Source organism: Panthera pardus, unplaced genomic scaffold (assembly GCF_024362965.1).
Source record: "Panthera pardus isolate Hobbes unplaced genomic scaffold, ASM2436296v1 HiC_scaffold_1, whole genome shotgun sequence".
Lineage (NCBI taxonomy): Eukaryota > Metazoa > Chordata > Mammalia > Carnivora > Felidae > Panthera > Panthera pardus.
The window spans coordinates 14,612,059-14,673,006 of record NW_026526654.1 but is presented as its reverse complement, the minus strand read 5'-3'; the positions used below and the strand labels follow the sequence as shown (position 1 = coordinate 14,673,006).

General features: G+C 41.4%; 1 protein-coding gene across 1 annotated transcript; it reads right to left on the bottom strand.

The window, feature by feature from the left end:
* Positions 1-2,540: 2,540 nt before the first annotated feature.
* Positions 2,541-28,778, bottom strand: ARGLU1 (arginine and glutamate rich 1). Its single transcript, XM_053889584.1, has 5 exons — positions 28,200-28,778; positions 19,698-19,923; positions 17,791-17,792; positions 17,312-17,393; positions 2,541-3,359 (listed from the first exon to the last, which is right to left on the bottom strand). The coding sequence occupies exons 1-5, from the start codon at positions 28,544-28,546 to the stop codon at positions 3,195-3,197; spliced, it is 822 nt and encodes a 273-aa protein (XP_053745559.1). The 5' UTR covers positions 28,547-28,778; the 3' UTR covers positions 2,541-3,194.
* Between the last annotated feature and the right edge of the window lie 32,170 nt (positions 28,779-60,948).

Below are 60,948 nucleotides of genomic sequence, written 5' to 3'. Positions count from 1 at the left end.
TACAACTGTTCGACATCCTCTGGTCCAACCACTGGAGGCTCTGGAAAAGAACACTCTTCGGCCTATCAGTTATATACAATATATAGGTCAAGACCGTGGGATCTAGTCCTCTGAAAACCAGTGACCAATCTGCTTCAAAATTTATTGTGCAGGCCAGGAGCAAGGAAGTGCAGATCTTCTGGATTACTGCACCAGAAGCAGCTCTATGATCATGCAAAACTGAATGCTAAAATAACACGGAGTAAACACAAAACAGAAATAACAAGTATGATAAAGACAAGTAGGCAGGAAAATGGCAATTCAACAAATGAAAATGTAGGCCCTATTCTTTGGGCTTCAACACCCATTCGAGATTCCTAGATTGAGGTCCTTCTCCCTTTAGTAGTCCTTTCACTAATTAATAACATTCTGGTATTTGAGTGTTCATAAGACTCCTTCCTGGAGCAAGTGGCAAGTCTCAAAAATTAAGATATCCTGTCTTCAGAAATTCTCATGGCCAGTAATCCAAAACAGATGGACGGTTCCGGGTGTAAAGGAACAGAAAATTAAGGTAACTGAAATGAGAAACTCTAGTTAATAATAACAGCTTTGGAGAAATTTTAGTTAAGGGGCAAGTGGAGGTGCGTAATATAAAATGAGGGATCAGAAATGATACGTAAGAGTTCAGCAAGCCAGGAGCCTATGCTTATTTTACTTTGGAAAACAAGAGGTGCAACATTACTGAAAAAGTTTAAAATCCTGGTGGCCATACAAAATAGCTGTGGGCATCTATGAGGCACGACTACATGGCTGGGTCGTTACCTTGAGCCGACTTCGCTACGACTTTGTAAGGGAAGCTGGAACCGTCAATCTTTAACTAAAAACCCCTTTCCCCTCTTTGCAAGCATTAAAGAGTCCTCACACCAAGCTAATTTAAAGGTTTCATTTATACAATTGATAATTCTGCAAACTCCACAATAAAAATTGCAATAACTACATATTTTAAATACTGTAATGAAAATAAACAGTCATTAGTTACTGCTATAATGCATTAATAACCTAAAAAACAAATTATGAATAAAGGCGTGTTTAATAAATTAGGGAACATCTGAACTGCTAATTGGGAGAAAATTTGAACTTTTATAATACGTACACAAAGGCAGTGGAAACAAATGAAGAAAACAAATTAGTACACATTGTTGCAGCACAGAAAAGATTGGGTGTATTTTATTAACAATCACATCCTCTTTCCTGTAGCCTGGCACAGGAACAATTTCAATATCTGATGCGAATCTCCCGCAGCCGGCAGATACGCGGGGTGTCACTAAGCAACTTACTGTGATTTCACACCATATGTGGCAGTAAGAGATTTTCAAAAAATTAAAAGGCACGCATAAGCTAATTTAAAAATGTAAGTCCAGGCTACTCTCTTAGATACAATGTTTATAACACTTGTAGAGCAAAACAATTTTTAAATAAACATTTCCCAAAACTTGAATATACAACCTAAGAACAATGGATCTGCACCAAAAAAAAAAGAAAAAAAAAAGTTACATTTAAAAAAAAAATCATGAAATAGAGCTAACCTATATTTAAAGGTTAAAAAAGGATTCATAAAGCAACCTATATTCTTTAGGTAAATAAAGTGAATGTTTTAGAGTAATAGGTATCATAAGTCAGTTCTCACTACAGTTCATGCCTACTTAAAATTCTATCTTTAAAGATATTTAAACTGATAATATTGTTCCTTACCACAACAGACTCACTGAAGAGCTCAAACTAAAGCAATAGCATTTTTCTTAGCATGCACACACAAAATAATCTACCATTTAGGCATCTCATTAACTTCTGTTTTCACTTTGAAAGACTGATCAAATGGTCTCAAAAATATTGGAGAACATGTTTTCTACTTTGAAGACATGTTTATGCAGCTCAGGTAGCATTTTTAGATCCATATCCTTGTCTTGAATAAATGTTTTAATACCAGTAGACTTAAACATACGTAGATAACTGAGGCAGATTCTAGTGTATTAAGAGTCATCCGTAAGGTATCACATGCAAAAACAAAAACTTGTAAGAAGTTTAAGTGTGTTTGTCCCAAAAATAAACGTGCAGGCACCCTACATCAAAGAGGATTTGACTACCTTAGCCTTTAGTCAAGGTACAAAGCTAAGTTCTTTCTGATGGCCCACTTTGAAAATAATCTAAGGTTCTATACATTTTTAGAAGCATTTTTCTTGCCTTCATTAAGTATAATTTGTGATCGTAGTATTTTATATCCTAAAACAGAGGCACAGGATTGAGAATTTAAATCTTTTTCTGGGTGCTTACTCTTTCTTAAAGGTAATACTGACGTCTTAATTGCCGTAGCAGCATAAGTTAGGTATTTGTAAAAATAGCCATTAAATACTAATACGTGAGGATATTTAATGTACATATAAATCCTATTTTAAAAGTATGAGGAAATATAGCATGGTTCGATTCCTAAATTGTTGACCATCAAAAAGTAAACCACCCTCTTTAAGACTTAACAGAACTTTAAAAAAAATTGCTTCAACATATGAATTTAAGACTTTACTTTATTCAGCAAAATCATTTATTTACACAATGGGGAATGCTGGTTTGATTTTGTCAATGAAATAAAAACAAACTGAACAGAGACAATACTGAACTGTATATATAGTTTGTGCCAGAGCTGACCAACTGTTTCCTTACCTGTATCAGGAGCATCAAGGACACTGGTTTAACAATACACCACACAGGTCCAGTAACACCCTGGGAGCTTCCAATGCAATTACCAACTTTTTCTTTTTTTATAAATATATAAAAAAACAAAAAGTCAGCAAAACCAGCATTATGACGTAATAGACAGAGTAGAACTCTGAAGTCAATGGGTCAGTAAAAACCTTATCAGACCATCCAGTTTACCAAGTGATCTGCTCTCCTTCAGACCATACTACAGAATCCAAACAGATGAAAAATAGATCCCTCTTTAGAAGACAGCAATGATCTGATAAGGATTTGACTTAATGGAAGTTAAGGGGGGAAAAGGAATGCAGAGCAGAGCCCCTATTAGAACAAGCTAACTTTTCCAGATTTTCCAAATTAAAAAAAAAACAAAAAACAAAAACAAAACAAAACAAAAACCACTTCAACATGAAGCTACCATACAAAGTTTTTCCATTTTTCTTTGTAAAAAGTTCAGAGTTTGCAATTTAATCCTGTGTTTTTAGTGAGAAGGACAGTTTGGGCCTGGACTTCCCTTTGCCCAGGATAATTTTTTGTTCTTCTTTTTGTTGACGTTGTCGCTCTTGTTCTAGTTTCATCCTTTCCTCATGAATCTTTCTTTGTTCTTCAACAATTCTCAACTGTTCCTCAGCCTGAAAGTTAAAAGTAAACATTAAAACTTCCAAGAATTTCAGGTCTTCCATTAGTAATACTGGGAAATCAGGTGACACAGGAACATACATACTACAGTATGCTTAATAAAACTCACACAAAAATTGATAAAGGAAAAATTATACCGGAATTAGAAAAGAACTCCTTATTAATTCTGCCTATTCTTTCTTTTTATGAAAAATATATTTAAAAATTGTAGAAAAGCACTTGCACATTTTGAAAATGGAAATTTCTAAAAATCGTATCTTGAAACCAGTATAGATTTTGTCCTAGTACCTATTTTTATCCACATCTTCAGTGAATCAGATTAACAGATTGTCAATTATGAACAAAGGCACCGATTTCTTCAAACGGTTAAGTTCTCTACCAATTACTAGAACTAGATTTGTAATTAGAAAGACATATAAAAAAGTTACACGAGGGACACCTGGGTGGCTTAGTCAGTTAGGCATCTGTCTCTTGATTTCAGCTCAGGTCATAATCTCATGGTAGTTGAGTTCTTGGCTGAAAGCTCAGAGCCTGCTTGGGATTCCCCCACTCCCGCCTGTCCCCTGTTTGCATGCTTGCTCTCTCTCAAAAAAAATAAATAAATAAACTTAAAAAACAAGTTATAGGAGGGGTGCCTGGGTGACTCAGTTGGTTAAGCGTCCCACTCTTGGTTTCAGCTCAGGTCATCATCTTGCAGTTTGAGTTTAGGCGTCGAGTTAGGCTCTGTGCTGACAGTGCGGAGCCTGCTTGGAATTCTCTCTCTCAAAAGAAATAAATAAGCTCAAAAAAAAAAAAAAAAAAAAAAAAAAAGTTACAGGGAAAAAAAAAAAACCTCTGCTGGGGCTACATTATATTGTCAATATGCAATCAAGAAATACTAAAGACCCCTTTCTCTGGAGTGAAAAAAATTAAATACCCTTTTCACCCGCTGATTATAACATGCTTTTCGTTTTCAAATGGACACTGGAATAATTAACTTTTGTGGTGACTTCAACTCCTTCAGTCTTAAGTAACCAACTCGCTTCCTGTGTTGTCTATATGTTTCCCCTCTTTACCAAAAAATTCCAGCCATTCCAATTCTCCCTCCTCATGGTCTCTCTCCTTCAGGTCTGCTTCCTTACTCCCCCAGCCCCCCAGGTGCAAGTCTACCCCTCCAGCACAAGGGACATTAGGCCATGTGTGCTGGTGACTCTGGTGGTCACGAACGGGAGAGTGGCTCCTGGCATTTAGTGGGCAGAGGACAGGCATGCTGGTAAACATCCTACCACGCACAGGTCAGCCCCCCACAACAATTATCCACTCCCAAATGTTAATGTGGCCAAGGTTGAGAAAACCTGCTCTAACCCTTTGAGTTTTTGAATCTCAGTGATCACTGTGGTCCCTTCTTTCCTATTTGATCTTCATCCTAAAACACTCACTGCATCCTGTGAATGCTTTCCTATTTCCAAAGTCAAGTCTTAAAGTCACTACTTCCATCTCCATTATTTTTCTACTACAATTATTTTCTAGATGGTCAGAAACTCCAATTCTCAATGACTTCCTTATTCATTCTTCTGTTCACTTGAAGTCTTTAAAATTTTTTTTCTCTTCCCACATATTCTTTCATACAAAATACAGTGGTTCAAAACATACATTAAGGCTCCGGGTGTCTGTGGCTCAGTTAAGTGTTTGACTCTTGATTTTGGCTCAGGTCAAGATCTCCTGGTTCCTGAGATAGGGCTCCGCACTGACAATATGGGGCCTGCTTGGGATTCTCTCCCTCTCTGCCCCACGCACGTGCACGCTCTGTCCCTCTCTCTCCAACTGAACATTTTTTTTTAAAAAACAAAATATTTAAGGCTCTCCACCCTGATCAGTTCTGTTTGTCTCCACTGATAGGTTTTTTTTTTATTCTGAAATAGTAACATTCAATGTGACTGAATTACAGGCTTTTCAGCAGAACACCGGAAAGATGATGGACTCTGGTATGCAGCATAGAATGTTTAAAAAAAAAAAAAAACCCTGACATTTAAATACATAAGTAACACAAAGAGGTTTGTTTTACTTTAAGATGGTATGGGTGTAGACTAAAAGGCAGAAGACAGATGGTGGGACAAATCCACTGAAATCAAGTGAAGGGCAAATGGGAGGAAGATCAGAATTAAAAGGTGGGAATTTGGGGGCACCTGGGTGGCTCAGTCAGTTAAGCGTCTGACTTCAGCTCAAGTCACGATCTCACAGTTTGTGGGTTCAAGCCCCGCGTTGGGCTCTGTGCTGACAGCTCGGAGCCTGAAGCCTGCTTCAGATTCTGTGCCTCCCTCCCTCTCTGCCCCTCCCCCGTTTGCACTCTCTCTCTAAAATAAACATTAAAAAAATAAAAAATAAATTAAAAAGTGGGAATTGGGTCAGTAGGCAAGATGGAAACTCCAATGGAGAGGTGAAATAGATCTCTCTCTCAGACCTTTTCCCTAAGCTCCGTTTCTTAAGCTACAGCACACTACAGGACAGAGAGAGAGCTCTTCAACATGTCCAAGATTTAGAATCCTCAAAACTAACCCTAAAATAAATCAGCCCTCTCTACTACCTTCTCTATTGCAACCCATATTCTGTAGCTTTATCCTGTCTTCCCCCACACAAGCAAATAGCCAACCAGTTTGTTAATCCTCCCCTTATATTCTTTTCCATTACGTTCTCTCATCTAGAGCCCGTCCTCCATTTCCACTGCCACCACACCAGCACAGGGCCCCACATCTTCTTAGAGACCTGAAATGGTTTCCTCATTCCCAGTCTTTGCCCTTCATCCACCATCCACCCTACAGAACACTACCAGTTTTGGGAACATCTTTCTGTTCTCTCATGCTCCCAAGTGATCTCCACCAGGTGTGGAATATGGCCTAACTTCCCCAATTAGCACACTATTTAAGACATTCTATAATCTGGCTCCAACTGTGTGTCTGCTAGTATCTCGAATTATGCTTGCTTTCTATCTTGCCTCCGCTTCTCCTACACTCCTGCCATTCTCTCCTCCTACTGAAGTCCCACCTGTACATCCATCTCAAATCTCCACTTTCGTGCTTAGACTTTCACTGATGATTACAAGAGAAAAGAATTACCTACTTCTGTTCATCCTCAGTAATAAAGTCATATGCCAATTACTTTGCCCAATTTTAACAAATCATCACACATTTGGGGTAAGAGCCTGGCAAGTACAATTCAATCAAAGAATAGTAAAGAATCTTACTTTGTGTCCATGTGCTTGGGAAACCCTTACCAATATAAACACCCAGATTCACTGCTGCCTATGGTTCTAACTCAGCCCTCAACGAAGCAGATTATTAGATCCTTAAAGAGTGAAGAGTTTGAACATCACAGCTTCACCCTTAAGAGAAATCTAATTAAAATTACACACTATTTTTCACTGTATCATATTGACAAATTCAAAAGTGAAATACGAAATACTAGCTTATGAAGAGTACTATGGCACTACTTACCAAAATTTTATCTTCATAATAATTTTACCCAGAAAATTAATTTTCTGGAATATCCTATAAATAACACTTGCAAACATGCAAAATTGAACAAGGTTTTTTAATGCAACATAGCTTGCTCAAGACTGGAGAAATCCAAAATTCCCAAATATGGGACTATTAAATTATGCAAAATCTATGTAACAGACACTGTGCAGGGGCACCTGGGTGGCTCAGTCAGCTAAGTGTCAAATTCCTGATTTTGTCTCAGGTCATGATCTCAGTCATGAGATCAAGCCCAGGCTCCGAGCTGGGGTGGGAGCCTGCTTAAGATTCTCTCTCCCTCTGTCCCTCCCCCACTCACGAGAGCACATGCGCACTCTCAAAAAAAAAATACTGTGTGGTTAACAAAAAAACCCACAAAAATAGGAATCCCTACATACTGAAATGGAAAACCCCCCAAGTTATACTGTTAAGTAAGAACAGCAAAGTCCCAAATAGTTATGTATAGTATGCTATTTCTCTGCAAAAAGGGGAGAATAAAAATACATGTGTTTGTATATGCCAAAATATGCATTTTAAACTCTGGAAAAATAGACAAAAACCATAATTGAGTATATATTTTGGAGATGGGAATGAAAAGTAGGTGGATGGGGAAAAAAAGAGACAGAACCATTTATTTTTCTAAAAAATAAATCTGAATGATGTGATCACATACCTAAATTAAAATAAACAAGATTTTTAAACTAGTTTCCTTCATTAACAGGAAATACTGATTCTGCACTGAAATTGACTTTATTTTTTAATGTTAATTTATTCTTGAGAGAAAGAGAGACAGAGCATAAGTCGGGGAGGGGCAGAGAGAGAGGGAGACACAGAATCCGAAGCAGGCTCCAGGCTCCGAGCCGTGAGCACAGAGCCCTACCCGGGGCTCAAACTCATGAGCCACGAGATCATGACCTGAACCAAAATCCAAGACTGTGCCACCACCCAGGCACCAATGAAATTAGACTGGGTAAAGAAAGTTTCAATGTCATCCAGGTTTACAAATACAGGAGACGGAAGTGCATGTGTGCAGAAGAGGGGCTGCAGTCTCTTTGGTTCTCCCTTAGTGCTGAGCATATAGTGCCTACTGGAAGTACCTGATAATGAAATGACTTTTAAAAATGAAGTGAGCAGGTGAATATCCTGTCTTTACATTCAAATGTTTATACTTTGTTCCACTACAGCTTTAAACTAAGCATAAATGTTATTCAATTACACCAGAGCAAAACAAAACAAAAACCAAAAAAACCAAAAAAAACAAAACCAAAATAACTAGTCGAGCAAAACCCAAAACCATCAATTTTAATATAGTGGTTCTCAAATGATGAAAAACTGGTTTCCTACCCCATCCATCTGTGAGGTTTGACCCTACACCTTATTTGCTAGGTATTCTAAACCCTAGCCCCCTCTGCAATCTGATACGCCATTTCCTTCCCAATGCCCCTGGAATATCCACTACTCCTCCACCCTTCTGTTGTTTCAAATGCATGCAAAAGAAAGAACTATTCCAGGGGGGCGGGGGGATGTACACGTGTATTCATACAGAAAAACAATACCGAGCTCTCCTACAAGGATTACACATGGACGTCACGGAGGCCCAAGAGAAAGCCAACATCCACCATACTAGAGCCATGAAAAGAGGGTGGGCCTTCTTAGCCATTAAGTCCAGGACCCTCACAAAGGTGGCTTTCAACCCTGTACCTCACTGGGAAGAGTGACGGGTGAGATAAAATACATAAAAGCAAAGTATACCATTCTAGAAGAGTCTATTTACCCCTTCCAGTACCTTTTGTTCCCCCCTCTTCTACCCAGAGGCCCCAGTGTCCTTATTACAATTGCACCTTTCTAAGCATCCCCCACCTACACGGTCTCTAACTGTACATTGGGGTGATCCCTAGCAGCAGTTTTCAGCAAATAAGGATGCTGAAATCTACTAAAAATACATATGAAATTTTACGAAATCTTAAAATTACAAAGAGAGAATTACTTGTTATCAGCAGTGATTATGGGAATGACAGGCAAGAATGAAAAAATATTACAATTAGGAAATCATGCCACCACTCAGAAATGTGGATTTCTGCATTTTAAACTTCCCAGACACACATCCTGTTAAACTCTGCCATTTGTAACTTTAATTCTTTGACTCATCTTCCCCCCGTAACAAGTGTAATGTTTATCCCACTCTAGATAAACAATGCATAAAAAAAAATTAAAAAGAAATTTGAAGTAATTAATTCTGACCCTTAACAAATTACGGATCAGTAAAGTTTTCCAAAATTATTAACGTACAAGGTTAAAAAAAATAACATACCAGGATTTTTTAAAAAAGTAATCCCCGGGGCGCCTGGGTGGCTCAGTCGGTTAAGCGTCCGACTTCGGCTCAGGTCATGATCTCACGGTCTGTGAGTTCGAGCCCCGCGTCAGGCTCTGTGCTGACAGCTCAGAGTCTGGAGCCTGTTTCAGATTCTGTGTCTCCCTCTCTCTCTGCCCCTCCCCTGTTCACGCTCTGTCTCTCTCTGTCTCAAAAATAAATAAACGTTAAAAAAAAAAAATTAAAGTAATCCCCCCCCCCCCCATGGCAATTTGGTTATTCTGCTACCTAATGTTTACAGTGTATGCTATAGGATATTATTAGCTACCATATAAAGAGAATTCGTATCACTCCTTCTAGCCCCTTTCCTTTGCAATTCCTCAGTTGCTACACCTTTATAATCTTAAATGTATTTTTGGAACGTCAACATTACAGAACATCTCCCAAGATCCCGTATTACTTAAAAGTGGACACAACTGCTTCAAGAGGGAACTGATAGCCGAGACTGGTACGGGATACTCGACACAAAAATCAGTGTCCTCCAGGGCTCAGCAGAGACCACTCTAAGAATACTGCCCAAACACCAATCTCATACCTTCAGGATTTTAGTATTTGTGTCCTAACGTGAATTCATCCAGATGTGGTTCTTTTAATCTTCTATACCCTAAGTTCTCTTTTCTTTCAAGTCAGTGCTTCTGTCTGCCTGGTCACTCATTCCCTTTTGTGGAGGTTTTCTCAAGTGCCTGCTGATACCTGGCTGTCAGCATGAGATCTTCTCCGGTTCCCACACCACATTTTCTCCTCTTCTTTCTCCTCTTCCTTCCTCCGGGCACTTTTATCGCTCAACCAGGTTTACTCTCTCTTTACAGTTTCTCCTACCACCTTACCAATTCCAGCCCCATCTTCTGACAGGCTTTCAGTGGGTTTCTGGTTGACTTTCTGTCCTTCACTCACACTATATAAGGCCAATTCAGTAATATCCAGAACATTTTCCAAATACTGTTGCCCAAAATACACTAACACACTCTTAAATGAGCTTTTTACCTTATCAGTTGAAAACAAGCCTCTCCCTGACTAAACATTCTTCCATTAACTCCCCATCACTTCGTTACAAATTAAAATATTTAATTGACATTTACATTTGGCGCCATGCCGTCCCTGTCTCTCTTAAAACGTGTAAATACATCACTATTAACTGAATATATCACTCAGTCCTGTGTTCTCTCAACTTAGATGTGCTCACTCTACTTACTATAAATGCCCCATTCCTTTTCCATTTGTATTAGTTTCCTGTAACCACTGTAACAAATTACCACAAACTGTATAGCTTAAGAGAACAGAAATTTACTCTGGGAGCAAAGGAGTCCATAGTCAGTGTCACTGGAACTAAAGGTGTGGACAGGGCCACCTTCCTTCTGTAGGCTCTCAGAGGGAATCTGTTCCTGGCCTCTTCAAGGCTGCCAGGGTTTCTTGGCTTGTCTATGCACTGCTCCAATCTTCAAATTTCTCTGTGCTGTCCTCAAGTCACCTTCTCTTATACGAGTGGAGTCTGCTGGGAGTCTGCGAGCCCTTCATCACGGTGTCCTCCCCATGTCCTTTTCGGTCCAAGTTGGCAGTGTTTCTGCTGACACAGCATCCTCACAAACCCTGCGGGTCTCCCAAATCTGGCAGGCCATTGGACAAGATGCTCCCCAACAGATCTTTCCTGGATAATCTCATTTACTCCTGGTGTCTGCTACTATAAAGTGCCTGAAGGAACTTATGAGTCACAGGCATAATCTCTTCAGCCCTAGCAAATGGTTGTCCAGCCACAGCCTTGGCTTTCTTTGCAGTTTTTTAACAGGAATCCTCCTGACTTTATAGCATCTTTTGTAATCTAGATGGGCTGAAATTTTCTCCAAACATCAACTGCTCATTCCATTTTACTTATCTGTTCTTTCCTCTATCTGTTCTTGAACTTTACTATCAACAGCCAGGGGAAGAAACCAGACTGTACCTTCAACACTTCACTTAGAAATACCTTAGTTAAATATGCCAGTTCAACACGTAGAAGTTCCACCTTCCACACAATTGTAGGACACTACCAGGTTTCCTACCACTATACAGCGAGGACCTCCTTCCCTCTAGTTTAAAGTAACATCCTCTTCCTCTGCTTCTGAGCCTTAACCAGAAGCACCTTTAAAGTCCCTATTTCTACCAACGGTCTTTTTTAAGGCCGTCCAGGCATTTTCTATCATGTGCCTCAGATTTCTTCCAAACTTTAACTGTCCAACTCCAAAACTACTTCCATATTTTTAGGTAATCAACTGGGTAGGTCCAGACAACATAAAACTATTCTGGAGGCCAGAAGTTCGAAATCAGTATCACTGGTCCAAAATCAAAGTGTCAGCAAGGCCCGCTCCGTTAGGAGGCTCTAGATTGAGAGTCTATTCCTTGCTTCTTCCAGCTCCTGGTGGCTGCCAGGATTCCCTGTCTCCTGACCACATCACTCCAATCTCCAAGGCCAGAATCTTCAAAGCTCTCTCTACTCTGTCTTCAGCTTCTCCTGTGTGTACTGTGGTAAAAGCCCCCTCTGCCTTCCTCTTACAATGGTTATGTGGAATGGCTTTTAGGGCATAGTGGATAAACTCCCCAAGATTTTTAACTTAATCATATCCACAAAGACTCTTTTTTTGGGACCACACAAGGTAACTAGTGTTACTAAAGTAACAGGAGATCAGGACACAGAATACACAAATAGCTTTGTGTATGTGGGGGGGGGGGGGGGGGAGGAGGGGGGAGGAGCGCAGGGAGGTATTTTCCAGAGATATCTCTTAATTGCAAAGTGAGCTCTGGTTTAAGTATGTGGAACACATTTCACATATAATCAACTTCCAAACATGGTACAATTTTTTCATTTCTCAAAAGAGAGGTACAAAGCGTTAAGCATGATGAACATGGTAAATCTCCTTATTTGGCAAGTGGGTAAGGAAAAACTATTTTTTTCTTTGTTAATTTGAGAGAGAGAGAAAGAGATCGAATAAGTGCGCGTGCAAAGGGAAGGGGCAGAGAAAGAATTCCAAGCAGGCTCATGGTCAGCATGCAGCCAGATGCAGGGCTCAATCCCACCACCCTGGGATCATGACCAGAGCCGAAATCAAGAGTCAGACACTCAACCGAGCCACCTAAGCACCACAAAGAAACTGTTTTTAATATTAAAGAGAGGAAATACACTGTAGATCTCAAACTTATGATTTGCATATATTTTAAAAATTCCAAACAATGTTTCCCAGTTAAAATCAATTTTTCCTTTTTATCAGCATGTTTATAATTTTATTAGAAACTGTCCGTCTGACTCTTATTATAGTTTCAGTATTTACTCACAAATTAACCAGATTACATTTGACTACCACTTTCATCCACCCACGGATAGTCTGAGGGTCATGTTTTTCCTACTGCTCTAGCCTCCTGCAGGGACACTGAATTCCACAGCAACATCTATCACTTTTCTTAGTATATTTCCCTTTCTAAATAAGTAGGATTCATACACATTTCAGAACAGTATCTGGGCTTTTCCCAGGCACATCACAAAAAACTTTTGTGAAGAGGAGTAAAAAAAAATTTTTTTAGTACTATTTTTAACATTTTTAAAAAAAATCAAAAATCTCCATTGTACTAACAATACCCTTTCAAATATCTGAAGACAGTGGTGCACTGCCAATAGTCAGGCAGAACTAGATACCAATCTGCCAAAAAGCCAAGTCCAGGCAAGCCAAGACACGTGTCAATTCTTCCTTGATTTTATTCATCAAGCATGTCTGTTGGTTAATATGCTTTTGCCTCCTTTTGGACAGATAAAATCAAATATCTTGACAAACAATTTGGAACGGATGTGAGCAAAAACTACTCCTGGTCTAGAGTACCTAACATGAATTCTACATGAGAGAGCCCATGGGGCTAAGCTAATACATTCCTTATTACAGTCATTACTGTGATCAATCTTTGAACTTTTGTCATAAGGACCTACTTAAAAGTTAGTCAAAGTGTGGTTTAAATTTACTTTCTCTACTAATTATTTTTATGTGATCATGAAAGTGATGTATGTTAGTTGTAGAAAATATAGAAACTAGAAAAAAGTATAAAGTTACATGTAAGTGTACCAATTACAGATAACGATTCTTAGCATTTTTTTCCCATCTACTAAACCGTGCAAATATACTTTTCAAATTAGCAGGATCATAATGTACACGTAAGTTCTGCATTTAGCTACTTCCCCTGGATTAACAAATACTTTGACTAAGTGATCTAAAAACCTGTGAAATTTTCACTATTCTAAATAATAAAGGGAAAAGCTTTTTTTATTAGTGTATTTGTATCTGATTCACTTTTCTCAAGATAAAATTCTTAGACACAGAATTAATTAAAGGCTCCTGATATTTACTGATTCACTGTTATTTTCTAAAATGGTCACAGCCATTTAAACTCCCCAAATCACCACATAAAAAGGTCCCTTTATACCTTATCCTTGCCAACAGTTGGTGCTAATGAGGGAAAAAAAAGTCTTTTTCTACTGGTATTTAGCATTAGAGGAAAAGAAGGGGGGGGAGGGGAGTCCTTTGTTTTGCTACATTGTAAAGAATTTATGAAGGCACTTTTCCATTCCACTTGTGTGAGTGAATCTTTTAAGTCTCTTTTCTTTTTCTATTAGGGAGTTGGTCTTCTTTACCGACTTCTAAGAAATCCTTGTATTATTCTCTCAAGATTACAATGTTTAAGAAATACCCTTTGGGGAACCTTCTCTCCCCACCCTCCTTTAATCTGCTTTCGAACCTCATCTACCATCACTTACCTCACCACCTTCTTGACTACACAAAAAGCTGGTTCACTGCTCCAGCCCATCCCACTATCCCAAGAGCACCTACACACTCTTGCCTTTATTCTAAGGCCCCAAGAGGCCTTTTCCCTGCTTCATTTCCTCACACTCCTGTCCCCATCGTAAGTGCAATTTCTAACTATCCACAGAGGCCCAGCTCACACGATCTCTTCCAGGAAGGTTCCCAGGTCTCCCTAGAGACCTGGGCAATGATGTCAATTATCACACATCACCCGTTCCACTACTTAGTATTTTCGTATTATTAACTTTTCTTGGAATTGTCCTTGTCTCCACAATAAGTACATTAAATACTTTAAGAGAACTTAACATCTTATCAATTGCTTTTTACACCTAACAATATGGATTATGGATTGGCTGCTCCCTCTTCTCCCCTTGCCTTCTAGAAGCTAAGAATGCATCCCATTCTTCTTGCTGTACAATGAACTGGTCCACATTTCTAGCATATTTATTAGGTCATAAAAACAAACAGAACTGTTGCTTCAACAAGATAAACCAGCACTACTGACACACTCAGGAAAAGTCCCGTGCTATCTACAACATGGGCATATTTCCCTAAGTATCTATTCTTTTAAAAAGAATATATTCCAGTAGTATCTCCCAATAAATGTGTGAAAAGATGAAAGAACTTGCTGAAAACTGAGAGGATGAGGAATGGACAAAAACGAAAGTCTCCGTACGCTCCTGGCATCTTTATGCAGTTACATTCTGTCTTTTCCTACACAAAGGATGTGCTAGTTTCCCTGCAATAGATGATGCCCAACAGAAACAAATAAAAATTTTCTCCAACACTGACAATTATTTCTCGAGCTTCCAACATTATCATGCACAGGAAACAAATGAGTTATGTGCAAATTCTTACCAAACAGTCTCAAATGCAAACGCTTTTTTTCTCCAAGATATCTTTTCACGAAAGTTGTACTGATAACATGCAATGCACAGTCTATTCTGCCAAATCCCAATGTTCCAGAACAGTGCTGGTCTAGGTATGATCCATGAATCAGCAATAGTCTGCAAACCATAATGGATCCATAACAAGATATGTAGAAACCAGGAGTGTTTTAGAAGCTTTTACAGCCACTTGATGTCATTTTTCTAGTAATTCATCTTAATTGTATTTTGCAAGCATAGTCTGAGACAAATTAGGATTAAAAGACAAAAACAAAAACTGGCCAATTACCACCACTTGAGAAGCACTGCTCTCGAATAAGCTTGCTGATCTTTTCCCAGTAAGGACACACCGAAAGTTATGTTTTTATGGTTTGTGTGTGGGTAAACAAAGAAAACTGCCAAAAGAAATATAAAGCGCCAAGTTTCCCTAGGCACCAGACAGCTACCTTGGGATCAGAAGGGATCCTGGCAGGGCATAAGCGGAGGAACTGTTCTAGGAGTCATAATCCGGCATTCCAGGCCACCCAAAACTGAAGTCACCATGCTATCCAATCTCTTACCACGGTCTAAGAGGGATTCCCCCCACTTCGTGATGCCGGTACAACATTTTCAATACCAGCTATACTGTTCCACCCTTCTGGAAACATCCAGGCCCTACAAACCACACTGTATTTACCTTTCAGAAAAGCTCAACGTTCAAGACTCAAATGAAGGTTCATACTTTCCATCTTCCTTCTTCCTACCTGAACTGAGATTTTCTTCTTAGCATCACTAAAAAAGCACGATCACGTACTCATTAATGAGCAGGTAGGGACAGACCTCAGAATGACTCCTCATCCATTTCACTTTCATACTGCTTGCTCTACCTTAACAGATTTTAAGGCCTTTTCATTGGGAAAGGCAGGATTAAGTCCCTCCCTTTCACTATGACCTTTACAATAACCAGGATGGCCATGTGCATGAAGAATCCTGGTGTCATCCTCATTAAGTTGCTTAGTTACTTACTTAAGTTGCATTAAGTTACTGATATTTCCAGTACTGGCTTTTATCTGGGGCATACCACCTCTTAAAAGATTATGCCTTAGAACCAACTGGACCATAGTTTTAACTTTTTACACTCATCAATTACGGGACACATTATTTATGATCCTCCTTCACCCCTACTGTCATTGGGATCCACTGTCAATGAATTACTTAGACCAACTCAGATCTTTTTGTGCCTTTATAAACAGTCACAAAATTTTTTTTTTCTAAACCACTTAACAAGAGCTTACAACTTGCTTTTATCCTTCATGTGACAGTATGACTTCGCAGCAAATGTCTTCTCAACACATTTCTAAGTAAACAAAACTTTTCTAAGATGTCTAGAACCAAGAGTCCCTCCTGGGTCATGTCTCCATTCCTGGGCACGAACTAGCACTCATTCTCCGTTCATCCTAAGTAACTTCCCTTCCACCTGATTTAGATTCTTACTTCAAAGTAGAATTCCTATATGCCACTTTCATGAGGCAAAGAAAGTTTTTCCTTTAATGCCTGTCTCTTCCTTTTGTTTCCTGGATTTTTTTGTATCCAGTCATTTCATTCTGTTTTCTTCCTCATACTGAGACTGCTTCAGAATATACATTTTTAATGGAAATCCCTAGGCCACCCAAAACTTTATCCTAGTTCTTTATTCTACTTTAAGTGCCAGTCTGTGCTAAAAATAAAGAAACATAACAAACAAAAACCTCTGGATTTTTGTACTAAAGGAAAAAAAAGAATTGGAAGGAAAAACAAACAATCACAGATTAGTATTTTTCTATTTTCAAAAGATGACCTCAATGTTCTTACACTGGCTTCTTCACTAATATTTCCAATTGTTCCTCACCCCCGTTTAGATCCGTATGTCATAATTACTTAAGTCTCTGTATTCCTTGCTGGATTACAAACTTGGAATAGGAAATTATGAGTCTGGCACACTATCAAATACAGACTCCCTACATACTATACCCAGTAACTGGGTGGGAACAAGGTCACTCGTGTGAAGTGAAATGCTGCGTTTGAGTTTAAATACTTCCAAGCTTTTGTTTTTACTATCCAGGCAGAAAATGTAAATGAGGTGAAGAGAGAAAAACTCTGGGACTGGGGATAGTACAATTCTCCCAGGAGCCCTGTTTTAAATGCAAATTTCAGAATGTTCTCCAGAGTTACTAGAATCTCTGGATTGCCCCCAGATGGATTCCTCTGGAAGACACTAGCTAAAATCTCATGAACCATTCCTGCTCTTGCCTCAAATCCCTGCAAAAGGCCCTGAGAACTAAAAAATGTGTCCATGATAAAGCACAAAATCATCCCACAAAATCTGAAGCAGCAAAGCAAATAAAAAATGCTTTTCACACATACCAGTTTGGCTTGTGCTTCTGCAATTTTTCGGTTATTCTCTTCCAGTATTCGCTCTAGCTCCTCACGTTTTGCACGTTCTTCCCTCCTAAAGGGGAGGACATGTTAAGATGTTAGAAAAACAAAATGTTTATTTTTACTGATAAATATTTACTAATCTTCCTCTGAACTTTTTTGAGCTGACTTAGAGGGCAGCTTTATAGCTACCTTCTGTCTGACAAATGATAAACTGTGCAGCCACTAAAATTTGTTTCTAGCACTAAATTTAAATCATCCCTCCCAGTCCAAACAGCAACCGACTAAACCCTCCCTAATGATAGTTTCCTGGCAATTATTACTAATACTTTAATATCACACAAATCAACAAGGACAACTACAAAACTGGATAGTATTTACCAAATTAAAAAAATAATATATAAAATATAAATAAAGTGAATATTTGTCTCACCAATTATGTATACCTACGTATTCTTTACCTATACTCCTTTAATCAGCATTAAAAGTTGAATATTTACTGTCTTGTCCAGTGTCCTGCAGAGTGTGCTCCTCGGCTGCCATACGCGCCAGCTTCCTCTTTAAAATGATTTGTACTGTTAGCTTGGCAATACCTGCATCAGCAGCTCAACCATTTATAAAGAAACAACATACAAGGAAGGCTGAGCTGAGGAATGCAGATGTTTATGGTAAGAAGGAACAAAAAATGTAATTCATCATTCCTAAGGCAAACAATTAATAAGAAAAATACATTTACTGTTAGTGAAAAATACAAATGGTAATCCATACTTCATGGAACTAAGGGCTTCTTCCATGGGGAAAATGGACTTAACATTCAGATGTTGACAATTTCTAAAGGCAGCTTATCTTGTCATCTACAGTCTGAACTGAAATTCAGGAATCCAGGGGGGTGCATGGTCCGGAAATAAAATTCTGTAATTTATTTTTTATTGGAGAATTTAATGAGATTTTATAATGCAAACTATATGAAGATTGCTTGATGGTTTGGGCAGTGTTCAGATCACAGCATACATATTCAAATGATTTTAATATTTGGAAAGACTGTCAGAGGGTTGTGTCCGTGTAAAAAAAAATTGTTAATACGAAACAAAAAGCAAATGAAGAGAAAAAAATCTTCCTATGATTAATAACTCGCTACAAGACAGCACCATTACTCCAAAATTATCTCCATTATTAAAAGCACTGATATAAGTAAAATTTCATACATTCAATTGCACAGTCTGTGATAGCTACCAAATATAGACACGTGTATCTAAAGACAGCACAAGGGAGAATGCACTTGAAAAGCTAAGCTTACTGGAAAACAAGAGAGATTTAGTATGATGCCAACTTGCCCATACTAATGCCAAGATTAACAATGATAGGAGACATATATTTTGAGTCAAATATTTAAGTTCGAGAAAATAGAACCACAGGATTTTCTATGGCACGCACCAATGGAATTCGTATTCATTACACAAACTATGTCAAGGGACACTCAGCACTGTAAAGTAATTTGCCTTGAGTGTTTCAGTGACTTTCGACAAGTTTTAGGAACCTGGAGTAATCAGTGCAAATAAGCCAATAAAGCTTCAGTAGCAAATTACTGTCTCACAGAAAGACATTTTCAACTTCTGCTCCAGCTGCTGATAAAACAAATCATGTGTTTAGCTTGACTCCAGACAAGGACAACCTGTTCCTTCATAACTCTCTAGAGAAAAAAAGGAGTTGTTAGTAGATACTAAAAAAAGTGGATGAATACTCTGGACATTTTTCCTAAAAAGATTCTTTGAAACACATTAGGAAAATGGAGGGAGGGCCTTATGATCAGAATGCCAGAATTAGTCCATTGTGTTGAAGCAGGATTTGGGGGAGGGGGTGAGGGATAAAAGAAGGAAAAAAAGAAGAGCAAGAAAACCTATTTATCAAAAGCAGGTGCTGTCACTCAATGTTAGGCCCTGCTCTTTGTAATCTGACTGAAGGCAAAAAGCCTCTCACAGTCTAGGCAGTAAGAATGATAAACAGAAAAGAAGAATACGTAACCACAGGTGGATTTTTAACCTTTTCCCTTTACCACTCCCTGTCTCCCGCCACCCTCCCAAAAAAGAATGTAAGTCCTGCAGCCATGGCAAAAGTTTCAAACACTTCTCAAATATGTAAGCCAGTTCCGTTAAATCAAAAAGTATCCTTGAATACGTTTTATGAAAAGTAACTTTTAGATGTCAGTCAGCACTTCTGAACAGGCTAAAAAATTAACTTTCGCAGCAATGTTAAGTTTAGATGAGAAAGGAATTAGTCTGTATTCCATCTCTTTCTGAACTGAGCAGGAGGCACACCCAACACTGAAAGTTTTGCCATGGACTGTCTCTACTTTCCAAACGACTCCGAGCGTTACCTCTCTGGCTTTTTGTGCTGCAAGCTCAGCTTGTCTCTGTCGCTCGAGTTCTTCGAGCAACTGCTTTTCCATGATGCGCTTGGCTTCCTCCACCCTTCGGAGAACTTCTCGCTCAATTTCATCCTTCCTTTTCTCCAATTCTTCCTCTACCCTTTTGGCCACTAACTCTTCCACTCTTCGTGCTGTTTCTTCCTCGATGAGTTTTTCTTCTATTTCCTGCTGCCGACTAGCACACAAAGTAGAAAAAAGTGACTTAGATGTCAGAAGTAAACGTAAGAATTAAAACTAGTTATACGTCTGTAAAACATTCAGCCCGATTCTATGATTTTATAATTCATCTGGGTGCAACACTCAAGGAAATACCAAGATGTTCAGGGATACAGAAACTCCAACAAATATGAAATCATGTTTTGGTTAGCTTTCACTTTCTAAATCCAAAATGACTCAACAAAGAGCTTAATTCATTAGTTTTAATTTAAGAACTGTTAAGAAATCTGAAACAAGAAGTCTACTTTTTGTTACCAACTTTATAATGAAAGGACAAAGTGCATGCATTTACTCATTTGCCGATGCACTCAGTCTAAGGGTTGAGCTTCAAGAGAAGTCAGGAGAAAATACTATGTAGCAAGCAATTCAGACTAAGTTCATCCCCTGCCCCCCCCACTAGCAAAATCAGAAGAAATGCAGACTCAAAGAGATTCAGACTGTGAAGGCAATGAAGCTTTTCCTGAAAATACAGACCAACTTAATTCAGGTTCTGAACCTAATACCTTTCAGCATACCTTCTTTCTTTGGTTAACTCTTAATTAAAAGCTCTTCAAGATGTGGGAGGGTAGATGAAAATACATTGACAATTCTAATAAAAAGTTTAATGACGCATGATACGGTTTAAATTATTTTTTTAATCCCCATCTAGATATTATAAACCAACTTATTTACTCAAAATCAAATTCTGCACTGAAAATACTGACATTTATCAAGGCACTGTAGTGGACACCATGTACATTTTATACCAATGACATCAATATGGTCACGTATCTAGTCTGAGTTAAAGATCAGTACAGTATAAAGAAAAGACATAAAAGCTCCTACAAATATCTTTGATTACATGTTAAAATGACAATATTTTAAGAAAGACTGGGAATGTATTAAAATTTCACTCGTTTCTTTAACATGGCTACTAGAAAATTTCATTGTACATATGTAGCTCATTGTATTCTGAGACAATAATTTGTACTGAATTAATAATAAATTCAGAGGCTTTGGAAGTATATCTAAATCCTAAGAGGCCAATTTATTATTATTAATGCTTCAACTTTCTCACAGCCCATAAAATTAAATACAACCTGTAACCTTTATATCTTTTGATGACTCATAAATATGTATGAGCCAGTCATTCAATTTACGTGTTTAGTAAAGACTTTATAGTGTCTAAGTGACCTTTAAACACCCCAATCCACTTCAACTAAACTGTATTTTGGGGGTGGGGGGGGGGTAATTCAATTCCCACTCAAGTGCTTTTATTCTCAACTCCTGTTACTTATTCACAGTGATACCATACTAACACCAATGTATCTTTAACATTCTGATTCATTTCAGTTTCTGCATTTATAACCTCTTATGCTTTTCTGACAAGGAGATAGTAACTACTTGAAAAAGCACAATTATTTATTCGAGGTTCCAGACATATGCATCCCATTCTGAAGACTGTTGCCTGTTTCTTAAATATTTCCTCCCAACACTAAATTATTGATTTTTATTTAAAAAGATACAAAAGCCTAACATATAATCTAAACAATGCTCCTTTTCCTATTCAGTAACTTCCAATAAAATACAGTTTAAGGTAGTTTCAATAAGCTTTTACCTATAGCAGCTCAATAAAAGAGAATAGTTATCTATCCCAACACTAAAATGAATTGCCAGACATACCTCAAGGAAACCAGGCAGGGATTTTAAGTGGAAATTAAACTACATTTCAAATATAAAAATTTTGTTTCTTTACCTCATCCAAAGAGAAAAATATTAGGCTGAAATAAGCCTGATAACTGTCAAACCTAGATGATGGGTGTATTAACGTCATAATATTCTTTCCACTTTTGCAGAAGTTGGAAAGTTTACACAATGCAAAGTTTTAAAAGTATACACCATTCACCACAAACAAACTTTTGCTAGTAAATGTAAAGGAGCCTAAGAAGAAGTTCTCTTTTAAGATGTCAAAAATGGTGCAATTCAACTCTAAGGACAACGTAAAACAGTTTAAATTAAAACAGTCCAAAGTAAAAAGCAGAGAGAAGAATGGAATAAGGCTTTAGGTTAGCTCATCACTAGCAAAGTCGCCAAATAACTTAGGAATTTTGGAAAGATGGAAGAGACCTGATACATATTCAGGGTTTTTTTGTCAAGCAGTCTGTAAGTAATAGCAATAGCACAATGGCTAATGGGGTCACATTTCTGGATTTAGTACAGAGAAAATAAGCCTAAATAAATTCAGTTTATTACTTACAGCAAAAGCCAGATCAGCACAGTGTCAGCTGTTTCTGGTCCCACTCATGGACACCAAACCAGAGGGGACAGGTGACATGCAATACAGGCATAGGCAGTGGGCTGTTTTGCTGCTAAGGAGTCAATTCTAAGGGCAGCTCAGCGGTTTTATAGCCCAGAGGGGAGGGCAAGTGGAAAGTCCCAAGCTCAAATGAAACGGAGAGGATGAGAAAAGGCCTCGTGGAGTTTCTCACAAGGCTGCTTATCTCCCTTTGTTCCTGGAGGAAGCACAGGACACACCACTGTGACTGTAATTAAGCCTTGCTGCTGTGTTCCACGTGGAGACAGGCAAGGTCAGGGCACCACAGCAGAACTGTTCCCTACAAGTATTATCAACAATATAATTTTTTGTTGTTGCTGCTATTCTTAGTAGCAACAATCAGAAAAAAAATTTTAAGTGATTTTTCAGATTTAGCACTGAAAAAGTTACTCTCAGTGACGCTTCAATTCCCCTCTCCCCATATTGAATTCAGAAAAACAATGGGCACATGTACAATTGAATTAAGCAGTTCATCTTTACTGACAAGTTTATTATCATTATCAATGATAAAGAGGTAGAAGGCTAACTTTCACCAGGGGCACTGAAACTTTCTTGGGGAAAAAAAAAACCCAAATACTTTTGCTCATTAGTATCTTATAAAAAACATTTCATGTCACTGCCTATCCACTCCTTGAAACTTTAAGTTTTTATTTATTTGAGAGAGTGAGAGAGAGAGAGAGGGGGGGGGAGGGAGGGAGAGAGGGATGGAGAGAATATGGGTGTGTGAGCAGGGGAGGGGCAGAGAGAGAGAGAGAGAGAGAGAGAGAGAGAGAGAGAAAATCCCAAATCCCAAGCAAACTCTGCGCTGCCAGAACAAAGCCCATTGCTGCCAGAACAAAGCCCATCGTGGGGCCTGAACCCAAGAACCATGACCTGGGCCGAAATCAAGAGTCAGATGCTGGGGCGCCTGGGTGGCTTGGTCAGTTAAGCATCCGACTTCGGCTCAGGTCATGATCTCACGGTCCGTGAGTTCGAGCCCCGCGTCGGGCTCTGTGCTGACAGCTCGGAGCCTGGAGCCTGTTTCAGATTCTGTGTCTCCCTCTCTCTCTGCTCCTCCCCTGTTCATGCTCTGTCTCTCTCTGTCTCAAAAATAAAATAAACGTTAAAAAAAAAATTAAAAAAAAAAAAAAAAAGAGTCAGATGCTTAACTGAGCCACCCAGGTGCCCTACTCTTAAAACTTTTGCCATAGGAGTTGTCACTTTCCTGATGTTCTTTAGTGACTGACTCTAACCTCTTCCTCAGGCTCCTCTGCTCAATGTATTCCCTTGCCAAGAATTTGTGCCAATGTTGAAAGGGCTGAATCACAATCTTCAAGATTTCGATGGTAGTATGTATAACACTAGGTCCCCATTTTCTCCATGCCTCCATGCTTTCAGGTATTTTAAAAACTCCAGTCACCACCAACTTTAAAATGGTAACTATTAAAACAGTAAGGGCCCAGCAATACAGCACTGTTAAACCAGAGTATGACTCTGAACATGGCAAATGGCAATATTATTTAAAATATTATACAGAAATATTTTAATGTGTATGAACTCAACCCTAGGAGTTTCCTTCTAAGTGCTTCATAACATCACAGCAAACAGCATTAATTCAGTACTGAATAGGCACCAAATACTGTGCCAACAGCTTTATACACTATGTCATCAGTTACACCTCTGATGATTCCCAAGGCATAGGAATACTTTACTAGCTGGGCTCCAGGTCACTGCATTTTGCTAAGAGAGGACTCCTAACCTAGGTAGACTCCAAAGCTCATGATCTAAGCGTACCCTACAAAGGCAAAGGCATGCAATAATATTTACCCAAATCATTTAAAAAATTTATAAATTTCTTATCAACATCAGCTAGATCTTATGCCCTTATCCTTTGTCTTAAAGCCATAAGTGTCCCCAAAATACAGTTCCACATACTGAATTTGCTCATAAAAGCTGTTCTCTACTCTCACAATGAGCTCGTCAAGTACTCTAAGGATCACTCATATAGATCCCAGTTCAGCTTAGATACTTTAATTCAGAAGGCTCTCAACCTGTCATGCAATTGAACACTAAGCATCTTGAAACCTAGATTATAACAGGCTACAGTAAATTATTATAGCATTAACATTTTCCGGATTTGCTGCAAGTTATTTTACAACTGCCTATTTTTTCAACATGCACAGTGAATACAACATGCACAAAGCCATTTCAAAAGAATACATATGAAAATAAGGAGAGAGAACCACACTAAATGGCTGGGACACAGGGAAGAGGTAGAACTTCTGAATTCAATTTTGAAACATGTGAACTAGCTATTCAGAAATGAGAAAAAAAAATTAATGCTAAGGTCTACCTTTTACTATATTAATATAACTCGTAAGAGCACTTCATAAACTCACCAGGCTCAATCTGGCTGCATTTCGTAAATTATATTACATTATGTACGGAGGCCCATCATATGCCAAGTATGTCTAGATACTTTAAATGTGCCATTTTTTTTTTTTTAATGTTTCATTTTTGAGAGAGAGAGAGAGAGAGAGAGAGAGAGAAAGAGAGAGTGTGAGCGGGGGAGAGGCAGAGAGACAGGGAGACACAGACTCTGAAGCAGGCTTCGGGCCCGGAGCTGTCAGCACAGAGCTGGATGCAGGGCTCAAACCCATGAACTGCGAGATCATGACCTGAGCCGAAGTCGGACGCTTAACGACTGAGCCACCCAGGCGCCTCATAATGTGTGATTTCTAATCTTCATAACGAAGACCAGTATCTTCATTTCACAAATAAGAAATCAAGCTTACAGATACGTGATTTATTCAAGGCTTCACAATTGTAAACAGCAAAGCAATCTGGTTTCCATTATTACCACAAAATTAGTTAAGCCCAACAGAGTATTCAAATTTTGCAGTCTCTCCCCTCCCATGGACCCTTTTCCAGGTACAGGGACACTACGCTCTCTGTTGTCTTCTCTGCTTCCAGCAAGCACTGGTTTCTTCCAACAAACATTCCCTAAGGTCCTCTCAGTCCCGTAAGCCAACTGCTTTTTTGCCTTCACATGCTACCTGGGTCGTTCTATCTACTCTCAAGGTTTCCTCCTCAAGGCTTCAGTCTCCCATATCAAACTCGCATAAACTCACTATACCCAAGTGTTAAAGTGCCTACAGTGGAAGTGCCAGTTGAAACTCCCCTTGACCGTTCCCTGTCTGCTATCTATCAGGTTTCTGCCGTTTTAATCACCGTCTGCCACACAAATAGTTCCTTAAACATTTGGTGCCCAACGTGCAATAGCCACAATATAAACACGAGAACCAATATTAATGCTTTATTTCCCTTATGTTCCAATCCAGTTTTATTTGCACTGTTTCCTAAATCTGTCCTTTCCCATTCCAGCAACCGCCCCCTCACTACTCCTGTGTGGTCTTACTGTAACTAGTTATCTATCCTACACAGCATTCAGTGCTGTTTTGGGGGGGGGGCGGGGAGAGACAGAAAAAAAAAAGAGCTCATCCCATTTACCTCCTCAAAACGTTTCCTGTTTCTAGGATGAAATCCAAGCTCCTTAACATGACTCCTTTATAAGATTCTCAGCCTCTGTTTACCTCCCCTGACTAAAGAGACTCCATGATGTTAGTACTTATAGAACTTCCCGTGTTTTACCTCACTTGTAGGCCATTCAGCCCCCCTCCCGTCTTTTACTCTGGCAAGGGCTGAAGGGACTCTGTTTTGGTCCACATGTACCTTCCTATGCCTTGCCGGACAATCTCATTTCTATCTACCACCCATTCCTTAGGAGGACGAAGGTGTTTACCCATCTGAGATGCTTCCTTCTTACAGTCACATCACTATCACTGAATTTACCACACTATTATTACATACCCACTTAGCAGTCTTTAAGCTTCTTGGAGAGGGGTCAATTATCTGTATCTCAGCAGCACCTAGCACAGTGCCTGGCACTATTAATTGCTCGAACCGTATTAGCTGAATGAGACCTGTAGACACACAACTACTTAGGCCCATTTCCAAGGCTCTAAAACCTAGGTCTTTCCATGGTTTCCTTTGTGTTCTATCTAAGACATTACACCGTACTGAGGAGTACCTACTGCACGGCACACAGAATTCAGTGTACAGGTGGCTGCTTGCTTTGCCCCTCTTCCCTTCATAAATGCTAATGGTAATCTGCTGCTTCTGCCAACTTGGAACTATATAGCTCTCCTATTTTCTCTTTTAATCCCTGGTTTCTGTCCCTGCTATTCATGTGCAGCTTGCTAACCACCTCTAATTATTCTCTGCATACCAAGTTCCCTTTTATTTTTCCTACAAGTCATAGCTTTTTAGAGAATGGCATATAACTTCTCTTTGGACACCTGTTTTCACGTGGGAAAATTATCTGAGACATGACTTAATTTTTAAAATGTTCATCTGTTGACATTTATTTGAGAGTTCATTTTTACAGTTAAGGATCTTGTTCTATACCAGAAAAACCCGGATTCTATATAATCAAGGTTTGTTGCAAAACAATTACTTGTATGTATCTGATGTTAATATATGTATCACCGACAGCTCTACATAAAGGAAAAATAAAGACACACAGCAAATAGCTCTCCAGGTACTGCTTCCTCTGTAATATTAGTCAGTGCCCCAGTCCCATAAATCTTAAAAACTTTGCTCCTTAGAAACACACTCTGCTGGAAAAATCTACATAACGCAAAGCCAACTGCAGAAAAATTTCAAGCCCTTAAACAATCAGTACATATATCTGTCTCAGAAAATTCAGGTAATTCTCCTACCTCGTGTGCACTTTCTAAACACCGACGGGCTGAGGAAGATGGCCGGTTAAACACAGACAGTTCACATCTAACACTACCTTTCCAACTGGCTTTGAGAAATGAATACCCAGAGCATCAGGGTACTATGGTCTTAAACCAAAACCAAACCCAAACCCTACATTTTAAAAACAAAAGATGATCAATTTGGAATTATTTGTACCTACTCTTGGATCTAAAGATACATGAGAGGTGACTCTCAGAGATACTTTTACCCCAACAGTATTTCAAGTTGGGGACCTCACTGTGATCCTGATTTTCCCTACATTAAGTTCCATACGTGAGCAATGCAAAAATAAAAGCAAATATTCAAGTGTCCTCTACCACAAGGGAAAACAAAACGCAGGATTGCACCTACTTTTGCTACAGAGGAATATAGAGCCATATAAATGAGAAGTATAAGGACGGAGCAACTTTGATAGGGATGATAGTTATGCAGGTGAATTCAAGTGTCAAAATTCATCGTACTGCAGCCTCAAGGTTTGTGCACTTTATTTTTGCAGCTCAAAAAATAACAAACAATCAAAACCCGAAGGGGCTCGAAAAAAAAAGAAAAGCAACCGCGACATCTTTAACAAAAGGAACTCACTAACATAAAATGCATCTTTGGCTGTACTGTTGGGACCACCAACAGGGTCTCATTTCCCGAGAAGCCCTGCCAAATCGAAGCCCCGGTACTAGAATACCCTGGCCAGCTGCAATTTGCATCCCAAGGGTTAATTCTTTCCGGCTCCACTCCCCCCTCCCCACCAGCGGGCCCCAAACGCTCTCCATCCCTTCTACGGGCTCCCTTATCCCACGCCCTCACTGGCCGAGGCAGCGCCTCTACCCCACTCTGAACTCCACCCCCTACTTCCGGCACTCCGCTCCGCTCTCGCGCCAAAATCGCTTTCTCTGCTCCAAGCCCTTCCTGCGCAAGCCCCGGTATTTCCCAGCCCAGCCAACTCGTGGGTCCGTCCGGCCCCAGGCTCTCCACTCGCGCGGGCTGCAGCCTCTCGGGCGGGTTCCTGCGACCCCTCGACCCCCGCCCCCCCCCCCCGCCCCCCTCACGCCCCCACTCGGCCCACCCAGCCCCGCCGGCCCCCACCCGCCAGGCTCCCCGCCCCTCCCCCCGTGGCCGCTCACATTTTTCGCTGCCGCTCGAACTCCGCTTTCTTCTCCTCCTCCTCTCGCTTCTGCTTCTCGTCCAGGCTGCTGCGCTTGCTCACCGTGCGCCCGAAGATGTCGATGCGGTCGGGCGGGGACGAGGCGCGCTCCCGGTCCCGCTCGCGCCGGGACACGGCCGTGTTGGTGGAGCGCGAGCGGGACCGTGACTCCCGCCGCCGGTTCCGTTTACTCTCCCGGGACTTGGAGCGCTTCCGCACGCGCTCCTTATCCCGGGACCGCGACCGCGACCGGCTCCGCTTCTTGTTGTGTTTGCTGCTCTTGGTGTGTTTGGAGCGGGACGAGCTCCGGCTCCGAGACCGGCCCATCCTTCCGGGCGACGCTGTGACTAACCGCTGGCCTGGAGCCCCGCACGCCTCCCACTGCCCTCGCTTCCGCCTCTGGACGCGGGCTGGCCGTCCTATCGAGGCCGGAGGAAGGAAGGCCGTCGGCCAGCTGACTTTATACCGCTCTCTGAGGTGAACGGCCGCCACGAAGGCCGCCTCCGACGACCAGGCCGCAACGCCAGGAGTTGCTAAGATGGCAGCCGCGGCTGCACCGGCCGCCCTTCCCACAATGCCCCGCGCGGAACGCGCCGCTGCGCGAGCCCCGCCCCCTGACGATTGTTGCCGAAGGCGTAGCGAGCGCTTCCGAGCTCACTCGGCTCCTTCCGCCTGCCCCGCGCCGGCCCGAAGCTCTCGGGAGCCGTCGTCCCCCAGCTCGCTTTAGTGCCCTTCTGCTTTCCGGTAAGAGGCTAATGCCATAAGAATGAACCTGTCGCGTTTTGGTGAGCATGAAGTCGTGCCTCAGCAGAAACCACTGATTGCATTATTTTCTAGGAGCTGGTTTTGTCAGGCAGCCCTAGATTGTATCAGAGTGACTCTGAGCAGATGCCTTGCTTCTCTGAGCTTAGCTTCCTCGTTTGTACAGTGACAGTACCCACACTTCACCAAATGGTTGTGAGGCTTACGGGAGATGACGTGGGCTTTGATGCGTGGAAGCCAGTGCTTGATATGCGTTTTGTGAACTGGTGGTCCATTCTCATTTGGGGGGTGGGGACGCTGAGGTCCATCAGGTAAAGACCTTAGCTGCCCAGACGGCACAGCTAGCAGGTGGCAGAGCAGGTGTGTGTGTGTGTGTGTGTGTGTGTGTGTGTGGTGCGAAGCCCTTGCACATCACGGGTAAGACCCACGGTGGCAACAACAACAAAAAGTACTTAAGAATAAACATTAACAAGTTACAAGATCCTCCTGCTGAAATCCCTCAACCTTTGCTGAAAGGCAGAAACAAGACCTGAGTAAATGAACAACATATGCCATATCTTTGGATGACAAGTCAGTCTCAAAAGCATGCCAATTCTTTCCAAGTTAAATTACAAAATTAGCGCAATTCCCGTCAGAGTCCCAAGTACTCTTGGGAATGTGTTAGAACTAACTAAATAATTTCAAATTTTATACAGAAGATCACCTAGTTGTGAGTTATCAGGAAGCCCTTTAAAAAAAGAGTAGTAAGCATTTGCCCTATAAAAGATTAAAATAAACGGAACGCCAAGGTATTGGCACAGCAATAGGAAAATAATCAGAATAGAAGGGAAGATGTATTATTTTTCTTGAGATACATTCGAGTAAAAACACTTAATAATCTAGATTGTATAGAATTACCCCTGTTATAATGTAGATATTCCTGTCAATCTAGTCTGTACACACACACACACACACACACACACACACACACACCTGAGATGATGCCCATCTAATGCTAAAGATAGTTATTTCTTTTTTTTAATTTTTTTTTACATTTATTTATTTTTGATAGAGAGACAGAGCACAAGTGGGGGAGGGGCACAAGAATCCGAAGCAGGCTCCAGACTCTGTCAGCACAGAGCCTGAGGCGGGGCTCGAACTCACAAACCGTGAGATCATGGCCTGAGGTGAAGTTGGTCGCCCAACGAGTGAGCCACCCAGGTGCCCCAAAGATAGTTATTTCTGATTCATTGATACATTGGTTTTGTAGAGCACCACAAACTCATGGCATGAAACAAAAGAAACTTATTCACTTAACAGTGCTGGGGTCCAAAAGTCCAAAATCAGGGTAGTTGGCAAGCTTGGTTCTTTTGAGATCTCTGGAGGAGAATCTGTTCTGTGCTTCTCAACTTCCAGTGGTTACTGGCAAAACGTGGCATGCCTTGGCTTCCGATCATTGTTGCTGTCTTCACATGGTATTGACTGTGTGTCTGTCTTCTATAAGGGCACCAATGATTGAGTTTGGACCCATCCTAATCCAGTATGACCTCATCTTAATTATAACTACAAAGACCCTATTTCCAAGTAAGACCCTGTGTCTGGGGTGGACATGAATTCTGGGGGACACTAGTCAACGTACTACAGGTTGGATTTTTAAAAACTTCTCCTAAGTGTTTTTCTACATGTTGTGAATTCTTTATAAATACATAATATTTTAGAAAAAAATGTAAGCTGTTTCTTTCAAAAACTACAGGAATGTGAGAAACTCTACAGTAAATGATAAAGACGATGTTTTAGTGGAAAAAGAATGGTTTATTAAATGCTGTTCCTATGATGAAAGTAGAGACACTTAAAAATAATATACAGTTGGGGCACCTGGGTGGCTCAGTCAGTTAAACATCTGACTTTGGCTTAGGTCACGATCTCACAGTTTGTGAGTTCAAGGCCCGCCTCAGGTTTTGTGCTGACAGCTCAGAGCCTGGAGCTCGCTTTGGATTCTGTGTCTCTCTCTTTCTACCCCTACTCTGCTTCTGTGCACGCTCTCTCTCTCTCAAAAAATAAATAAATGAACATTAAAAAAAATAGAGACAGTTAATTAAAAAATTTGTGGCATCGTAACAGGAACAAAAGTAAATTTAAGATGGATTGAAATCTATATTCAAAAGCATATGCTTTTTTTATAATCATGTAAGACATAAAAATAAGAGACCCCGAGCCAGTGGTTATACCATTTGGAGATTTGATAAGACACACAAAATCCTGTGTCATGCCAGAAATTCTCGTACAGTGCTTGGGCCCCAGTACCCCCATTTTTAACTAGGACTCCATGTGATTCTCTTGTAAGGTGTTCCACCAACCACAGTTTGAGAAGCACTGGTACAAACGAGCAGGTTAATATATTTGTCTATGTAAATAAAAGACAAAACTTTCGGGGAAAATATTTGCAATATTTAGCATGCAAGGCATTAATATCTCTACTATAGAAAGAGTTTCTAAAAAAAAGGGGGTTTCTAATCATCAATAAGAGAAAGACAACCCAATAGAAAAATGAGCAAAGAATATACATCTGCAATTCACAAAGGAAATACAACTGATTGAAAAAAAAAAATGGAAAAAAGAATCTAAACCTCACTAATAAACTAGGAAATGCATATTTAAATAATAATCATTTGTGTGTGTATTTTCCTTTTAGATTAACAATTATTTTAAAAATTACTAATAAAGTGTTACGGCAAAGGGTTGATTTGGCCTTGCCTATCAGCATTTTAAGTTTTTACATCCCGTAAGCTGGCAATCTCACTTCCGAGAATTTGTCTTATAGATACAACAGCACAGTATATATGGTATGATGATGTATAAGAATACTCACTGGGGCATTGTTTGGATGTCAGACAATTGACAACAATCAAATATTAAAGGTTGAAAAGTCTGTAGTACATCCACAAACGTAGCACAACACAGATTTATGTGGACTGACTTGCATATGTGTTCTCGGTATACTTACGGCTGGTGGGTGAAAAGGAAAGTTGTAGAAGAATGTGCAGGTTGCCATCTCATTTTTTTTTTCCCAAACACAGTTGTGTGCTTATATTTCTCTGTGTGAATGATAGCTACAAATTACATAGAAGGGTCTGGAATTGGAGGAGTAATCTGGGAATTTAGGCTGGTTGCTTGCAAAGCACATTATCTATTTTGTTTAGATGACATGTATTCTGGGGTTGGCTTAAAGGTAACTTCTGGAACTGTTAAAGGAAGATGATATATATCCCACTCAAGCCATGTCTTTTTGCTGCCCCTGGGGGAGCAAAAAAAAAAAACCCCTAGAAACAAAAGTGCATCCAAGACCGCCCTCCCTGCCCCAAATCACTAGGGATTTTCTCTGAGGATGCAGCAAAGAAATGAGGGACACATATATTTCACCCCTCACTTTATAGTATAATTATCAAAGGCGCAGTATTTCAAGCTCCCAGAACTTACTTTGTTTTCTTATATACTTACTTATTTACTGATTCTCTCCTGCACTGGAATCCAAATTCTAGGGCCGTTTGCCATTTTGTGTTCAGTGACACCCACGGGTTAGCATGCTAACCGCAATAAATGTACACCAAATACATGTTGAATGACGAAGATTTGAGTGGTTTTTACTTTGAGTGTGATTTTGGTTTTATGTGTTTTGCTTTCACATTCTGTTTAAATTTCCAGATGCCCACCTTCTCCATTCCCTTCTCCCAAAATGTTTCCTCAGTTCATCTTGGAATAATTACAATAGCCAAATGTAAATAACAGATCCTTCAAAAACAGATCATTCTGAAGCACAATCTCCTAGTTTAAACAAAAAATACCAAGGAGATGCCTGAATATATCTCTCCTCCTAATTCTTTTATTCTTATTTTGTTTAATGTTTATTTTTTTTTTTTTAATTTTTTTTTTCAACGCTTTTTTATTTATTTTTGGGACAGAGAGAGACAGAGCATGAATGGGGGAGGGGCAGAGAGAGAGGGAGACACAGAATCGGAAACAGGCTCCAGGCTCCGAGCCATCAGCCCAGAGCCTGACGCGGGGCTCGAACTCACCGACCGCGAGATCCTGACCTGGCTGAAGTCGGATGCGTGACCGACTGCGCCACCCAGGCGCCCCTGTTTAATGTTTATTTTTGAGAGAGAGAGAGAGAAGAGGGAGAGAGAGAGAAAGGAGGGAAGGGATAGAGAGGGAGGGAGACATAGAATCCGAAGCAGACTTCTGGCTCTGAGCTGTCAGCATAGAGCCCAACGCAGGGCTCGAACCCACAAACAGTGAGATAACGACCTGAGCCGAAGTCAGATGCTTAACCGACTAAACTACCCAGGTTCCCTAATTCTTAAATGAGTAATCCTCAATTTCTTTGGACAGCTTTTAAAATTTGAGGTGTATACTGTAATGTGCTGATGACGATCATTTATTCCCGCCCTAAATATCGAGTGTTTAGTTCACGCCAAATACTGTACTAGTTGCTCATAGATTCATACCTATGCTCACCATATAGGTGGAGCCCTTGGGCACCAGGTGCGAATCTCTCCATCGCTCACTTAACAACAGAGTGGTTTTCTTTGACTGGAGCTGTCTGACACCCCAGCCATACTCATCCCTCCCTGCCCCACTCAACTCCTTACCCCGTGGCGGGTTAGTCCTCCTTGACAGAACTTGTCAGATTTGTAATATAAAAAGTGATTTAGTGAGCTTCTCAGGAGGGAACCATGTCTGATTTGTCTGCTGCTGTTTTCTCGTTGTGGCCATACTACCTGTCGTATGGGAGGCATTTAACAAAACATAATCTGAATGACTAAATAAACATGGGATATGCATTGTCTGGTTTTCCTGGCAACCTGAAAACATGGCCTCTTTTAAAACTGCTTGAGACATCCAAAATTACAGGATATTCCATAATTTGAATGTAGAGCAAGCCGATTTCATCACAGCCCTGATAATAAAATCAGCAACACTCACTTCCAAAAACTATTTTTTGATTTAATTAAATATGTTCAGTTCTCTACAAAACATACAGCCTGTTTTTTTCCCTAGCAAATGTTACTCTCATTCTCCACCTCAAAGTATTGCCAGGATGCCCTATGCTAGGCAAGGTTAATTGTAAAATTTTAAGCGTGCTTCTGTGAAAAAAAGAAAATCCAATGTTTGCCTAAGAAACAGGTAAGGAATTTTTTACTCAGAAAGAAAGAAAGAAAAAAAAACCCTTCAGACTGTTAGAGTACATACAGATAGAGCACAGCAACAGATGCAGAGATCTGTGTCTTTTGGTTCAAATGCGTGAAGAGCAAGACAGCCAAAGCTCTTGGTGTTGTAAGCACAGAAGAGCAAAGGGAGCCTCTTCCAGAAACTTGCTCAGACTGGACGGGACTAGAGCTGATCTCTTAGGGATGGGAGAGTGAGCTTGGCAGGCTCTGATGTGGAGCCAGTGCAAAGCAGAAGCCAAATTTCATGTCGAATTAGAAACAAGTCTGGACTTAAGAGAGACTTTATTCAAAACGATTATTACAAGGGGTAGGGTGTAGCATGAGGGGGATGAAGCTGTTGCAATAGGGGGATGGAGACTATGGAAATGGGGACACTGTCATGACCATAACATCTGCAAGTGTCTCCAGAATTAGGCAAACAGGGGTTGTCTTTGATAAAGAGGGGTAAACAAGGTGAGAAAGATCCAGGTGTGGGGGAGTGAATGAAAGGGGGAGCATGATAGGATAGTACATCAGGGAATGTTTTCCTCTGAGGTCAGCCTAGTTCTCAGGAGGGGTTGTCAACGGGCTCAGGCTGAGGGTGGGCCGATGTTCAAGCACCTGGGGGCAGGAGAGAAGCTCAACCAAAGTTTGATAAACAAGCATTTTGTTCCCGTTGATCAGTGGGGACAAAATAATTCAGCTCATTTATGAGGCAAAGAATGGGAATTTGGAGGGTCTGTGTCTGGAGTCGTCCTGGGTAATCAAAAGGGAGTTCCTGTGAGTCTTACCTAAGTCATACGTGGAGGAGGGGTTCTTTGCAGTGTCATCTTCCAGAAGTCAAAGTACGGGTGGGGTATCTCTTATTCTTTGCTGTTTTCCAGGAGCATGGGGTTCAGTTCAAATTCAACACTGTTGGCAGGAAGAGCTTCCGAGGACAACCTCAGAGTCTTCATTTATTCCTTCTCTGACTCTTTCTTTACATAGATCTGAGTTTCTGATCCCTTTATCCTTTTTATCCTTCTCTTTGGAAGAACTTTTCCCATTTCTTTCAGTGTGGGGTCTACCAGTGACAACTGCCCTCAGGTTTTATCTGAGAAAGTCTTTATTTTTCCTTTATGTAACTTGGAAGGATAATTTTGCTGGGTACAAAATTCTGGGTTGGTGTTTTTGTTTTGTTTTGTTTTTTTCCTTTCAAAATTCTGAATATTTCTTTCCACTCTCTTGCTTACATGGTTACTGATGAGAAATCTGATGTAATACTTGTCCTGTATGTAAGGTATCTTTTTTTTTTCCTCTCTCTTCTTTCAAATTTTTGTCTTAGTCTTTGGTTTTCTGCAGTGTGAGTACAATGTGCCTAGGTGTAGATTTTTTGGTATTTATCAGACTTGGTATTTTTTTGAGCTTCTAGACTCCATGGTTTAATTTCTTTCAGTAATATTGGAAAATTCTAAGTCAATGTTATTTCAAATATTTTTTCTGCTTTCCCTCTCATGCTTCTCCTTCTGGAATTCCCATTAACTTACGTTACATCTGTTGTAATTGTCCCACAGTTATTAAATATTCTGTTCAATTTTTTTTTCATTCTTTTTTCTCTTTCATTTCACTGGGAAGTTTCTATTGACAGATCTTCAAGCTCACTGATTCTTCTTCACCTGTACCTAGTCTACTTCTGAGCCTATTAGAAACATTTTTAGGGTACCTGGGTGGCTCAGTTGGTTAAGCATCTGACTTCCACTCAGGTCATGATCTCACAGCTTGTGGGTTTAAGCCCTGTGTCGGGCTCTGTGCTGACAGCTCGGAGCCTGGAGCCTGTCTCTGTCTCTCTCTGTCCCTCTCTTGCTTGTGCTTTGTGTCTCTCTCTCAAAAAATAAAAGAAAATATTTTTTAAAAAGCATTTTTCATTTGTTGCACTTGTTTTGATTTTTCAGGTTACCTTTGAGGTTTTCAAGTTCCATCTCTCTGCTTCCATTACTCATCTGTTCTTGAATGTTATCTACTTTTTTTTTTTATCAGAATGTTTAGCATCTTTATTGTGATTATTTTAAATTCTCAATATGATAATTCCAACATCTCTGCCATATCTGATTCTGGTTCTGATACTTGCCTTGTCTCTTCAGATTTTGGGCTTTTCTTGCCTTTTGGCAGGCCTTGTAATATTTTGTTAAAATGTAGATATGGGGCACCTAGGTGCCTCAGTTGGTTAAGTGTCCAACTTTGCCTCAGGTCATGATCTTGCAGTTTGTGAGTTCGAGCTCTGTATCAGGCCCTGTGCTGACAGTTCAGAGTCTGGAGCCTGCTTCAGATTCTGTGTCTCCCTCTCTCTCTGCTTCTTCCTAGCTTGTGCTCTTTCTCTCTCTCAAAAATAAGTAAGTATTTAAAAAAATAATAAAAATAAGTAAAGTTAGATGTGTTGTATTGGGTGATAGGAATTGAGTAGATCGGCCTTTGGTGTGAAGGTTATTTTTTTGTGGCTGAGAGTCAGGCTGTGTTTACTGTGTTTGAGTATCAGAGACTTCAGTTTACTTGAGTGTCCTGGTTTTTGTCTCTCCATTTTCTTTGGGTTTCCCTAGGAGCTCCTTCCTGGGTAAAGTCTTGCAGTTCTTTTAGCTGTAACCCCCTTATTATACAAGGAGCCTATTGATTTAGTGGTAAGGGAGTGGGAGGGGAATCATTGTATAATCCTGTAATTAGGTCCTTAGTGTTTTAGTGAGTCCTACCCCTGGGCCATGACCTTCGTAAGAGTTTCTCAGCTTATTTTCCTAACCCTGAGGTAAGGCAGGAAGGCTAGAGGGGGCTGGAGTTGGCTAACATTCCTTTCCCCTGGAAGGCTCTAGGGAAGTTTTTTCTCTTGCTGCGTAGGTGTTTGTTGTGACGTATTTCAAAATGGCTGCTCTCCCCACCCCCCACCCCCAGCCAGACAGGAAGGGATTTTTCTCCTATCTTCACCGTAAGAACCTACTGGAGGTCCCGAAGGTAGAACTCTGTGAAAATGTGGGGGATCCTTACTTACGCTGGGCCTTCAGGAGCTCTTAACTTTCAGGTTAATCCATCCTCAGCTTCCAGCAGTTTCTGAGGCACGGGCATGTCCCTGCCTGTTCTGGCTTCAGCGGCTTCTGGTTCAGGTCAGCTGTTTTGCGGTCTCTGTCTTCACCTGTCCCTCTAGTTTTCAGGGTAGTGGTTTATCCCGTGACCTCGTTTCTCTGGTAAATGTAAGAAAAGTCATTGTTCTGAGGGAGAGAGACATGACTTCCAAGCTTTTGGGTTTTTTTTGTTTGTTTACACATTTAAATAATTTTTTAAATTCTCACAAGAATTGCATACCAGTATTCTCCAAATTCACTGTTTCTTTCAGATAACACACTCTTAGAAATGTATCTGCACTCTCTCCCCTCTCTGGATTTCTTTCTCCCATTTAATGTGAACAATATATTTTTTATGTTTATTTTTCAGAGAGAGAGAAAATGAGTGTGAGTGGGGGAGGGACAGAGAGAGAGGGAGAGAGAATCTCAAGCAGGCTACACACTGTTAGCACAGAGCGTGACACAGGGTTCACGAACCCATGAAATCATGACCTGGGCTGAGATTAAGAGTTGGAAACTTAACCAATGGAGCCACCCAGGTACCCATGTGGGGCTCGAACTCACGAACTATGATGACATCATGACACGAGCCAAAACCAAGACCCGGACGCTTAACCAACTGAGCCACGCAGATGCCCCAGGACCCTATTTCCAAATAAGGTCACATTCATGGGTACCAGGGGTCAGGACTTGAGCACGTCTTTGGGAAACACAGTTCACCTCACAGCAGTGTCCTAAACAGGGATCTAAACAGAGGGCTGTGGTTGTGGGGATGGCAAGATAATTAACCGTGAGACATCCGTTTGCTACCTCTTTTGTCTTCTGAAGAACTTGGATTCAAATACTGACTGGCTGCAAAGGTGTACAAGAGCTCTGTCACCCCTCAGTCTCAGAGTACTTATCTGTAAGTGGACATTAACTGGGACAAGTGTGGCCCCACACAAGCAGCCTGGGCATCACCTCATGAAAAATGCTAAAGTCAAGCCCCAGCCCAGACCACTTGAGCTGGAGTTTGCATTTAAACCAAATCTCTAGATGACTCAGAAGCACAGTGAAGTGTGAGGGGCACTTAGCACGGTCCTTGGGGCATAATAATCTGCCAATAAATGCTAACCGCCCCCCCGCCCCCGACACTATAAAGGCCCTTCAGTAAAACAGCTGAGTTTACATTTAATTTCACAACTTTAGATGGAAACAAGAGAGAAGGGACAAGAGTAGGCCATTTTTAAACTACCCCAAAAGAAACTGGTTAACTAGCAATAGGCTGGTAGTAAAATGTTAACTCTTAGGGCACATTGAATATCTCAAAAAAATTTTTTTTTAATTGAAGAAAATATTGTTCAGGGCACCTTGGTGGCTCCATTGGTTAAGCTTCCAAGCTTGAGGTCATTTGCTGGAGTAATCCTAGAAACTAGTAGAAACAATACAACACCTCGGTGTTCCATGTTTCTGAATGGATGGTCGTCGGGAAGGTTTGGTGGTTGCTGAGAACACTTAAAAAAATTTTTTTTCTAAAGTTTACTTATTTTTGAGACAGAGAGAGACAGAACATGAATGGGGGAGGGTCAGAGAGAGAGGGAGACACAGAATCTGAAACAGGCTCCAGGCTCTGAGCTGTCAGCACAGAGCCCGATGCGGGGCTCGAACTCACGGACCGCGAGATCAAGATCGCGGTCCCGAGCTGAAGTCGGATGCTCACCTGACTGAGCCACCCAGGCACCCCATGCTGAGAACACTTTAGACCTTCCCCAGCCCTTGTCCTACTTTGCTGTTCATTTTGCTTGAGAGAATCCGAAAAAAAATAATGGCGTTTACATCATGAAAGTAAATCAGCTATATTGTATGTTAGAGCAGAGAAGCCCCTGGTTTGCTTTTCTCCTCAAATACTTTTTGAAGCAAAGCTGTATTTTCCAAGCCCGACAAAATCTTCTCCACAGGAAAAGTCTTGTCCACGTGTAGTTAATTGCCTAGATATTTACTTGAGAACTGGATCAAGTGTTTATCATCTGACGACGTTGTGACAGTTAAAAAAGACAAATCTTCGGGTTTGTTTCTATTTGTTCCCCCAAAGAGTCTGAGCTGCAGGAAGTTAAAATTCAACGCCAGGTTTTATTTCATGATCTTCCCAAAACAAGTACAGCATTTTGGCTTTATCTGGCCTCTAGCGAAGATCAAGGAGACCGGGAATGAGTTTTCCTTCTTCACTCCCCTCTAAAAATTGTTAGTAGTAGGAAAAAAAATGTGGGTGCTGGTGGCTGCCTGGAAGCTGTCGGCTGTATCACCTACATGTGGCCTCTTCGTGTGGCCCAGGCTTCCTCACAACATGGCGGCCTCATGCCAGCTCGGTGCCCCAATGGGAGCGACCCAAGAATGAAGGGCGAAACCAGCCAGCCTTTTCTCTCCTGCCTTCATGAGCTGTGCTGCACACCAAATGCCACATGCTGTTGGTTACAAGTCACCCAGGGCAGCCCAGATGTAAGGTGAGGAGACGATTCTCCCCCCCTTGACCAGGGTCTGAGGAGTGGGCAGGTATCTCGTACAAATTGTCGCAATACCCTTTACGAGTAACCCACGTTTCACACAACGTGCAATGAAATTGGCCCTGCATTTTAGCTGAGGACGTTCAGCACAGTTTCTGCCTGAGCGGTGCCAAGACACCACGCCTGCCTGGCGCTCGCGTTCCTCCCTCCTCAACTCCGCAAGGAAGCGCCCCAGAGGCCACCACCCCTTCGCAGAGCTGCGATTTTCTGCTTCTTCCTACAGCTTCACCATCGAAACCTTAGAGGTCGTGGTTTGAATTCCTCAGACGTTCCTCTGGGAGGAGGCTGTTGTTCTGCCGCCTAGAGCTGTCCAGGGCAGAAAGAGGCAGAAAACACGTCTGATCTGATCTCAGTCCTTCTACCCACTTCTTTCCTATTGTGATTACTAGCAGACAAAGCTGCCGGGTACTGCGAGTGCTGGAGGCCGCTTCTTGGCCTCCATTGCTCTTCATGCAGCAACCGTAGCCACGGAATCTCCTTAGACTCCCTTTGAGGGGTCTGCTCAGGCCCACCCCTCACCGTGGAGGCCTCTTTCTGCCAGAGATCTAAGGCTGTGAGCCCGTGAAGCAGAGTTGGTGTGGTTATCAAACTAGAAAGCGGTCAGGGCTGGGGGGGAGGCCTGGCTCACCGAAGTGCTACATGAAGCATATTGGCACAGACAGACCTCCAACCGGACAAACTGGGAGGATGTCACAAATACAGTAAGACCTGGGATCGCGAGTAACTTGTTCTGCGAGGGTTCCACAAGACGAGCAAACATTTCTAATACATTTTAACTTGATAAACGAGGGATGTCTTGCAATAGGAGTCGTACGTGATGTCAAAAGTCACATGATCACAACTGAGCCCGTGGTTCTTCTCTCTCTCTCTCTCTCTCTCTCTCTCTCTCTCTCTGGGATTGTGGGTGATCGTCTCTCATGCTCGGTCTCAGGCCACAGCGTTTGGCAGAAATCAGTGATTTTTCAGGACGTTCGAAGGTGTCCACACCTGGCACTGGTGTATTTCTGGTCACTTCAGAGCACCTAGGGACAGTCCTTTGCTTTTCCGTGCAAGAATGAGCTTAGGAATGCTTTGCTCTGTTCTAGGTCAGGCTGCCCTTTCCTCTGCTGCCTTATTGCCACTTACATTAAATACAGTACATGACAATGGTTTGTGAATACCGTACCGTAGCATATACAATGGCCCCCATGCAGAAAAAGATTCCATGGGCCAATCGACAGCAGTGATTCCATTAGTGATAGTGAAAGCCTCTCTACACAATAACCCTCCTCTCTCTTGTCTCCCTCGCACCAGCCGTAAGGGTTTTCAAAGGGAAGTGCCGCTTAATTTATTTTTCTTTATATTTTGTATTCTCTTTATTATTGTATATTACAGTATTGTAATCATTTAAAAAAAATTTTTAATGTTTATTTATTTTTGAGACAGAGAGAGAGAGAGCGAGTGGGAGAGGGGCACAGAGAGAGAGAGACACAGAATCTGTAGCAGGCTCCAGGCTCCAAGCTGTCAGCACAGAGCCTGAAGTGGGCCTCGAACTCAGGAACTGTGAGATCATGACCTGAGCCGAAGTCGGACACTTAATGGACTAAGCCACCAGCCCTAGTATTGTAATCATTTTTACATGAATATTTTTGGGTTGTGGAATGAATCATCTGAGTGTTCCATTATTTCTTACAGGGAAATCTGCTTTGATATACAAATGCTTTGTATTACAAGCATGCTTCTGGAATGCATTAGGCTTGCAAACCAGGGTTTTACTATACTAAAAAAATACGTTGTTTATCTGAAATTCAGATTTAACAGGATGACCTGTATTTTTATTTCCTAAATCTCCTAACACTAACGACATAGCCTTCCTGTTTTTCTTGCACGCCAAGGTAGTTCTTGCCACAGCCCTGAACTGTGGGGGCCTCCTGATTATACTTTAGGGATAGCACAGAAATCCCTTTGGATTTGCCAAAGTGGCCTCCTCCGCCTGGGACATTGGGATCATCCCACCAGCTCTGCAAGACAATCCCTTTCCCGCATGGCATATGGCAAAAGTCGGGAATCTGTTTGCTGTTTGGTGGGAAAATGTACATCTCGGTATAATTTTCATAGTTCTTGTTCTCATGGGTGAGGGTGAGCATTCTTTCGTATGTGTAAGGGTTGTTCGCATATGTTGAGCAGTCTGTGAGCAGTCTATATCCTGTGTGTGTGTGTGTGTGTGTGTGTGTGTGCGCGTGTGTGCGTGTGTGTAAATCAAGTTTTTGTTTCTTCCCTCAATTTCTAGGAACTCTTTCATATCAGAAAACTCGGTCCTTCCTTCATCCCAGACTGACTGAAAATACTTCCTCCCAGTTTATTGACACTACTGTGTCTTTTGTTTATTGATGGCTATTGTTGTCTCCTGAATCTGTTATCTGCTTACAGGTGAATTAAAATCTCTCCCTGTGAATATTGCTGCTGGGTATTTAATGTCCTTCATGTTATTTCTAATGGTTTGGGGGCAGGATTCTACTCTGTGTTACATATCAAGAGCTCAGGGGTTTTTTTGTGGTTTTTTTTTGGTTGTTGTTGTTTTTTCTGGATTTGCTTCATTGTACTTTGCTTATCTCTTTACCTGAACTGAATCACTTTTATGGGGTGTGCCTTTTGTGCACAGCATAGAGTTGGATTTTGCTTTGTGATAAAATATGAAGATCTTTCTCTTTTAATAAGTGATTTAATCCTATTTTCATTTAATGATTAACAGATACGTTTGGTATTATCTCTGTCCCTTTACTTGATGTTGTACTCCAGTTTCTAGTGTATTTTTTAAAAGTCTTTCACTATGTGATTTGTTTTCTTTGCTTTTTGTATATAGAGTCTTTGTATTTAAGGTATATAGTCCCATTTTATTGGCTACTTTTATAAATATAACGTTACCTATACTTTTACTCCTTCATTTTTTAGGCGGCATAGATGACATTAGAATCTTCCCCCTCCCCCTTTTTTTTCTATAATCTGATTGTGGCAATCATTATGTATTTTTCAGTATTTAGATTTGAGCAGTATGGTCTGCTTATGCAGACTCCCAGTGATCGTCCAGGGATTCCCTCTCCTTCCACTTCTGATCCCGCCTGGCCTGTGGTCCTGTGACCTCCCTATCCGTGTGCAAGGCATGCACATTCCTGTCCTCACCCTTTATCACCGCGGCTGCCTACAGAGCCAGCCTTGTGGCAGTGCTTTGGGTGGACTGAAGTTCATCCTCTGAGAGTTCCTCAGAACGTCTCGTGGGACTCATGGTCTCTGAGTCTGTGTACTTCAAAAATGCCTGTCGCTTATGTCTCTGAAAGACAGCTTGGTTGGAGATAAAATCCTTGTGTCCTGGGCTGTTTTTGTTGTTCCTCTATTTTTAATCTCAGAGTTACTTCCACATTGTTTTCTGGGGTTGACCATTGCTGGAAAGAAATCAAAAGCCACACTGATCGTTTTACCAACCCGCCGCCCAAGGAATCTGACTTCATCCTTAAGGCCAGGTCACCTCACTAGGATGTGTATGTTCCTTGAAGATTCTCATCAATTTCTCAGACGTAGTGGATGCTTTTCTCATTTGGAATTGTGCATTCTTTTACATTGGAAAATTTTTTTTTATTATGTATTGAAATATATGTCTCATTTTACGGTTGCTGTTATTATTGTCATTATGAATAGGGAGATTCTAGCCGCTCAGATGTTGTTTTCTGTTGTAGTTTTTCATCTCTTATCTTCTCTCTGATCCTTCTAAACTTTTAATTTCCATTCTTTGTTCACTTTTCTCCTTCCCATCTCTGTTTCTCTATGTTTTTATTATCTCTTGTCCCTTGTTTGCCTTTCAAGTGATCTTCATTTCTGTATGATTCATTTATTTGTGTTTTTGTTTAGTCTTGCCATTACTTACAGTCTTGTGTTTCTCTTATGGGGTCTTTCTTCATAGAGACTTTTCCCTTTGTTTAAGAATGAGAATGTTCCTTAGTTACTGGTATTAAATAATCTCTGATATATTTTCAGTGAAAAAAAAAAAAAAGCCAACAGGCGGAGCTCTATGTCACTGATTGTATAAAAAAGGGAAAAAGGAAAGAAGAAATGTAAATGTGTTTGTGTATGTATATAACATATTTCTGAAATAACATTCGAGAGATGGTGACATTGTGGGCCTTTGGCAAAAAGGAGACTTTTTGTCATCGGTATGCCTCTTGTAACGTTTGTAGTTTGAACCATATGAATGTATGATCACTTCAGATGAAATGAACTTGATACAAATAAAAATGAAACTGAGGTCAGCTGGAAATACATGTGTTTGTTTTTAAAGTGTTTTTTTAAAATTTTCAAAATGTTTTTATTTTTGAGAGTGACAGTAACAGAGTGCAATCAGGGGAAGGGCAGAGAGAGAGGGAGACAGAGAATTGTAAGCAGGCTCCAGGCTCCAAGCTGTCAGCACAGAGCCCCACACGGGGTTCGACCTCACGAACTGTGAGAACGTGACATGCATGAGCTGAAGTTGGATGCTCAACCGACTGAGCCACCCAGGCGCCCCTGTATGTGTTAGTTTTTAAAATAAGGACTAAAGGGGCACCTGGGTGGCTCAGTCAGTTAAGTGTCTGACTCTTGGTTCAGCTCAGGTCATGATCTCACGGCTCATGAGTTTGAGCCCTACGTTGGGCTCTGCGCTGTGTGGAGTCTGCTTGGGATTCTCTTCCTCTCTCCCTGCCCCTCCCCTGGGCAACGTGCTGGGAAACTCATGCTTTCTCTCTCTCACTCAAAATAAATAAACAGCAAAAAAAAAATTTTTTAATAAAATAAGGACTAAAAATAACATTAGCAAGATGTCCCCTGCTCTACCAGACATTCAAATGTTCCATCGAATTCTAGAACTAAGTGGGTTTAGGCCAACATGAGAGCCACAGGTGAATGGGGTAGAATAGAAAAGGAAGACGTGTCCTTGCCCTGCACAGAGCTCAGCCCCAGATGGGCCCAGATCCCATTCTCTCATTCCTGCCTCATCCCCTGTCATCCACTTGGTTAATTTCTTCTTTCTCCCGGGTTAGTTCATCAGTGTACAAACATGATGAATTAGCCCCCATTCAAGACAAAAAAAGCTCCTGACTCTAGGGATGTACTTCTCCAGGCACTTCTGCAGATGCCTGTTTTCGCTATTTCTGGTGACTTCACCCCTATTCTCTTCAACTGAGAACTCCTCCACAGCAACACCTCCTCCATGCTGCCACTGACTCGAACCCTTCTGCAGCAGCTTTGAAAGAGCTGACCTCCCCTCCTTCCTAAAACACTCTCCCTTCTGGGCCTCAGGGCACTGCACCCCGGCCTCTGGCACTGGCCGGTCCTCTGCCTTTCCCTTCCCTTCCCCACCCTCTGAGCTAACTTCTCATTTACACTTTCTCCCCTGGAGGCCCTGCAGACCGCATGAATGCTAATGACCCTCCCAAACTTGTATTTCCAGCTGGAACTTTCCTCCTGAGGGAGGTCCTACGCCCACTTAATGCCACCACTTGACAGGTAGAAAGAATTTCTTATTTAAAACAAACATATTTAAAACAAGGCTCTGGCTGTTCCTACCTGGAACTTTGCGCATCACCAGTTTTTACCACCTCAGTTACCATCTCTCTTCTCTTGTGGCCGGTGAATCACCAAGTCCTGTAAGCTTGAATGTGGCTACACGCCTTGAGTCTGATCCCTTCCGATCCTCCTGGGAACGGCCGCCTCCCTCTCTCTTGGATGACTCCTCACTGGCCTGTTTCACTCCTCCACACACTGCTCCACAAGCAATGGAAATCCGACCACCCTCCCTAGCTACAAATCTTCATTCCGTGGCCTGCACAGACCGCCATCTAAATCTCTGAACTTCTGCTCACTTATTTCTGTCCAGCTGCTTTGGCCTTTTTGCTCCCCCCACCCAAATACCAAGCCTATTCCTGCCCCAGTGCCTTTGCGTTTGCTGTGTTCTACCCCCAGACTTTCACAGGTTCTTTTCTGTACTACCTGTGGGCACCCCTTGCATTATTCATGTTCCTTTCGCAACTTTCAGGTGTCTGCTCAATTATCATTCTTCACACAGGCCTGCTCTGACCACTTTTGCTGAGAAAGCTGTCCTGTCTTCTTCTCCACGCGGTTGCTCTACTGCGTTATTTGGCATTGTTCCTCTTCTTCTTACTTATCACAATTTTTTTTTTTTTTTTTTTTTTTATTTTTGGGACAGAGAGAGACAGAGCATGAACGGGGGAGGGGCAGAGAGAGAGGGAGACACAGAATCGGAAACAGGCTCCAGGCTCTGAGCCATCAGCCCAGAGCCTGACGCGGGGCTCGAACTCACGGACCGCGAGATCGTGACCTGGCTGAAGTCGGCCGCTTAACCGACTGCGCCACCCAGGCACCCCCTTACTTATCACAATTTGTTCATGGCCTGTGCCTATTACTTGAACAGAAGCCAGAAAAGGCAGGGATCTCATCCATTTCATGCAGCGATGTATCACTTGTGCCTAAAACAGAGCCTAGAATATAGTATTTGCTCAATAAATATTAGTTGAATGAATACGGGAAAGAATGAGTGAATGAATACTCAGATGTGAACTTGTTTATGTAAAAAATTAGTATATAATGAAAGTAGCAGTACAAAACAGTAGATAGAGCATTGCTATTTATTAATACCAGGATAATTAACTAACCATATGAGGAATAAATAAATCTCATGTCTTACCTGTGTGCATATAAATTATGTATGATTCTAGGAGAATTAAAGTTTTAAATTTATGTTTAAAATTCATGTTTTTATGTTTTATGCATCCTGGTATACATTTTCCTCTTTTTTAATTTATATTTTAAATATTTAAAGGTAAAAATCAAAACTATGCTCGTGCTTTAAGAATTTATATTTTATTACATGTGTATTTTAGGTGATTGTTTAGTCATGACCCTAAGGAAAAACCAATATGGGAACATGTTAATTTTAATAAGTAAGATCTTAAAGCTTCATCTTTTTTTTTAAATTTATTTTAGTGTTCACCTATTTTTGAGGGGGGGTGAGGGGCAGAGAGAGGGAGACACCAAACCCGAAGCAGACTCCAGGCTCTGAGCTATCGGCACAGAGCCCAACATGGGGCTCCAACCCACGAACCAAGAGATCATGACCTGAGCTGAAGTCGGAAGCTTAACCAACCGAGCCACCCAGGCACTCCACGAGCTTAAAGCTTCTTAGTGTGAGAAATAAGCCCACTGACCCAATCAAGGGAGGGACAAGGAGACTCCGAACACAGTGGAGTGCCTTCATTAATGTTCTTGGAAGAGCAGGTGTCTGACGAACAGGCACTCTGGGGGCAGTAACAGCAGACAATTTATCTCCTAGAGTGCAAGTCCCTCCCCTGGTTCCTCATTGGCTGAGTGCTACAGAGGTTACAGCCTGGCCCAGATGTTGCCTATGCCCATGGAAGGCAAAAAGTAGTCTGACTGAAGGAGTGTACATTCCTCGAGGTGATGCAGAGACTTTCATTCCCTCCTCCCTTTATTCTATGGCACATGCTCATTGCAAAGCCTGAGAAAATAAGCCCACCAAATGGAGAGGGGAAGAAGAACAAGGAAGTGAAGTGTCTAAAGGTTTGGGACTCCATTGTGTATGTGTGTGTGTGGGGGGGGGGGCTTTGTACATATTTCCAGTAGGTTGTAAACCTACTGTTAACTGAACAGCACAGCTTTTATTTAGTATTTCTGAAAATGAATCATGTCTCTTCTCACACTTATGACAAAAAAAAGTTTAGAGACAATGTGTATAATGGGCTGGTAAAAAATATTTCAATATATGTTGCAAAGACCTAATAACCTTAGTATATAAAGAGAGCTTATAAATTAATAAGAAAGATGAATACCCAGTAGGTAAAATGAATACCCATGAACAGGTACTGCACTACAGAATTAAAGACAAACATTAACATTTTTTACTTATAGTTAAAGAATGATACTTAAAACAACGTGATTCTATTTCTCTCTTATTGTATAGCAAAGATTTTTTTTTAAATACTAAAATGATTCCTTGTATTGGCAGGGGGAAATGAATTCCTGTATACTACAAATTTAAATTAGCGCAATTTTTCTGGATAGTAGCTGGCACTACTACAGCTCTTTTAAAAACGTGAACTGGGGCGCCTGGGTGGCGCAGTCGGTTAAGCGTCCGACTTCAGCCAGGTCACGATCTCGCGGTCTGTGAGTTCGAGCCCCGCGTCAGGCTCTGGGCTGATGGCTCGGAGCCTGGAGCCTGTTTCCGATTCTGTGTCTCCCTCTCTCTCTGCCCCTCCCCCGTTCATGCTCTGTCTCTCTCTGTCCCAAAAATAAATAAAAAATGTTGAAAAAAAAAAATTTTAAAAAAATAAAAAAAAATAAAAACGTGAACTAATCAAACCCAAATTTATACGTCTTAAAATTGTTATTTTTAAAATTGGAATATAACATACATATCTAAAAATAGGGGGTTGTAGGATTTTAATATACCCACGCAAAAGAATAGAATCAAGTCCTTATGAATACTGATACAGAGGTAAAATACTTACATGGAAAAATCTAACAGTTAATTAAAAAGTATGCAGATTGAAAATAGTAAGTTCAACTTTTGTTAATAAGGATGTGTTTATTACGTGAGATCAAAAGGTAAAAATTAGACATGTTACTTGTTACAGTAAAAATACGTTATCAAGAACAAATGGGAATTACTAAAAATTAATATTAAAAAGGTAAAGTAAAAAAATATGAAGAGCAAGCAGGAAATTGAAAAGATGAATAAAAATATGAAAACTTACAAGTACATAAAACATAAAAACATCAGTTGGCAATTGGAAACATTTGCTTTAATTTATTTTAAGGTTTATTTATTTTGAGTGGGAGAGAGAGAGAGAGAGAGAAGGGCAGAGAGGGAGAGACAATCCCAAGCAGGCTCCACACTGTCAGCACAGAGCTTAACACGGGGCTCAAATGAACCCCAGGATCATGACTGAACTGAAATGGAGAGTCAGACGCTTAACCGACTGAACTATTCAGGCGCCCCAACATTTGCTTTATTTTTTATCTACACAAGTTATACATGAATGAGCTCTTGTTGGAAATATTCAGGAAGTATTGATGAAACACGGTCCCCTTGGTCATTCTGTCTCCCAGAGGTAACATCTATTATACTTGATGCATAGTCCTCTAGGCTTTTTCGTATGTATTAAATATATTATTTTGTTTAACTTTTTAACTTAACCATATGTCTTAGAGTCTTTGCCTGTCAGTGCATCTAGATTTAACCCATTTTTTTCAATGCTACGCACTATTTCAGAGTATATACACAGGCTTGTGACTGAGCTCTTTTCCCTTTACTTGTCTATTTATTCACCCAATGACAATGTATATGCCTCGCAGAGTTCCATTCTGGGGCTAGAGTTGGAGGAGCCCAGAGTCCTTGTTCAAGTCCATCATCTTTAAAAAAAAAAAAATTGACGTTTCTGCCCTCCCCACCCCCAAACCAATGCTGTGGGCTCACCTCCACTTTCTGTGTCGCTGAGTGGGGTGTGCGTTCGCAGAGGGAGTGGGGGACGGGGGGAAGGAAGGCATGAGGTGTCTCAGTAAGAGTGGTGGCCCCAGCAGCTTTGGAACGCTGACAGTCATTCGCCTCACCCTTTGAGAGCCTGACATATGGCAGAAAATACTACTTTAAAGATTCACCTGCAGGAAATACTGCTTTAAAGATAACACCTGCATGGTGTCTGAAGGCTGGTGCAAAACCGGATGCTATCAGAAATTTAAGTCTATGGTTTTCTTATTCGTTCGGATGAGTAGGGACTCAGCTCAGTTTTAAATAACTTGACTCTCCTTTCCATTGCTTAAGTTTATTTAATAAACGTTGGTTCCACCTGGTAGTGGCGGGATTAAAATGCAAAGTCATGTGTGCTTAGAGTCAATTTATATCTGTGTGGAAAGTTATTATTATTTTTGCCTAAACAGGCTATATATCATGCTGGGCACTCCTACTGCCAAGAATCTGAGATCATTTTATTTGAGATGTGATTCTCCTTGGTTGGTCTCAGAAGCTCTGCAGGGCATTGGGGTGGGGGTGGGGGGGAGATGTGCCCGTCCATGTTTTTGTGTGCATCTATTGTGAAAAACTTAGACATTGGAATAAAAACAAAACTTTATCTCAGATGAGAGGGAATAAGGTTCTTATTACTGTTACCTGGACCCCTTTGTCATTTCCACAATTAGAACTTATTTTAGAGACTTGCGTTTGGGTGCGCAGGAGTTGGCATAGGTAATTAACAATCCCCGCTTTCCCAAAGTCCAACAGAACGGCAGAAAAGTCACTTTAGTGCAAAGGCATAAACAATAAACATGGAAACAAAAAGGAAAGGAGGAGGGACTGTGTCAGGTGAGGGATCAATTGGGAGCATTTTTACAAGTGGGAAAATGGAAGCGAAATGGTAACTAGTTGAATTAGGAGAAGGGACAGAATCTGGAGTCTTAGAATTTCTAGCAGGGGACATCAAGAAGCAGCCAGCCAGTGGAAGCAGCAGGTGTGGCCGAGACCGGTCTGGGCTGAGAGAGGAGGAATAGTTGACCCTAGGAACAGTCACCCTTCTGGTTTCTTCTGTTGCCGCAGACTCTCCAGGAGACACAGCCCAGCAGGAGGTGGGGACGTGGAAACATGACAGATGCAGACACATAGCTTATGACAGAAATACAAATAAATTAGGTTACATTACAAACCAATGTAATTTTGTCCACAAGATAACTTACTTTGGATCAAGGAATTACTTTATGCATATGATTGGTGTTGCGTGTGTGTGTGTTGTATGTGTGGTGTGGTGTGTGGTTTATGTGAGTGTATGTGTTGTGCATGTTGTATGTTGCGTGTGTTGTGTCTATTGCGTGTACTTGTGTGTGTGTTATGTTTGGTGTTTGTTGTGTATTGTGGGGGGGTATGTTGTGTGTGTGTTGTACGTGATGTGTGTGGTGTGTGGGGTGAGTGTGTCGTGTGTATTGCGTGTGGGGCATGTGGTGTGGATGGCTTGTGCGTTGTGTATGTGGTATGTGTATATTGTGCGTGGGGTGAGTGTTGTATATACTGTGTGTGTGGTGTGTGGTATATGTATGTTGTATGTGTTGTGTGTGTTGTGTAGATTGTGTGTAGTGTGTGGTGTGTATGTTGTGTGTAGTGTATGTGTGTTGTGTATATTGTGTGGGGTGAGTGTGTGTATGTATGGTGTGTGTGTTGTGTGTAGTGTGTGTTGTGTGTGTGTTGTGCATGTTGTGTGTGGTGTGTATGTGGTGTGTGTACTGTGTGGGGTGAGTGTGTGATATGTATGGTGTGTGTGTTGCTTATGGCGTGCGTAGTATGTGTTGTGTGCGTGTTGGGGGCGGGGGATGTAGCATCTAAACGTTGCCACCCTTAACCCCTCACAGCTCTTCTCCAAGGGCATTCTTTCGTCTCTTCTAAATTTTGAGGAGGGTACCTTTTGGGATGAGCACTGGGTGTTGTATGGAAACCAATTTGACAATAAATTTCATATTAAAAAAAAAAAAAACAAATAAACACAAGATCCACGTTTCCGCTCTTTCTTCCTCTAACTTCCCTGCCGTGGAAGTCAGGCTCACGCCTGCCGTCTCTGTGATGCCCATCCACCTTGACCTTATCAGTCCTTTGTCCTCTGCCCCTGTGGCCCGAACTGCCCTGGCATTTAGAGTGGGTGGTCTCGGATTGTTGTTTTACTCTCAATTGTTTTCTGTTCAGCTAGCACTTGTGTCCTACCATGAAAGTTTTGTTTTATTTTCTCTCACTTCCATGTTAAAAGGTGAGGCATATGTACTTTACCTCATTCTATAACAGCATGACTGTAGAACAGGGGGGCGGCCGTAGTTTTTAGCCGGCAGAGGCTGACCCAGATCATAGATTGCAGTTTGCTTTCGTGGACTCAGAGTGTAGCCCTGCATATGCGTGTATTGATCGAGACAAAGCGTGAGCGGGGGAGGGGCAGAGAGAGGACACAGACTCTGAAGCAGGCTCCAGGCTCTGAGCAAGCGGTCAGCACAGAGCCCGATGCGGGGCTCGAACCCACAAACTGTGAGATCATGACCTGAGCCGAAGTCGGACGCTCAACCGACTGAGCCACCCAGGTGCCCCTGCAGTGGTTTTATTTTAACATAATTTTAGATTTACCTAAAAGTTGCGCAGAGAGTACTGAAGTATCTTTTTAGGTAATACATAAATATATGTGTTTTTGATTTAAAGTCAATACATTTAAAGTCAATGAATTTTACATCTGATTCCTTCCGCTGCCAATCACCTTAGTTCCTCCCAAGTCAGAATCAAAATCTTCGAAATAGCCCTTTACAAAAGAATTTTTGTTCAGCCCACAGTTGTCACTATCAGTCCACAATTCTTTTGATCTCCACTTGAATACGGGCATACTTCGGAAATTCCCCACCTGTAGTCTTCGGGACTACACTTTCTTAACTTTAGGACCACGTGTAGGGTCAGAGTAGATGGATGTGCCTGGTTCTCAACTTCAGACACCCTCTTAACATGAATGAGTTCAGATCATACTCACCCCTGAGCGATCATGCCCTAGAACTGCACAGATTGTTGGGGTATGCCAGTACCTGAGATTTACACAATGTGACTGTTAGGTGTTTCACATAGTTTTTTTTAGCAGATCGGTGTCCTGCAGTTCTTCGCTTGGATCCAACACACAGTCCTGTGAGTAAAAGAAACCACACAAATACTCTACGAGGTGTTTCCTCTACGAGGAAAAGCTCCATCGGGATAGACCTCAACGCTACATAAATATACTTTTAACTAAATAGAACAAAATTGTTTTGCAACTTTCCTTCCTTTATTCTAAAATATATGTGGATATTGTTACGTCAGGAAATACATACCTATATGATAATTCTTTTTTTTTTAATTTTTTAAACATTTTTATTCATTTTTGAGAGACAGAGAGAGACGGGCTGTGAGCAGGGGAGGGGCAGAGAGAGAGGGAGACAGAATCCGAAGCAGGCTCCAGGCTCTGAGCTGTCAGCACAGAGCTGGATGCGGGGCTCGAACTCACAAACCGTGAGATCATGACCTGAGCCAAAGTTGGACTCTCAATCAACAGAGCCACCCAGGTGCCCCTCTATGATAATTCTTAATGTCTGCAGAGAAATTACAAATGGGACCATAATTTGTATAACAGATTCCTTATTTAAGCTGTGTAGACATGTATGCTATTTATAATTTTTTTCCTATTTAACGAAACGTAGTGATGCTAATGTCGTTAAATAATTTGTATATTTCCCTGTGCATTTTCTTGGTGACGATTTCTAGGAGTTACTGAGTTGAGGGGTAAAGCATTTTTAAAGACTTCCCACGCCCTTGCCAGGTCACCCCGCAAAGCTTTTGTCTTTACACCAGCTGCACATGAAAGTGTTTGTTTCATTTGACTCCTGACCACATTGGACATTATCTTTTTCATGTTTTCACACTGGTTGCCAAAAACTGTGTTTTTCCTTTTGCACTGATTTGTGTATATTTGGTGACTAGTGAGAGTGAACACTTTTTGTTTTGTTTGGTTTTCGTTTTTTTGTGAATGTTCAGTAACTTCCTATCAGATGTTAAGTAAATGAAACCCTCAAACCTTGGTGAGTGACAGAATGCTAGGTGTAGAAAGTGTCACAGAATGACCTGCAGGGCAGTGGGAAGCCTGGGGCTCTGGCAAATGGGATCTCAAGAAGCAAGAGTAGAAAAATGCATGAGCAGACTTTGGGAAACATTAAAAATGAAGAGCCTCCTTCCGGGCCAGCCTGAGCTTGAGGTGCTCAGAGGACACGTGGATGCAGGTTTTCGGGGGCAGTTTGATACTCCCTCTGACCCTGGTTGACCAGCTCTCCAGCAATTCTGCCCCTTCACCTGACAATATGTGTCATCTGGGAAAATTGTATACCAGATGGGAGGGTTTCAGTGAAAATTCATGACCACAAGCCCCATCTGGGCGACTCTGTACTCATGGTTCCACTATACTCTCCGAAATGGTTCCCACTTTTTCAACTCTTCTTGAAATTCATTACAAAATTTGTGCGTGTGTGTTTATTTATTTTGAGAGAGAGAGAGAGACAGAGCACAAGCACAGAAGGGGCAGAGAGAGAAAGAGAGGGAGAACCCCAAGCACTGCCAGTGCAGAGCCTGATGGGCTCCATCCTGCAGACTGCGAGATCCTGACCTGTGCCGAAATCAAGAGCTCAACCAACTGTGCCACCCAGGTGCCCCTCGAAATTCTTAGATCTCTTCCTCTCCACGTCCCTCTCTTTTAGCTGTCAACCTTGACTTCCAAGCAACCAGACGGGCAAACCCTCATCTCTCCTTCTCCCGAGTCCCACACCCATCTGGCCCTACAGCCTGTTGTAGGAGTGAGACATCGCTGCTCTTCCTCAAGGGCAAGCTGCTTCCTTTCCGTCTGCACTATCTGCCTGCTCCTGCCTGCTGCAGGGGGCTGCTTCTGAAGTTAGTCTCTCCCCCTGCTTTGCATCATCTATTTCTTCTACTTTATGGCCTCATTCCCAAGGGCACCCAAACAGGCTGTTTTGTTTCCCACCTTTAAAAGGACCTTTTAGGCTAGTAAGCAGGTGGGAGAGATTTGTCATCAAAAAATTAAAAATAGAGCTGCCCTACGACCCAGGATTTGCACTGCTGGGTATTCATCCAAAAGATATAAAAATGCCGATTCTAAGGGGCACGGGCACCCCAATGTTTATAGCAGCCCTATCAACAATAGCCAAATTAGGGAAAGAGCCCAAATGTCCATTGACTGACGAATGGATAAAGAAGATATGGATACTACTCGATGATGAAAAAGAATGAAATCTTGCCATTTGCAACAATGTGGATGAAGTGGAGGGTATTATGCTAAGTGAAATAAGTCAGCCAGAGAAAGAGGAATATCATACGATTTCACTCATTTGTGGAACTGAAGAAACAAAACGGATGACCATAGGGGAAGGGAAGGAAAACTATGGTAAAAACAGAGAAGGAGGCAAACCATAAGACACTCTTAAATACAGAGAACAAACTGAGGGCTGCTGGACAGCAGGTGGGTGGGTGGGTCAGATGGGGGATGGGCATTAAGGAGGGCACTTGTTGGGATGAGCACTGGGTGTTATATGAAAGTGGTGAATCCCTGGGTTCTACTCCTGAAATCATTATTATGCTATATGTTAACTAACTTGGATTTAAATAAAAATTTTAAAACGTTCTATAAAAAAATACTAAAAAAACACTCTTGTAGCTACAATACCATTTCTCTGCTGTTTCCAGGCAAAGCTTCCTGAAACATGTCTACATGTGTTACTGTAGTCTTCTCCATCGCTTTTTAAAATGTGAGGTATAATGTAAAAAAATAAAGAAATAAAATGTGAGCTATAATGTAAAATATAACAGGCATGTAAGAGTGCATAAAACACAACTGTATTTGTTTATATATAAATGTATGTGCTAGTTATATAAATATGCGTTTAGAGATTGATGTCTAGACTACAACATCACCCGCACCTTAGAAACCCCCTTAGAAATTCCTGAGTCGCACATCCTTGCCCCCATGGAAATAACCACTTTTTTGAGCCTTGGGCTAATCATCTCTTTCTTTATGGTTTTCCCAGCTTTGTATGTCTCCCTAAACTACGTTATATATTTTCTAGTTTGTCTGTTATATGGGACATATCATTGTATGCATCCTAAACTGGTTTGTTTTTTGTTTTGGGGCCTTTTCTTTTGGTTTGGTTTTGTTCTTGCTCAACATTATTGAATTTCTATTGTGTTGATGTGGGTAGCTGAATTATGTTCAAAGTAGAGTATGACATAACATGGATATATCCAGACCATTTATCTTTTGTACACTTGAAGGACACTGATGTTGTTTCCAGTCTTTCTCTCTTTTGTCAACACGAAACACGCTGCTGTGAATAGTGTTGTAGGCAGCTTACTACAAGAGATTATCTAGGGATTTAAGTGGTGGGTAGTAAGTTTGTACATTCTCAGGCTAACTGGATATGGCCAATTTTTCTTGAAGGTCGTTACACAAAGTACGTTGCCCAAAGCATTCTGTGAGTATTTCCACTGCTCTATACTCTTGGCAACCTTAGCAGCAGCAGGCTTCTTAATTTTCCAGCTGTTCGATATGAAATGCTGATTCACTATGGTTCTAATGTGTATTTCCCATATTGCTAATAAGGTTAATCGTCTTTCTAAAAAATGTTTATTTATTGAGAGAGAGAGAGAGAGAGAGAGAGAGAGAGAGAGAGAGAATGAGTGTGCTCAGAGGAGGGGCAGAGACAGAAAGGGAGGGAACCCCGAGCAGGCTCCACACTCAGCAACAAGCCCGAGCCCGAGGTGTGGGCACTTGATCTCACACCCCTGAGATCATGACTTGAACCCAAATCCAGAGTCAGATGCTTAATCGCACGTGCCCCAAGGTTAATCATCTTTTCAAATGTTTATTGACCATCTAAGTTTGTTCTTTTGTAAAATTCCCTGTTTGCATCTTCTTGGTTGTTTGTCTTTTCTTATTGAATAATGCGAGTTCTTTTTATCCATAGTATCCATAGTATCCATAATATTATATATATTGTATATACCCTGAGCCACTTTATGTCTTATATTTTTACATTCTTTGTGGCATCTTTTTATGAGCAAGTTGTCATTGATTTAAATATAGTCCGATTTATCGATCTTATATTTTATGATAAATGCTTTTTGTGTCTTGTTTAAAAATGTTTTTTTTTTTTTTTACATTTGTTAATATTTGAGAGGGAGAGAGAGAGACAGAGCATGAGCGAGGGAGGAGCATAGAGAGAGGGAGACGCAGAATCCGAAGCAGGCTCCAGGCTCTGAGCTGTCAGCACACAGCCCTACGTGGGGCTCCAACCCATGAACTGTGAGATCATGACCTGAGCTGAAGTCAGACACTCAACCGACTGAGCCACCCAGACGCCCCTCGTGTCTTGTTTAAGAAAAAAAAAATCGTTGCTTACCTCAGGGTCATAAATACCTTCCATATTTCTCTTAGTGTTTCAAAATTGTGCCTTTTACAACTAAGCTGAGATTTCTCAAATACAAAGGAGGCGAATGGTCCAGTTGCAATGCAAAGATTGGGCTTTTAGAAGTTCCGTTAGGTGCTGAAATGGTCAAGGTCTACAATTAATCAGTAACTTGATTGTACAGCTAGAAAGTGCAAGGACTCAGAAGACTGCATCTCTTCCCCACTGCACTGTGACTGTCGTCTCACAGTACCAGTTCTTCTATTCGCTTATTTACTACCATTTTGCTCTTCATTTCTTCTTTCCTCTCAAATGTTCCATCTGGATCGCTTTTTTCTGCCTTTACGCATTTCTGTAGGAGTGGACCGTCAGTGGCAACTTCTCAGTCCTTGAAAATATTTCTACTTTAGGGGGGCCTGGGTGGCTCAGTCGGTTAAGCGTCCGACTTTGGCTCAGGTCACGATCTCGCGGTCTGCGGGTTCGAGCCCCGCGTCGGGCTCTGGGCTGATGGCTCAGAGCCTGGAGCCTGCTTCCGATTCTGTGTTTCCCTCTCTCTCTGCCCCTCCCCCGTTCATGCTGTGTCTCTCTCTGTCTGAAAAATAAATAAACGTTAAAAAAAAAATTAAAAAAGAAAAAAAAAGAAAATATTTCTACTTTAACCTTGTTCTTAAAAGGTATTTTCGCTGGTCTACAATTTTATGTCGACGGTCGTTTTGTGACGGTACCATTCTGTTGTCCTCTGGCCTCCATGGTTCCTGTTGAGAAACCATTGAAACCCTAACTTTAGGCTTTTGCATCTTTTATTAAGGACAATCTGTTTTCTTCCAGTTCCTCTCTTTTCTCTCTGTCATTGATGTTCTTTAGTTTTTCTACAATATGGCCAGGTATAGATGTCTTTTTATTTATGGGGTTTATATGTACTAAATATTCCTGTGTGTGTGTGTGTGTGTGTGTGTGTGTGTGTGTATATATATATATATATATAATATATATATGTGTGTGTATATATATATATATTTGTATATATATTTAATATATGTTAGTATGTATATTAATATATATATATTTCTCTTTCTTCTCTTTACTTCTCTTTCATATTTTACAGGAAATGGTAACAGGCATAGATGGAGCAAAGTGGCAAGGTATAAGAGTGTTTCAGAACGAAGAGTATGTGGTTACTCCAGCAAAGCCAAGAGGAGGCTTGCGTGGCCCATGCTCAGAGTGAAGGGGCAGGTGCGAGATGAAGCAGAGACATGGGCGGGGACAGGTTGTTCAGGGTCTGTAGCCAAAAAGCAGTGGGAACCACTGGAGGGTTTACAGCGACGGTGAGAGGATCCGATCTGTGTATGGAGAAACTCTTTTGGCTTTTGGAAGAGAGAATAGAGTGGAAGGAGCCCAGATGAGAGGTCAGGAGACTAATTAAGAGGCTACTGTAGTGTCCAGGCAAGGAACGCCAGTTTGTCCTAAGGTGCCGGGAGTCGAGATGAAGAGAACGAAGTAGAACCAGAGATATCTAGGAGACAAAACTCAACACAGGTCTGCGTTTTGGAAGTTCTGGCCAGAGGATGAGGACGAAACAGAAATCAAGCTCATGCTATGACACAGAAAGAATATGAGAAGTCATTATTTTCAGACCGTATCCCTAGGGAATCTCAAATCAACTAAAAATCTATTTGCCTTAGGGAAGTTATTTATGAGACCGAATTTTCCCTGTGTACCTCACTCTCTGGGCGGCTGTCTCCCCTCTGTTCTCTCCTCGGACCTTTTGTCTCTCGCCCAGACTCTTGTCAACCTCACCATCCACTCATGACCGTGCTAAAAGCAGCCAGGAGGGGAAATGCACATGCCGCCCTCACCACACCTGCTCACTCCCTCATGGTCCATCTTTCCCCCTGTTTCTGCAGATGAACTGTCCACACCAGGACCACGCCCTCCTGCTGTGCCCTGGCTTCTATTCCCTTTGCCCCCTCAAATCCCTTTCTCTCCGCATCATTTTCCCACCCTATCAGAACATCCCCATCAGTGTAGAAATACGATGTGATTTTTCTCATTTAAAACAGACCCTCGGAGCCCACGTGCCTACCCAGCCACAACTCTACCTCTCTTCGGTTTGCTGTTGTACTTCTCAAGAGAGTTGTCCATGGCCACTGCCTATGGTTTTTCCCTTCCCGTTCTCCCTTGAATACACTTACTAGGCCTCTGCTCCCTACTCCTACCACCACTGGACCCGCCGTCATTAAGGTCAAAAGTGGTAGTCATGTTGCTAAATCCGTGTGGACCGTGCCCAGTGACTGAATGAGTGGCCCGGGGGTATAAATGGCTGTCCCTGCCTCAAAGTAGGACGAACTCTGTGTTCAAGCTCCACTTCCAAGCCTCCGGGTGGGACCATACTAGAGCCCATCTCTAGGAAACCACATTGGCGCTTGACCTTCCTCCTGCTCTGTCCCGCTTCCTGTGCTCCCCTTGTCTCAGGATCACTACGTACACCTCTTGAACCCAGATCCTCCCTCAGGTTCTGCTTCCAGCAGCCCAGTGTAAGACAGTTCTTCTGTGCCTCACCCTGGATGTCCGGGGAAGGCTTTCCACATCTGTGTCAAATATTTAATGCTCCTACTATCGTAATTAACCTCGGCCAAGATGCTGGTCTATCTCGTGTCTGAAATTTTTAGTTAAGTTCTGCCTAAGTCCTTCCGTCTCCCTGACCTAGTTTTACTCAGATGAGGATATCTTACTATTAAAATTTTAAGTAGCCTCCAGCACTGTTCCCCATAATTAACACAGATCTGGCACATGGAAGGCATTCAATACATATTTTGAATGAAGGAATTATTTAACTCAACCCTCTGATGGGCTGTACCCATTTGCCTCACAGTGCCCTTATTTTGGTTCGTCTTCTACTTCCTAAGATCTATAGCCTTGAATAGTTGCTGGTTTCTGCTTCTTCAGAAGTGGGGCAGAAACCAAAAAGACAAATCTTCTCTTGTTCTGAAAGATAAGCTCCTTGAGAATATGGAAGGGGTTTAGCACAGATGTCTTCTTACAAGTCTTCCGTGGTTGGGAGGAGACTTAATGGCCCTTGATGCCAGCCACTTCTTGTTCTAATCTTTCCATCACGTGATGCGGCCACACAGGCGTGGACCCGACGCGGGCATGCAGTGAGATAATAAATATTAGTGTTCCAAGCCACCAAATTTTGAGGTCATGCCTTACTCAGCATGGATACTAACAGTCTTACAGTGACCTAGTAAGATGCTTGCATCTGCTCTTAGGGAAGCCTTTGGATTTCAGAGATGTGAGATCAGAAGTCATTCTGAACAGAAAGTTCAGGAATGGGAAAGAGCAGAGATCCGAGGGGACACTGATTAAAAACCAAAGTCAGATTGGAAACTAGTTTTAGGCAAACAAGAGCTATTCCAATGTTGATAAAAAAAAAAAAAAAAAAAAATCAGCCCTGGGGCGCCTGGATGGCTCAGTCGGTTGAGCATCAGACTTCGGCTTAGGTCATGATCTCGAGGTTCGAGCCCCACGTCGGGCTCTGTGCTGACAGCTCGGAGCCTGGTGCCTGCTTCCCATTCTGTGTCTCCCTCTCTCTCTGCCCCTCCCCCGCTCATGTTCTGTCTCTCTCTCTTTCTGTCAAAAATAAACATTAAAAAAAAAAAAACAGCCCTTTCATAGTCAAGCGACCTTCATACCACATATTCTAAGTTAAAAAACTAACAATGAGATCCTTGTGTTTTGCTTCCCTAGATAAGCACTGCTGTGATTTGTTTGTAGAACCTAAATGTTTTCCTGAACAGACACTGTAACCTTTCAAAAATGCGTATTTCTAATACTCTATAAAATGCCTTTCCCCCCCTTAAGCGTGTACTAACTTTTGACTACAGCTGCATTTTCTCCTATCTGCTAGGGTCAGGATGTCCCATCTTTCCCGTTTGTGTGAAACCCCTCCTTTTTCTGATGACGGGTGGGTGGGGGAGAAGTCTTGGAGGGGTGTCGTAGTCTGTGGTCTTTTTTCCCAAAAGGGTATAAAATAAGACGATGAGGGAAATACCCTTAATTGAAATGGATACGTTGATAACATGTCAAGGCACGTTAGAGACTGACACTCTTAAAGTGAA

Excerpts from the sequence above, each read along its gene's own strand:
- ARGLU1 (XM_053889584.1), bottom strand. The coding sequence starts at position 28,546 with ATGGGCCGGTCTCGGAGCCGGAGCTCGTCCCGCTCCAAACACACCAAG. Across the intron at positions 19,924-28,199 it reads TTCGAGCGGCAGCGAAAAAT|TCGGCAGCAGGAAATAGAAG; the intron begins GTGAGCGGCCAC and ends TTTGTGTGCTAG. Across the intron at positions 3,360-17,311 it reads CAGAAGCACAAGCCAAACTG|GCTGAGGAACAGTTGAGAAT; the intron begins GTATGTGTGAAA and ends TTTAACTTTCAG.